Source organism: Thermobia domestica, chromosome 14 (genome assembly GCF_964235325.1).
Source record: "Thermobia domestica chromosome 14, izTheDome1.hap1.1, whole genome shotgun sequence".
Taxonomy (NCBI): domain Eukaryota; kingdom Metazoa; phylum Arthropoda; class Insecta; order Zygentoma; family Lepismatidae; genus Thermobia; species Thermobia domestica.
Window position 1 is genome coordinate 201,954,306 of NC_137467.1, and position 60,948 is coordinate 202,015,253.

Sequence of the window (60,948 nt, forward strand, 5' to 3'; positions counted from 1 at the left end):
AACGTTGTACTAATCTGCCTGATTTTCTCACTCCTAAGAACTGTTACAAGAGTGGACACATGGAGGTCATTCGTTCCTACGTCAATTGCGCGAGTGATGAGCGAATTGCCTATGCCGATGTAACAACTTTATACCAATGGGTGATGGCACGTAAACATATATGCCGGTTAAATCACCTAAGATTCATACGGGGCCGGATTTTCCAGATCTGGGAAGTAGTCACTGTGTAATAAAATGCACCATCTTGTCGCCAAAAGGCCTCTATTTTCCAATCTTACCATACGTTGCGGAGGTTGATTATTGTTTAGTCTTTGCCGCTCATGCATGGAAGAAGAAAACACTAACGATTTTACCCACAGTGACGCTGAGTCTGCTCTTACAGGAACATTTTGTACTCCAGAGTTGCACCTTGCTCTTCAGAAAGTTATAAAATAATCGATATACATGAGATATGGGAATTTGAACTCTTAGATCCTGAAGAGGGGAATTCAGGTGGGACTTATGTAAATTCCTTCCTTCAGATGAAGCAGTAAGCCTCTGGTTTTCCTGCTTACTGTACCACTGAAGAAGACAAACAAAAATATATCGATGAAAATTATGCCTACGAAGGCAAACGATTAAATTATGACAACATTGGGATGAATTCGGGATTAGGGAATGTGCGAAACTGTACCTCAATTCATTGTATAGAAAGTGGGAGCAACGCACAGATATGTCACAGAGTGTAATCGTTAGTGATGAGGTCACGTTTCTTAGATATGTAAGTACGGCAAGATATGAAATTCAATGTGTGGTGCCAATTGATGATAATCGCATTCTCACATTCAGAGACATTGAAAATTAAAAAATCCCGTTAGAGTTTTCCAATGTGATACTAGCCCCATTTATTTCTTCGTGGGCTAGACTTAGACTTTACGAACTACTGACGACTGTAGGACCAGACAGAGCCATCTACTGTAACAGTGACAGTATCAGTAAACTACAGAAAAAACATGAGGAACCCTTATTACTTGTCAGAAACTTTTTGGGTGATATGACAAATGAAATTCCAGAAGGTTGGGAGTTTACAACCTTTATCGGTTTAGGCGAAAAAATTACGAAATGAGGCTAACGAATGCCCAAAGGGATGTTCGGCATATTTTGAAAATTAAGGGTATAACACTAAATAATAGGACCACTCAGAAAATTAACTTTGAGAGTTTCTATAAATTAGTGTCTGAAGAATTAGAGTCAACCGTAATAGAAAATCCAAATATCATCGTGTGTAAACCAGGGTTCCGTATTTTAAGCTGTAGAGAGATAAAGACACCGTGAGGTCAAAAAACGAAAACGTATTGATGAACTTGACGTGACTGACGATGAAAATACACGAAAACGTGCAAGTGTACCTTACGGTTATAGGAGCACGAATGAGTGAATGTGACTTGTATGAATGTCAATTTTGATGTTGTGACCCCCGAACAATCACCGATTGTGAAAATATTAAAATTTATTATATTCCTAATTTATTTTTCATAATTTATTTTTAATTTATTCTTTTTTATTGGATTGTTCGTTATCTTTTATATTCTCCTTTCTTATAGAAAGTCGTTAATTGTTTATTGAATCCGTTTCTGCGAAACCTCGAGAGCTTTAAAAGTTAAAGCTTTAATCCTATATCCTAGTGATTTTAACCGTTTCGTTTAATGTGCAAACTTCGAAGAATCGTAGATTGCGAAAATACTAAAATTCCTATGGAAGCTCGATGTTCAACGTGTGAGTGAGTATGTATATAAAGCAAACATTTTTGTATGCATTCATTTGACTACAAGACGTTAAAGTTTCAACATCCCTCTACTATTTTATTCGCTGGTTCTTCCAGGACTGGTTAAACTTATCTTGTAAATCGTTTACTTAATGAACGTAATCAAATGTTTAGTATAACGTTTAATGATATTTTTTGGTTTTATGGTGCAGTAATACCAAAATTAGATGCAAATGCAAAAATACGTTTTGTAGGGGAAATATTTGACATGAATAATTTATAAATTAAAGAAAATTCATTATTAATACTTGATGATTTAATGTCAGAAACTAATAATGATGTTGCTAATTTATTTACGAAGTATGCACATCGTAAAAAGTTGACTGTAATATTTATTATTCAAAATTTATTTCCAAAAGGAAAACATGCACAAAATATTATTTTAATTTCGCATTATATTATAGTATTTAAAAGTACAGATGATAAATTACAAATACATTATTTAGCAAGGTAGATTATACCTCGATATAGTAAAGAAATCGTGAGTGTGTTCGAAGAAGTAACACGCGAGTCTCACATTTATTTATTATTTCACTTGACACAAAACAAACGATGCATTGCGAATACGTACAAATATTTTTCCCAATGAAATCATGTATGTGTACGCTAACGTAATAAACATGCATACAGAAATTTTTGTTTACTCTGCATCAAGATGTTGAAGGAAAAGCAACACTACAACACGCTCCGTGGTCTGTGCAAATGCAAGAGTACAAAACGAAAACAAATTTTACAAAAATAGTTCAGGGGATTTAATAAGAACAATTTCTCAGGTAACTAAAACACAATAAAAGGAAACATGCCTTTAAATTCTCGTCAGAAGCAACGTTTACGTCGACATAAAAAGATCTTACGTGCTCTATCTCAGCAGCGTACTCCATTGAAGAAAAATAAGTTGTTACTACAAAAAGGTGATGCGCTTCTACTGTTAAGCTTGGGACCACTTCTTGCACCAGTAGAAAGTCGTATTTTTAGTCGTTAAGTATGTCAGAATTACGTAAAATGGTTTTAGTTCAAGAAAATGCTGTACATGAAATTCAATCGAATCTTAAATCCATAGATTCACATCAGTATCGTTTAGATGAAGAAATGAATAACATTTTAAAACATCGTTATCTTAGTGTACAAGCTGAAATGGAAAATTATATCAATAAGGTATGCATCGTCATTTACAGTATACTTCCTCTTCACATAAACTTATTACTTTAACCGTCATTCAAGAAGAACAAAAATCCTCATCAACATCTTTCAAAATGATAACAATATTTCTATTCTACCATTTGTATCAGATATTTTAGTCAGAACCATAAACACTTCGTAGGGAAACAGATCTATTATTAAAACAGCTGACAATTTCTGATAAAACTCAGTGCGTAAGTCTGGTATAGTACGTATTCATGGAAAAGTAATAAGTGGTTTAAATATTATAGATTTAGTAAATTATGTTCGTACAAGAAAATATTTAAGAAATCCTATAGGTATTCATGAATTTAAAAATTTATTAGATCTTAATGTTCCTAAAAATTATTGGTACACCTATTAGCACACCAGCATCAAAAGTGAATAGTAGTAGTAGTAGTCAACAACGTATTCGTAAAGTAAAAACATCACCTAGTCCTGCAGTAGTAGATAATTTATTTAAACATTAAGAAGAATATAGTATGTAAAATGACAAAATTATCGAAAATATTTTATGATTATTCAAATGCCGATTCTTTATCAAGTATACAAACATTACAAAGAAAAACAATGTTATCTAAAAGGAAAATTAAAACTTGATTAGCTTCTCAAGATGCTCATACATCACATGCACCAGCTTGTAAAGTTTTTCAACGTAAAAAGTATTATGTTAGTGCACCAAAAGAAACATTACAAATGGATTTATCAGATATGCAAAATATTGCAAAGTATAATAATAATTATAACTATATATTATGTTGTATTGATTTTTTTTCACGTTATACTAATTGTGTTCTATTAAAAACAAAGAAAGGCCCTGAACAATTGTAAAACAATTGTTTAAAGAATATGAAATTAATCATTATAGCGTTCATTCCGAAATTAAATGCGCGTTAGCAGAACGTTTTATACGTACCTTAAAAGAATGACTGTATCGTTATTTTACTGCAAAGAATACTTATCGTTATATTAATGTATTAGATCAAATTGTAAATAATTGTAATCATTCATATCATTCAAGTATTAAAATGGAAGCTGCACAAATAAATGATTCCAATGTGAATCAAGTGTGGGAAACATTATACGGAAATAAAAAGAATATAACTTGTAAATTTAGTCCTGGTGATTATGTTCGTGTTAGTAAGTATAAACATGTATTATAAAAAGGATTTTTACCTAAATGGTCACAAGAAGTATTTATCAGATCCGGCCACTTATAAATTAAAAGATTGGAATGGTGAAAAAATTAAAAGAATATTTTATGCAAAAGAATTACAAAAAGTAATTATAAATTCAAAGATATCTCATTGAAGAAGTAGTGAAATCCATCAAGTATGAATTCGTGGTTTAGATCAGATTCCGTTCAGTCTGCAAAATGAATTCGAATTTTACACACGACTTTTACGTTACTCTTCCTTCACATGCAAGTAGCAATGCTTTTGATAATAACACTATATCATCATTTCGAGTTAAATTGGCACAACGTATTGATCTATGTGATGGGGAATGGGGTGATGCATTAACAGAAATTAATATTCCATGGAGTTTTTATAATGTTGGTGAAAATAAAGAAATTATAATTACTACTGTTACTGATGATAAAGTTGAACGTTAACATGTCCCAATAAGACCGGGATATTATTCATCAATTGAATCTATTCTACAGCTGTTTCCTGAAAATATTCGTATGTTACATTATTTACAAAATAAATATCAGATTTTTATTAAAAATTCTTGGAAATTAGAAGATCAATGTATGGTTGTAATTACACTTGGATTACAACACATTTTTGTATTTATCAATGAAGATACAGTTGATATTAAAAATGTTGTATACAAAAACTTAGAAATTCTGATTTACCATTAGCACGTGGAAAACTTCCATGTGACTTAGATTATAATATTCTCAATACAATTAATGTTTGCATTGATATTGTAAAACAACAACAAAATATAGAACCATTAGTTCGAAAACTTAGTGTATATAATGTACAACACGGTCATGTAAAATCTTTTGTGTTTCACACACCTCATTATGTTAAAGTTGAAAAGAAATATTTTGATACGATAGAAGTAAACTTAAAAGATGAGCACGTGTTAAAATTACCATTTCGTTTTAGAACTTCAAACGTAACACTTCACTTTAAATGAAAATTATTTCTGAAAGTATTGACGCTAGTTTTTACATTACATTAGTTTCAAATGCTAGTGCAGATGTATATCCTACAAATAGTCCAACACATTTTATTAATCAATTAAAAATAATATTCGTTTATCAGAATCCGATTAGCATGTAGGATTAAGTGAAGTATATATTCCATTAACATGTTATAATGTTACCGAAGGTGAAAATGTTATATGGTACAAATTTAAAAATGCAGTTTCTATGAAAAGTAAAATTATTGTTGGATATTATCCATCCATTCATCATTTACTAGAAGAATAAAACGCAAAATCAACTTTTATTAGATTTCTGGTAAGCCAGTTTCAAAATGGAAACCGAAAATTGTTCCTCATTCAGATACAAAACGCAGTGTTCAAATTTAATGTTCCACGCCAATATCCAGCGAACTATGCACCAAATAAGAAGAGTGTTTTAAGTCAAAGTACAATACAGACGGTCTAAAATATGTGTTAAACACGAGGATCCCACGTCCCCATTTTGGAGGGAGAGGTGTACGTGCAATTTTAAAATACAACATAGGGCAAGTGATACCTTCTTTGGAAGATTGTGAAATACCAAAGAGCTTAGTACAAAATTAGGACCTAGTGTTTGACCCGTATTTTAGGTCTGTGTGTATTGTACAGTTCGGGGCATAGAAATTGTTACAAAAATTCTGTCCAAATTAATAACAAACTCTTGCCCTGTTTTCTTATGCATCCAGAAATACCTGTCTCAATCGATTAGTCGCTTCTAGTATTCAATAAAACTCCTCCCCTCCACTTCCCCTTGTCTAAAACAGTGAAAGTGACATAGGAATCAAGTTTACAACGTTAAAACTTTAAAACAGTCTTTTCCATTCGTTTATTCTGAAATATTTTTAAGAGCCTAATTTAAAAAAGTCACACAATGTACCCAGAGCTTCAAAAATACCTTTAGTTTCATTCTTTCCCTTCTTTAAAGGCTGCAAGCTAGTAAGATGCTACCTAAGAAATCTATGGAAATTGCCAATAACGCCAGTAGGTTTTGTCCTTACAAAAGTCGGTGATGCACGCACAGAGGTCTAAAATATCTACTGACAGAAATGAGTGTTATTCAATGATTCATTTCATTTCTTTTCAGTAATTGCAACCCAATGGTTCAGGGGGTCAATTGGGCAGGACAGGAGGGTGTAATTCCCGCTCCATTGAGCTTTATAAATACGTATTGTTTGATCAAAGTATAGTAATAAACTAATAAAAAGTGAAAATCTTATGTCGGCGGAGAAACCCTCCCCGAAAAAAATCTAAACGACACTGCTTTTAGCAAAAATAAATAAATAAATAAATAAATAAACTATAGAGTTTCGATAGCACATTGCTAAAGAGCTTGCATTTGGTTTCAAGGGTCGAAGGTTTGATCTCAAACCATACAAGTTCCTGGGCGACGTTGAGAGAGAGGGACAGAGACAGAGAGATTCAAGTATGGAGACAGAGACGGATGACTTATATACACAGATTTAGAATTGGGAAAACTGATCGGACAGCATTCGTATTATGACGAAAATTGTGATTTTGTGAAACAGAAGAAGGAAAGGTTTCGAACTGCGAGGATCACATTAGGTAGTTTCGAATTAAGTTGGAGAACTATTTTAAAAGCATCAGATGATTACTAAGGCAGAGAAAGATCTTGAGAACTGAGGAATTAAGAATTTAAAAAATCTGAAACGTCCGAGACAGGTTTCGAACTACGAACCTTGTAGTTACCGATCCAGGACTTTATCCATTCTGCTACGTAGAACTGTATGTACTCGTTTACATACGTTTCCTTTAGCTACGTTGAAAGCTAACTTAATGGGATATTCCAAAGTTGGTTCCGTGGATGCGCCGTTTTGATAGGACGTAAACCTCTTGTAACTTAGTTACAATTTATAGTGGCGAATATAAATCATTGATCAGGCCATGGCGACTGCTTTAAAAAAATGCAGAGTATGAGAATTAAATCAGTCATATCTGTGGTTTCGTGTGGTTAAGAAACAAACTTGTGAACCAAAGGTTTAAGGACAACTCAAGTTATTAAAATAAACTTTGCCGATGATTATTCAATTATATCATCATAAAAGGAGTACAGAAGATGTTCTGAAACGAAGAAATACAACTTTGGAAGCCCAGGCAAAGAAACCTACAGTAACGAGACTAAAGACGAATCATTTACCGCGCAGTGATCGTGGTTCAGTGGTTAAGGCGCTGGATCACTAATCTCGAGGTCCGTGGTTAGAATCCACATCGGGCATTTTTTGCTTTAGGTTTTTTGATGGCACTTGATCGGCGATGACACACGTTTTATTATATTCAGATATTTGAATACTCGGATGTTTCAATACTTGAACTACCAAATCTTTATTAATAATGGTAGTAATAACAATAAACTAATAATAATAACTATGGTCTCGTAGAAGATAAAAGCTAGAAGCTAATTATCGATTAGTTGATACCATTCCAAGGAGAAACATGACATTTGGCAGGAATATTTTGGTTTTGTTTTATGTTGCCCACGAGAAGAGGAATTTTTCATCTCGTTTCTGTAACAAACAAAAAAATGAGAACATTTTACATTCGAGACATTAGAAGGCTAACCCAAAGTATCATCTTACTTTGGAGATGAGGATCGTGCCGAGACGAAAAGTATCGTGAACGTTTCTCGCCTTGTCTCGATTCTCGAAATACTGTATGTCCATTCTTTAAGTAACAATTACTCTGTAGACTGTGATCTTATAGGCTTTTTGTTACTTTGTATTTGAGAGCTCATTGAATTTTGGTCTTTGTACATATTTTCGTAGCAAAGCTTTTATAATTACCTCTGCATATCCCAAAAATTAGTTTATTATATGCCTTACTGTTGCGTGACATTCGGTTATTTTTATTACAGCTATTTTCCTTAAAACATACAGTAGAATACTTTCTACATGAAACTTTAGTGGAAAGCTTTTGTTTAAATTGTGGGTAGTGGCAGAAGCGTGTGTTGAAGGTATGGTACCTCCTCTCCGAAATCCCTACGTTTAAGTAAGTTTTGCCAAATTTTAGGGCAACTTTAAAACTTTTAATACCATTATTATTATTTATTATTATTATTACTGAAGTGTTGTTAATTTAATGGTTCACCCTCTCTCACCCAGCTCCCGCATAGCGGGCATTGTGCTGAACAAACACCCTGTGTGTAGGTTTTCTCCGGGTTCCGCTTCCTTCCACTTTCTTTATTTATTCCAATATTTCTTTCATTCTCATCACCGACGTCTTCTGTAACTTAGCCGGCATAACCATTACTTAAAAACAAATTTTCTTATGACTCTTGTGAGGTCTGTATCCCTACTTTGTACATGAAGTTTACCTCGAAACTTTCCGTTATAACATTTAGCTTGTTGTAGGGACGTATGCAGAGGGTATGTCGTGATGGTCCTGACACTTCTCTCCAATCCCGGCTATTTTCTAAACTTCCGCCTAACGCTACAGGCGATTTTACAGATTTTAATACAGTGTGTGCTCATACAGTATTTGTGTTCTATATTATTATTATTATTATTATTATTATTATTATTATTATTATTATTATTATTATTATTATTATTATTATTGATATTATTATTATTATTATTATTATTATTATTATTATTATTATTATTATTATTAGTACTGTTTATTTGGAATCTCAATATTACGTCCTATTCCAATGCAAATTAGCATACTCAAATTAAGAATAATAAAAAGAAATATTTTGGATCCTCTAGAAGGATAAATTGTCTTATAAGTGATACTTTGGAAAGAAAAATGGGGGAAAGGAGGTGTCAGCTACTGGACATTATGAAAATCGAACCTTCGGATGACTTAACGGAAACTATGTAAGATTTGTCTTCATGACGATACATAGTAACACCCCTTCTTTGGGTAAAAGACATTGGATTATGTAGGCGTCGTATTGATGTTAAAAAATATAGAAACATATATAAAAAATGTTCAACGAACATATGGAACGTGTTGAAAATGGCGAACGAAAATATTATTATTTCTAGTTAGAGTGGAAGAACTTAATAAGAATCCCACAATGACGTTTCAGACAAATTTTTGACTCATACTAGGCCTCAAGAATGACCCGTTTGTGCTCATGAATTGTTTGCGAAACACGCGAAATTTTCAGACACTAGAATTAGGGATTGTAGACTGTGACGTCATATTTTTAGTTTTTCTCCTTTGGAGGAAGTCTTTTCAACTCTAACTTGTAAGAACGAGTGAAATTGACTGTTTTTCATGTTATTATACTTCAGAAATATCACATTCTAAATTATAAAAATTCTCTGAATATTGTCGGAGGGACGCAAACCGCGGACCCCTAAGTCACGAAACGAATGCTCAAGCCACTACCCTAAGATCGTTCTTTTAAGTAAGACAAGAAACACTCCTCTATGTAGCAAATTGCAAATGTTTACGATTCCAATATTTTGTTAACGATGAAACACTGATTTCGGTCATGATAAAATACTATAGTCTAGAGAATTCAAGTTTAAATTTGAAAAAAGAAGACCGAAAGTATCTCCGTAAATTATCGTTATTATATTCGGTTATTCTCGTTTTACATTTATTTCCATTAACCTTGAACGACAGGGACACGAACACAGATACAGCGAGGACATTTAACATTTCAAAGACTCTCCCACCGGGAATCGAAACTGAGACCCAACTACTGAACTATCTGATGGGTGGGGTGCCTAGTTCGTTCCCAATTCAAGTAAGCTTGAGACGGACAACATCATGTTCGTGGGTTTTCTCATGACACGCTCACTTTCTCATTCCACCATTTCGTCCAACATAATTTCCTTTCTTCAATCATAGTATTTCTCAACTTAACAGGTATAATCGTTGGACATTAAACGTAATGATTTCATTTTCAAGCTGTTAACCCAAACCAATTAGAATCGTAAACCAGTTGTATTTTCTATTGCTCATTAACGTGTTTTCACAAACTATATATATAGAAAAAAAACATGGGGAATCGTAATTCCATTCAAAAGTGAAACAGCAGACTCATAATACCTTAACCTAAAACAAAACCATTACATTTTTTGGAACTTTTCCAAAATATATACGGATATTCTGAAAAGTGGCAATATAGTGTCTATTTTCAAACAAAACTGAACCAAATTACGGTTCGTTTTCTGAAATAAACGGACACATTCTGTTTCAAGTTTAAACCGAACCCAGAGCAGTTAACCCAGAGATGGCGTGGGTCAGTGAAACCTTGACCCACAACCCACTAACCCACCACCCACCGTGACACAGTCTGATCCATAACCCACCGTGACCCACTATGGCCCACCACCCGCTATGACCCACTCCGACCCACCATCCACCATGAACCACTGACTCACCAAAGCACATCGTCATCAACTCTGACACGTGATTCACGGCCTCTTTATTAACTCAAGAGTTTACACTTGTAACACAATCAAGTTGTAAAATTCTAAATAATCCGAGTTTGAATTTCTACCGTCAATCGTTCAACCACCGCTCTTACAATAACGATGGATCTGGCTTTTACGATATAAAATGGTAAAGTGTTTTTCATGGCTAAAAGTAAACATTTCAATTATATTATCATGGTCTAATTATTTCCTTGATGAATTATCGAGGCTTTTAAGTGGGAAAACGGATGAAATTGTTAAGTCAAAATTCAAGGTCAGTAAACAAACGTGCAGAAGCTTTTATTACAAATTTTGTCTATTTTTCTCACAGTAATAATAATAATAATAATAATAATAATAATAATAATAATAATAATAATAATAATAATAATAATAATAATAATAATAATAATAACAACAACAAATAATGGTATTAAAAGTTTTAAAGTTGCCTTAAAATTTGGCAAAACTTATTTAAAAGTAGTGATTTCGAAGAGGGGGTTCCGTACCCTCAACACACACCTCTGCAACTACCCACAATTTAAACAAAAGCTTTCCACTAAAGTTTCATGTAGAAAGTATTCTACTGTATGTTTTAAGGAAAATAGCTGTAATAAAAATAACTGAATATCACTCAACAGTAAGGCATATAATAAACTAACTTTTAGGATATGCAGAGGTAATTATAAAAACTTTCCTACAAAAATACCTACACAGTCCAAAATTCAATGAGCTCTCAAATACAAAGTAACAAAATGCCTATTAGATTCAGTCTACAAAGTAATTGTTACTTAAAGAATTGTCACGCACTATTTCGAGAATCGAGACAAGACGAGCAATGTTTACGATACTTTTCGTCTCGTCTCGATTCTCATCTCCAAAGTGAAATGATTATTTGAGTTAGCCTTGTAATGAGTCGAATGTAAAATGTTCTCATTTTTTTGTTTGTTTTAGGAAGAGATGATAAATTTCTCTTCCCGTGAGCAACATTAAACAAAACCAAAATATTCTTACCAAATGTCAAGTTTCCGCTTGTAATGGTGTCAGGTAATCGATAATTAGCTCCTAGCTTTTTATCTTCTACGAGATAATATTTATTATTACTTTATTATTATTGCTGTTATTATTCATGGAGATTTGAAAGTTCAAGTATTGAAACATCCGAGTAATCAAATATCTGAATATAATAAAACGTGTGTCATCGTCGATCAATCACCATCAAAAATTCTAAAGTAAGAAAAGTACCCGACGTGGATTCGAACCAAAAAATTCCATATTAGTGATCCAGCGCCTTAACCACTGAACCACGATCACTGTGCGGTAAGTGATTCGTCTTTAGTCTCGCTACTTTAGTTTTTTTTTGCCTAGGCTTGCAAAGTTGTATTTCTTCGTTTCAGAACGTCTTTTGTATTCCTTTTATGATGATATAATTGAATAATCATCGGCAAAGTTTATTTTAATAACTTGAGTTGTCCTTAAACCTTTGGTACACAAGTTTGTTTCTTAACCACACGAAACCACAGATATAACGGACTTAATTCTCATACTCTGCAGTTTTTTCAAAGCAGTCGCCATTGCCTGATCAATGATTTATATCCGCCACGATACATTGTAACTAAATTACAAGAGGTTTACGTCCTATCAAAACGGCGAATCCACCGAGTCAACTTTGGAATATCCCATTAAGTTAGCTTTCAACGTAGCTAAAGGAAACGTATGTAAACGAGTACATAGAGTTCTACGTAGCAAAATGGATAAAGTCATGGATCGATAACTACAAGTTCCGTGGTTACAGGTCCAAACCCGCCTTGGACGTTTCAGATTTTTTTAAATTCTTAATTCCTCAGTTCTCAAGATCTTTCTCTGCCTTAGTAATCATCTGATACTCTAAAAAGAGCTCTCCACCTTAATTCGACGACTGCCTAATGTGATCCTCGCAGTTCGATACCTTTCCTTCTTCTGTTTCACAAAATCACAATTTTCGTCATAATACGAATGCTGTCAGATCAGTTTTCCCAATTCTTAATCTGTGGATATAAATCATCCGTCTCTGTCTCCATACTTGAATCTCTCTGTCTCTCTCCCTCTCTCTCAATGTCACGCAGGTACTCATAAGGCTTGAGATCAAACCTTCGGCTATTGAAACCAAATGTAAGCTCTCTAGCAATGTGCTTTTGTAACTCTATATGTTTTTTGATAAAAGCAGTGTCTTTTAGATCTTATTCGGGGAGGGGTTTCTCCGCCGACATAAGATTTTCAGTTTCTTATTAGTGTATTACTATACATTTGATCAAACAATACGTATTTATGAAGCTCAATGGAGGGGGAATTACACCCTCCTGTCCTGCCCAAATGACCCCCTGAACCATTTGGTTGCAATTACTGAAAAGAAATGAAATGAATCATTGAATAACACTCATTTCTGTCAGTAGATATTTTAGACCGACTTTTGTAAGGACAAAACCTACTGGCGTTATTGGCAATTTCCATAGATTTCTTAGGTAGCATCTTACTAGCTTGCAGTCTTTAAAGAAGGGAAAAATGAAACTAAAGGTATTTATGAAGCTCTGCGTACATTGTGTGACTCTTTTTAAATTTAGGCTCTTAAAATATTTCAGAACAAACGAATGGAAAAGACTGTTTTAAAGTTTTAACGTTGTAAACTTCATTCCTGTTCTTTGTCAGCTGAATGGAAAAGTGTACTACGTCACACTCATTGCTTTAGACAAGGAGAGGTGGAAGAGGGGGAGGAGTTTTATTGAATACTAGAAGCACCTAATTGATATAAACATGTATTTCTGGATGCATAAGAGAACGGGACAAGAGTTTATTATTAATTTGGACTTAGAGCTTTTGTAACAATTTCTATGCCGCGAACTGTACGTTGACTCTTAACATATTTCTTATTTGATGCATACTTTGCTGGATATTGGCTTGTAACATTCAATTTGAATAGTGTTCTTTGTATCTGAATGAGGAACTATTTTTAGCAGCCATTTTGAAGCAGGCTTGCCCGACAACAAAATAAGTTTTTTTACTAAGCTGTTTGGTTTTCCACGATCTATCAAACAATATATCACTCCATCTTTATTCCCATTTGAAATTTTCAAGTTGGTCCCAGGGCCCCATGATGGGACCAATGGGGCACCGCAATAATACCATTCCACGTTGACTATGGTTTTTTCGTTTTTTGTTTTTCTTTGTTTCTACTCAGATGTTTCAGATTTATAAGTACTGGAAATTTTGTCTGACACGAGACCACTTTGTTCAATTTTCCAAGCCCTTTCGAACGAGGTATCACTCGAGCTATGTTCCTATTTGAATATTTTACGTACATTCCCCTCCCACAAAATGGGGGGAACCTCGTCCTTGACTCATTTCTTAGAACCCTCTGTATTGTACATTGACTGCTAATATTTTTCTCCATGTACAGTTCGCAAGATATTGGCCTGCAACACTTATTTAACCCTTATCCGGGCAACCGGGGCCTCCCAGGCCCAGTAGCTTCATTTTTCTAAAATTTCTCAATAACTATACATATTTCGAAGACATAAAATACTGAATTCTTCTATCTTTCGTTGAAGTTAGAATCATGAACATATCGAGTTGCTAAAGCTTTTTTTTTTTAATTTGAAAATCTTTTCCTGACGTAACCGGGCAACCGGGGCCTAGGAGGCCCCGTATAACTTTAGTGAAATTCCTGTCAAATATTAGATCAAATTGTCACATAATTATATATTGAACACGTGACTATTGTAACCTTTAGTCGGAACAGTATGCGGCAACAGACATTGAATTTTGAGTGTTCTGCACTTAAAATATATACTGGGCCTGACAGGCCCCGGTTGCCCGTTTACGTTACAAAAATGTCTGGACCGGATTTGCTATTCTGCTTGGTCGGCTTACAAAAGCGTGACACGAAGTTTCGCTACTTGACAGAAATATATACCGGTACATTGTAGACTAGCCTGAACGGTAAGTGACAATAGGCATTGATTTTGTGTATTCTGCACTTAAAATATATACTGGGCCTCACAGGCCCCGGTTGCCCGTTTACGTTACAAAAATGTCTTGCCCGGATAAGGGTTGATTTAATACAGAGTGAATCAAAAGTCTGGACACGGTGGAATAACTCGAGAAATGAAATTCGGATCGAAAAACCAAAAAACACGTGTTTAGTATTATTAAAAGAACTATCTGATGAAAGCAAACTCGACCCTCTAGCCCCACCCTGGGGATGGGGTGGGGTCAACTTTGAAATTTCAAATGGAACCCCAATTTTTGATTGCAGATTTGGATTCTACGGCCAAAACTACGTAAAGTTTCATCAACACTTTTCTGTCGGTGCATAACATGACGCAGTAATCGGGGAAAATAAATGGCCCCTAAATACTCCCATTGCGTTCATGAGCTTGGTAGTATTTCCGACCTCTGTTTTCGTCCAGTGTCACTGGTTCACTTCTCTGTTCCTTCTCGTCACTGGAAAAAAGCACACGACACACAGACAGAAGAAACAGAGAAAGACACACCTTCATTCGGGCTTCGGAAAGTATCAGTGTTGCAAACCAGAAAATTTAAAAGCAGCGAGTAGAGGACAAAAAATAAAACAATTAAAAGTAAAAGGAAAATTAAAGAAAAGTATAGCTATTGAAGTATCTGCTTATTGCACTATGGTATTTATTGACGTCTGTGTCTGAGATGAAAATGTATTGATATAACTGTTTCCTAATCGCTAAAATATGACATTCATTAGGGGCCATTGTACCATTCTCTGATAAGGATAAATTATCGGAATGATCCAACCTTGTCGCGATAGTAGATCTCATCTTATACAAAATAACACATGACCACTGCGACCAGTGTTGTCTTATCTGACGATTAAAATATATTAGGATAGTGTTGTTAGTTAGTTAGGATTGGCCCTATAACGTGAAAATGTTCGAATGGTGTGAAATTATCAAAAATAGCCTGTAACTGTCAAGCTAATTTATGTTTGAAATAACGGTTGAACTGAAAGTTTGGCCACGGTAATAACTGGAAAAATACACTTCTGATCAAAAAACCGCAAAAAAAAAAAAAAAAAAAAAAGTATTCAATATGTTTCAAGAAGCTATCCGATGATATCAAACGCAACACTCTACCCACACCTTCTGGAAAGGAGTGGGGGGGGGCATTGATTTTTCAAATGGAAACTCCAATGATTTATTGAAAATTCGGAGACTACATCCCAAATAATGTAAGCTATAATTAAAACTTTTTCGTCGATGTGTAATATCGCGCTGTAATGGGCGTTATTAAGAACTCCCCTCTTCGTTCATGAGCTTGATATTAGCTCCGACCATCTGTACACGATGCAGTATTTTTAGAAATACGCGTCGGATCAACAAAGTTATTCAATGGTACCAAACACGATACCGCATCCTACCGCTAGGTAGGGTTAGCTGAGACATTTGAAATGGAAGCTTTTATTTCTTATTGCAGAGTCGGATTCTGTGCACAAACCTGTATAAGATTTAGTCGAAATGGCGAAATCAGGAGAACTTCCTATATGATCTTTAATTAGCTTCAATGCTGTGGACATGGGGAAATAAGTATACATGTGATCAAAGTAAAAAATGTGTGACTATGGGGTTTGTTAGGTTAGGTACGCAGTGGGACGCGAGAGAGTGGACCTACAGTTGAAAGTGGGATCCGAACCTCTATTAGGTTTTGGAACCGACACGTTCCCCATGAACAACTGCCGACGAAGTTCGTCCGACCGTCGTCGGTTATTGGGTGGCAGCAGCGAAAAGGGTGAGCTAGTGCTGGTTCAAAGGCGGCTGCCTATTTGTCGGCTTGGCAGCGGACACCGTGAGGACCCCGCCGCTGTTCAGGAACGGCAGCTATGAGACAAACGGTTGTCTTCGGCCCAGCAGTGGCACGACGTCGTCCCCCGAAGCGACGGCATCATGAAGATTTTTGCCATCGTTTCCCTTGACTTGTGCGAGTAGTCTCACGATACTGCTCGCGGTCTCGCATAGTTTTAGATGGATGAAATTATGGAATTCTTTCTTTTCTTCTTCTTCTTCTTATTATTATTATTATAGTATATTATATTATCTGCTAGTAGTAGTAGTAGTAGTATCAGTAGTAGTAATAGGAATTGTAGCATTAGTTGTAGTAATAGTAATAGTAGTAGTAGTAGAACTAGTAGCAGCTGTAGTAGTAATTGTAGCATTAGTAGTAATAGTTGTAGTAATAGTAGTAGTAATAGTAGTAGTACTAATAGCAGTAGTAGTGGTAGTAGTAGTAGTATGTAAAGGGTAGTAGTCTGTAGTAGTATTTTTTTTTTTACTTTTTTCCTTTCATCCTTTAATTTTTAAATGTCTGTAATGTGTCATCAACAAATTGATCACATCGGATCCTAGACAAGATTTGATTCTTTCGTTCCAATATAGTTTCAAAACTAAAGGAGTTACCACTAAAGAGCATTATGTGAACAGAGTGCACATTTCAATACCACTATGTATGGTACCACCTTAATTTCGTGGCATGGAGCCCTCTTAAGTACATTGATCGACCTTTTGTTCGGGATAGACATGACGAAGGTTATAGGCGTAACCTCTAATTTCCGTATTATAGTGGAGTATTTGTACAAGAAGTGATACCTGTGTGTGTGTTTTTTTTTTTTTCGTTTCATTATTGTTTTCTTTTCTCACATGCAGTGTATGGATGTGTGAATTATAACACGTTTAGTGACACATGACATGGGATTGCAACATTGGGATGGCATTGCTCGTTCATTCATTCACACGTTAAAGCGACGTTCACCTGAACGATTCGTTTATAAGTGGCAGGTCTTTAACGGTGACGGATCTGTTGGTAACAATTCTCGGTCTAACTGCAAAATGTTTTTCTTTTTCACCCAAAACAGTTAATTTACTTTCGCCGATTATAGCGCCATATTACGCATCGACGGAAAAGTGTTGATGAAACCTTACATAGTTTGGGCCGTAAAATCCAAATCTGCAATCAAAAATTGGGGTTTCCACTTGAAATTTCAAAGTTGACCCCACCCCAACCCCCAGGGGGTGGATCTAGAGGGTCGAGTTTGGTTTCATCAGATAGTTTTTTTTTAATGTTACTAAACACGTGTTTTTTGGTTCCGATTCGAAGTTCTCGAGTTATTCCACCTTGTCTAGACTTTTGATTCACTCTGTATATATATCTGTATATATCTTCACGGCATTGTCAAGGCTCTATATTTGTATTTTACATTTAAAGTTGCAACCGGGTGTTTCTCGCTGCGCAGAGTCATTCGAAGAACTGAAAACGTACTCTGTACACAAACAGTTTATGGTTGTGAACTCGGAAAGCCTGGTACTTCTGCTTGTCAAGGTCAAAAAGTGGGAGAAAAAGGATGTGTAGAATGTAAAGAGGGTGCAACAGTGTCTGATGCTTGTAAGGGAACATATTCATTTGTAGTTCGTGCACATTCCGCCTGTAGCGCTACTGTGGCACAACGCATGTTGTAACTGTATAACTCTTGTACACCGCTTGTAGGTCTATTGGCGTAAGTGACGACCGAAACTATGTTGTCAGCTCTGACTGCGATAAGGCCCTGCTGCGCTGCTTTTGCTTTTCTTTTTTGTCCTTTGTCATTTGTGAGACGCCAAGCATGTTGTTTTTGCTTGTTGCACGCGCTGAACGGGTTCCTGCGGAGCGAAGTATTTAAGAAGTTAACTACATATTCTTGTTTTTGGATAGAAATATGATAAGTACTTTGAATTACAATACGGTTTAAAATTGGTTAACTGTTGAAAAAAAACACTATAATAAAGTTGTACTTGTAAATGTATATTAGTCGAGGACGTAGCTACTGACAGTGTTGCCGGCACGTAGCCAGGATTTCGTGAAGGGGGGGGGGTCCGTGAAATACTGTGGTCATCACAAAAGGGGCTCGATAACTCTAAACTATTTTACTGGAACATATATTGATTCGTTTAGCTAGGATTTCGTAACGCTGGGGGGAGGGGGGAGTGACATGAAATTCTGAAAGCCCAGTACCTCGATCAATCTAAACTACTTTAGTATCAACATATATTGGTTTATTAGGACAATAAAATGAGGATATGTAGGCAAGTATTTTAATAACAAACTATCAAGAATAATAAAAAAATATTGAAAATTATTTTGCGAATGATTTTTAGTGTCGAATTCATATTTTCGCGGTCGCTGAAATCAATGGTGAAACTCCAGTCGCATTAACTTCCAAATTCACGCTATTCGGCTCCGGGCCGGGTTCACCGGAGGGGGGGTGTGAGATACCAACACATATAAAAGTAATCCAAAATGACCGATATTAGTGTCAAATCCATAGTTTTCGCGGTCGCTGAAATTAATGGTGACACTTCCATTAGCGATGACTTGCAAGTATGCGGGCCGGGAGTCAGCGGGGGTGGATACCGAGATGTAAAAAATAGCCCAAAACGATCGATATTAGTATCAAATCCATAGTTTTCGCGGTCGCTAAGATCAATGGTGATGCTCCCACAGGCGTTGACTTTCAAATACAGCCCGTGTGCGAAGCATGTGTATATTCAACTAGTTTTACAATATATGCATTCCTTTCTCTGTTGAATCAAATGCTAACAGAACTTTCTTTCAACATTTTTTTATTATTATTATTCCGTCAACTACTGTCGGTTCCAAATGACAGGTTAAAGGAGCAACAGAAAATTGTCCTTGAAATAACATGTTTGATATTGGAAGGATGCGATGACGAAAAGTTATGATTAAAAATGTCCACGCTGTTACACAACGGCACTTACGCTTTCGAAAGCTTGAAATCTCCCTGACTAGTAGCAGGAATTCTGAGAATTCCATAACTTTTCTTGATTTTTCAAATTCCCTGACTCTTCCAGAATACCTCGCTTACCTCGCCACCATATTGCAAGTAATACAAATCTCATCATAAGAAAGAGTAAGCTAAAGCTTCCTGTAGTTTTCTTTTTAATTTTTAACGCTGATCCTTCTTTTTGTCATTTCATTTTGTTTTATCATTCCTTAATTTTTTCATTTCTGGTCTCGAAGGGGGTTCCGGACCCCCCAGATCCCCCCTTGGCTACGTGCCTGAGTGTTGATTACAGATTTTCTCGTGGAAGAATTTCATTACACTATAGGAGAAAAGCAGTACTGCAAAAATACATGTAATTCATATTGAGCACGATGGGAGACAATGTTCATTTCAGATTTTCCAGTACGGGGGGATTGAATAAACGGTGGGTGAATATAGTACTATGAAAATTCTGGTAACTCAGATTGAGCACGATCGGGAAATGCCCTAGAGGGAATTTCGAAGCTCTGGACCCAAGAGCCACCTCTAAAATCATCACTGACTGCCATTTCAATAATGTGTTTTATGGTCTTATGTCCGTGTTCCCATCCTTTCCCTGATGGGATCACTGGATATTTGATACTTTTTCTATTCCAAATTTTTGTGCTAGTTTTCTGTCGAAACCTTCAGTTTTGTACTCTCATCGGTTTCGAGTTAGTTAATTATTTAAGTTTAGGATTCTGCATCGAGGTTATGTGAGACGTAGACTTAAAGATTATGATGAAACTCAAACACACTAATCTTCTTGTTTGAGTATCTTATTAAAATAACTCTCACCCCAATTCCTCCTCTTTTCGTGAATTTTCAAAAATTTTTCTTAGTGGTACCCCACGTCACAAATCCGATGTAGGTGTAAATTCAAAGTTTTTAAGTAGTCCCTAGAGCAGTGGCTCCTAATCTAAGGGTGCGAGTCTCTGACAGAACTAAATTTAAAATTACAAATATTACGAATGTTGTAACAAACATTAAATTAAATATCATTTAAACACGAAATAACTATTGTGTAAGAACAGTGGTTTCATTGACAAAACTGGTAAAATATAATATTTCACTGTACTGCAATGCTATGCAGGAGTCTTGCTGGAAATAAATATAAATTTGTGACAATATGACTATTATTATTTACTATTATTATATGCAAGCCCGTTCTTCGTACTAGTAGAATAGGTTTATGGGAAATATTTGAAAGTTACATTTGATCACCCTTTCCCCGTTACGTAACTTATTTGAAGAAAAGTGAAATAAAACCCCTAGCTCGACCATGTTCAAAAATGTGTTTCATAAGATGCAGTATTTATTCTCTGCAAGAAATATAAATTCTCTTCTGCTTTTGAGATTTTTTTTTTCAAAGTGAGTTGATAAAATAGAAATGTCCCACGTGCTAAATATGTTTAAAAATTCATTTCAGACGTTTCAAACACTTTGTCACCCTGTAACCTGTTTTGGAAGCAGAATTTTCGAAAACGCTGGGGCATGTCCACATGGTGACCTCGTTAAGTAAAAAGTTTATATACCTAGTTTCATCTCTTTGCCTTGGAAGATATTTAATTTTCGCCGTATATATTAACTCCTCCACCCTCTTAGGATACGAATTTTAATGAAACTGACATGGTTAAGAAATGGCTTCAGCCAAGTGCTAACTATGTTCTAAAATTCTCAATCATTTTTCATGAGATGAGACGGAAGTGGAATTTCCTAGAACGCTGGGTTGCGTGTCTACTTGTTTTTTATATTAAATTTCATCTTCATACATGAGAGATTTTTAAGATACTGTATTTTTAGCAAATATTTTAGACCTTGGCCCCTCCCCTTAGGATTCGCATTTCAGTGAAAGTGATATGATGAAACCATGCTCTAGAGTAGTTCTAAATATGTTTAGTAATTCTCCTCGAACATTCTATGATGATGAGACAGCGAACGCTGATTTGAATGTCGAGAAATAAGTAAATTAATTCCTCCCTCCTTCTGCTTAAAAGGAGAATTTCGAAAACTCTGAAATACGTATTCCATTCTTTTCACTTTAGAGTTGGTTTACGAAATTTCACATTATGAATTTAAGCGAATTTCACATTTCATGACATTTTCTGAATAAATAGTGGTAAATTTTAATATTATAGAAATCGTCTCTTTTCTCCATCTTTAAGAGGGGAATTTCCGGAAACATACATTCAATTATTTATAGTTAAGAAATCAAAGCCAAATTTCACACCTCAAACGTAAGCAAATGCAGAAATTTTAATAGGTAGACACTATCCTCCATTCTCATCTTAGGACAGAATTTTCGGAAAACCTAAACATGTATTGATTCGTTCCTAGTTGAGTTTAATTTTGAAATTTCACGTCTCCAATATAAAGAATTCTTACATTTATCAAGAGGGTATTATGATGGTAGTAGAAAATAAGAATGGGAAGGTAGTCAGCGAGAGAAATGAGGTCATAGGACGGTGGAAAGAATACGTTGAAGACTTATATGAGAGTAGGGATAGACCGTGTAGCCTAATTATTGAAGTAGAAAATGAAGTAGGCGAGGATGATAAAGGATTTAGTATTCTTAGGGATGAGTTTGAAAAGGCTATATCCGAGATTAGAAATGGAAAGCAACCGGAATAGATAACATACCAATCGAATTCATTAAAAATATAGGAGACAAGGGAAAGAAAGAATTGTTCCGATTATGCAATGAAATATATGAAACACGAGAATGGCCATAAAACTTTCTGAAAACGATCATGATTTCGATGGCTAAGAAATCGAACCCAAAAATATGTGAGGATTATAGAATTATTAGTCTCATATCTCATGCAGCTAAAATTCTGCTCCGAATACTGAACAGAAGGTTATATGAAAGAACAAATAAAGAAGTTGAGGAGGAGCAGTTCGGGTTCAGAAGAGGCAAGGGCACAAGAGATGCAATTGGATTATTAAGGGCGATCGGTGAAAGATTTATAGAAAAAGGGAAAGAGGTGTATGTTATATTTATTGATCTACAAAAGGCTTTTGACCGCGTGAATTGGGAATTGTTTTTGGGAGTTCTAACGAAGATAGGGTTGAAATGAAAAGATAGAAGACTAATAAGAAACTTATACATGAACCAACAAGTAAGTGTTAGGATAGAGGAAGAACTGAAGGAAGAGAGTGCAATTGGAAGGGGAGTTCGACAAGGATGCTGCCTCTCGCCAACACTTTTTAATGTCTATCTAGAAGAGATAGTGAAAAAGAGTTTACATGATGATGATGGCATTTCGGTAGGAGGTACAATGATTAAATGCATAAGATTTGCAGACGATATGGCGCTTGTTGCACAATCTGAAAAGAAAATCAATAAAATGTTAGAAAAATGAGAAAGGACTTTGAAGAATATGGGATGAAAATAAATGTTAGAAAGACAAAAGCCATGGTGATTGGAACGAAGGGGTCTGTGTCAAATATAAAAATAGGAGGGGAGAAAATAGAACAAGTGAATAGTTTTCGATATCTGGGTAGTATTCTTAGTAATAACATGAAGTTCGAACTTAAAATAAAAGCAAGGATAGGAATGGCGAAAAAAGCCTTTAGGAGGAAGAAAAGTCTGTTTTGTGGGACCTTGAATAAAGAGTTGAGAAAAAGACTCATAAAATGCTTCGTGTGGAGTGTTGTACTGTATGGGGCGGAAACGTGGACATTACGTAAAGGTGATGAAAATCGACTGGAAGCCTTCGAAATGTGGGTGGGGAGAAGAATGGAAAGAATTAGTTGGGTCGAGTGGAAAACGAATGAGAAAGTATTAGAAATGGTGGGTAGAAAAGAACACTTTTAAATATTATTAGGAAGAGGAAGAGAAACTGGTTGGGACATTGCCTAAGAAGAGATTGTATCATGAGGGACGTCCTAGAGGGTATGGTGTCGGGAAAGAGAGGGAGGGGGCGAAGGAGACTACAATTAATGGATGATATAAAAACAGAAAGATCATATGCGAAGACGAAGAGGTTGCGGAGGACCGTGGAGCATGGAAGCTTCTCAGCTGCGGCAAGTAACCTGCCAATAAAGGCAGAATACCTATGATGATGACATTTGTCACTTTCTAAAAATAAATTAAATAAAATACAGTTGAAAAAATAATGTTATACGAATAACTCCTTTGTTGTTTAGGTGCGGAATTTTCAGAAACTGTGAGAAACATGTTCAGTTATTTTTAATGGTTAGTTTATATGCCTAGTTTCATCTTCCTTACCTCAGGGATTAGCAAGATACACTATCCTATTTACGCCCCTAAGGATTCATATTTCCAAAAATCCTTCTTTATCCCTTGCTTTCGTCAAAAAGAGTATTCTTGCTAATTATAGCATTATGGCTTGGTCCATAATGAGTAACTCACTTATGTTGTCTTATATACAGTATAGGTTATTATTATTGTTATTATTTTTGTTGCTATTACTGATGATTTGAGAATACAATGCTGCAACTAAAATTGCAGAAACGGTCAACGACATCGCGAATGATATAAGCGTGAAGTATGTAGGGTTTAAGAATGTGGGCGCTTGTTAAAAATGTTGGAACAATTGCCCTAGAGGATCCCAAAACTTTAATTTAGAAAACACAGCGTCTTGTATCATTTCCTACTTTACAACACTACAACGAATACTCTATAAGAACATTGTACTTCTGTTAAATTACCTCGCTGAACAGTACTAAATGATCATCGAAGGCTAACATGAAATGGAGGATTCATACAACTAGATTCATTTTTTCTTGAGTTAACTAAACATTAAGTATAATACTGAAGTACCATTATAGATAAAGTGAGACTGTAGAAAAAAATAACCTTTCCTCTAACAGTTAAAAGAATAACAGAACATAGACGCGATAATAATAATAATAATAATAATAATAATAATAATAATAATAATAATAATAATAATAATAATAATAATAATAATAATAATAATAATAATAATAATTCAATTTCTTAAAAATAGTATTCAAAAATAGATAGAGGAAACTGCAGTCTGGTAATAATTATAAGGAACCAGATTAAAACGTATTAGCTTTTCTCAACCCACTGAGGAAGAGAAGACTTGAAAGTAAGAGATGAAAGGTAAGAAAGGAATAATAATAAGAATGCAGTTGGTCGATGATTTGAAAAATGGTATCAAATATTGGGAATAAAAAAAAGGAAGCTGAAGACCGAGAAAGGTGAAAGAAGAATTTCCAGACCAGAACCTAAGGAAAAACACAATCACACTCACATCTCCCATTAGTCCCAGTACCTGCCAACAGGTAGAATACTTAATAATAATAATAATAATAATAATAATAATAATAATAATAATAATAATAATAATAATAATAATAATAATAATAATAATAATAATAATAATAATAATAATGATAATGGACCACGATAGCTGCTGCGACTAAGTTACAGCGCACGATAGCTCTTAAAAGAAAGCAAATTTTTATTTTATTTATTTATTTATTTATTTATTTATTTATTTGCAAACTATGGGTAGAGTAATTATTTCGGAGGAGCTAGTGAATTGAAGTGATCCATAAACCGAAAGTGGTAGAAATCAACCTTTTCCAAGTTTTAACGTTGACCACTATAAAACAAAACGGTTTTCGATTAAGCATTCCAAGAATATTTTTCATCTCCTTTCGTTACCAACCGAAAGTGGTAGAAATAAAGCATTTCCGGTTTTACGTTGAACACTATAAAGCAAAATCGATAAATAGTTACGAGCGGCTTTCTGTAATGGCAAATCCTTTAGACTGGATCTGACAAGAGATTACCGATAAATAAATTGCCACACTCAAATCAAGCCCAAACCTTGGCCAAACTCGACCAGCAAATGTAGAGATCTTAATTAGGTTGAGGGCTCCCAACAACGAATTTTGTTCCGATTCGGCCAATAGTTATCAAGAAAATGCTGGTGGCTAATTAAGTAGTTATCGAGAAATAAGGTATAAAATGCAACCCGTGTCCACCCTGTTCTTGGTCGAGTTTGACCACAGGATTTACCAGTTCTTATTCCTTAGGGAATGTGCTAGTAGCTCACAAAATTTAGTAAACATCCGGCTAGTATTTAATTTAAAAATAAATTCTAGTAAAAACCGTAAAGAGGATGACGTAATATGTTCTCAATTAATCTGGATACCGGAATTTGTATCGTATTTCTTTCAGTTCTGGTATTAATACAGAGATTACTGTCGAGATGGAATACACTCTTGCGGTACTTAATGAATTACATAAAATCCCTTCTAGCTCTCTAATCTATAACCGGAAGTGATTGATATATGCCACTTCTGCTTTCAGTATAAAGGTTAGAGTCAAGATAGAACATATTCTTGGGACACTAAATGATTATAAGAAACCGCTTCTCCTTATCTGTTATCTTTTCTAATCTATTGCGATCAACAATAAAACCGGAAGTAGTTGGATTTTGCTACTTCCGGTTTGGAGTTTAAGAGAGATAATAACTTACCTGTTCCCACAACGTTAAATTGATTCCATAAAACTGCTTCTCTCTATATCTTATAGTTTATGCTCTATGTAAATTAAATTGAAACCGGAAGTTATAGGTGATTTCTACACTTCCTTTTTACTAGGGTGTTAAGTACAAAGTTGAAAGTTACTCCTGGAACGCTTTATAGATTGCCGAAAACTGCTTGTTACTATATATTATCGTTTTCGCTCTATAGTAATCAACGTTGAAACAGGAAATGGCTCAATTCTGTTACTTTCAGAATTTACTAGCTTGTTAAATGTGAAGAAGGTTATCCTTGAAAAGTTTAATTGATTGCCAGAAACATCTTCTCGTTATCTATTATCGTTTTTTCTCTATAGTAATGAGTGTTAAAACCGGAAATAGCTCATTTCTACCATTTCCAGTTCTACTAGAATGTTAAGAATAAGAATAGAGATTCCCTTGAAACGTATAATCGATTGCCCAGAACCGCTTTTCGCTATCCATTATCGTTTTTGTTTTTTATTGATCAACGTTAAAACCTGAAAAAAATCATTTCTGCCATTTTGTTTGTCGAATCACCTCTATTAATGAACTCTCTCGAGAAAATCACACTATCTACTTATTGAAAATAATAATAATAATAATAATAATAATAATAATAATAATAATAATAATAATAATAATAATAATAATAATAATAGAAAATTCGCATCCTTTTAAATGTTATCTCTTGAAGTAACGGACGTATGTATGTACGTACGTACTAACATTACGATATTACAAGTTCCACTACGTGATCCTAATAATAATAATAAAATCTTAAAGAGGATCATGTTATATTTTGTGTAGTGGTTTTGGAACCAGGAGCTCTAGTATATTTATTTCTCTTCCGGTTTGAGTACAGGGATCACTGCCGAGATGGAATATACTCTTGGAGCACTTAATGAATTACCAAAAAAAGCCTTCTCGCTATCCATTCTATAACGCTCAATGTTATAATCGGAAGCGATTGATTTCTACCATTTCAAGTTTTAGTAGAAAGATTAGAGTCGAGATAGAACATATTCTTAGGACACTTAATTGATTACAGAAAACAGCTTATCGCTAGTTAGTTTCTAATGTATAGCAATCAACACTAAAACCGGAAGTAGTTGGGTTTCGCTACTTCCGGTTCGATTAGAAGTTTAATAGAGATGATACCTCTTCCTACAACGCTAAATTAGTTCCCAAAAACAGTTTCTATAACTTATAATTTTTGCACTATATAGATTAAATTGAAACTGGAAGTTATAGGTAATTTCTGCCACATCTTTTTCACTAAGGTGTTAATTATGAAGAAGAAAGTTATTCTTGAAACTATTTATCGATTGCCGAAAACTGCCTCTTACTATCTATTACCCTTTTCTCTCTATAGTGATCAACGTTAAAACCGGAAATGGTTCATTTGTACCAGTTCATGTTTTACTAGAGTGCTAAGGGTGAAGTAGATTAATCTTGAAACGCTTTTTCGATTGTCCATTCTCGATGGCTCATTCGTACCTCTTCCGGTTTTATTAGACTATTAAGAATGAAGATGAGAGTTGGCTATGAAACGTGTGATCGATTGCCAAGAACCGCTTTTCCCTATCTATTACCGTTTTTGTTATATAATGATCAACATTAAAACCGGAAATGACATATTTCTACCACTTCCGGTTGGTGAATCTTCTCTATTAAAGAACTCCCTCAAGATAATCATTGTATCTTTCTATTGCAAAAACAATTTTAAAATTCGCATCCGTCCAAATGTCATCGTACGGAGTAACGGACGGACGTATGTACAAACATTACGATGTTACAAGTTTCACTACGTAATCCTAATAGTAAAAACAGTAAAGATTTACGTAATATTTTCTCAATTGATTTGGAAACCAGAAGTTGTAGTATATATATTTTATCACTTCCTAGTTGAGTAGATTGATTACTGTCAAGATGGAATACACTTTTGGGCACTTAATAAATTTTCCATTCTATTCCCTTTTCGCTATATATTCTATAACAATCAATGCTTAAACTGAAAGTGATTGGTTTCTGTCACTTCCGGTTTGAGTAGAAAGATTAAAGTCGAATTAGAAAATTCTTGGAACACTTAATTGATTACTGAAAGCCGCTTCTCGCTATTTATTACGGTTTCTAATCTATTGTGATCAACACTAAAACCGGAAGTAGTTGGGTTTTGCCACTCCCGGTTTATTTAGAAGTTTAAGAGAGGAGACGATATTAAATCCCACAACGCTTAACTGATTCCCCAAAACAGCTTCTCCCTATCTCCCTATGTAGATTAATTTGAAGTCGGAAATTAGCCTATAGTTAATTTCTACTGCAGTAGTAATCGCGTCACCTGAGGAAAATTTGGACTTTGACCCCGAACTTTGTGACGTCATAGGTCAAAGGTCAATGACATTGGCCCGGGATCAATGACCTAGGGGTATCTAGGAACACCCCTCTAAATTTTGGCAGGGGTACCTTGGCCCACCCCCTAAATTTTGGCAGCGCTACATACCACAACCCCCCTTAAATTTTGGAAATTGCCAAATATAAAAATTTGGTATGGTAGCCTAGACCACAGTATGTATCTCTATCAGTATTGGGGGTCTATGTCGTTCCCTTTCATGGGTAAAAAATTGCCAAAAATTCAAATTTCGGAGGTTTTGACCTAATTTCTCCCCTTTTATGAGATGTTATTATCCCATATGATTATATGGGCGTATATCGGGGTTCATTACCTTTCATAAGACATGGGTATATTAATGAACCCCTTGAATTTTTTGGGAGGGGTACCTTGGTCCACCCCTTAAATTTTGGAAATTGCCCAATTTAAACATTTGGTATTATAGTGTAGGACCCTAATATGTATTATGATAAATTTGGATGGTCCACCTCGTTCCCTTTTAGGGGTACCAAATTGCCAAAATATAAACGTAAACAATACGTAGTACCACGTGTTTGGTTTTGACCTAAGTTACCCCCTTGGATAAGGTACTATTACCTTATATGTTTATATGAGCGTATACAGGAGTCTATAACCTTTCATAAGACATGGGTATATTGGTGCACCCCTTTAAAAATTTTGGAGGGGTACCCTGGCCCACCCCTTCAATTTTCGAAATTGCCCAATTTAAACATTTGGTATAATAGTATAGAACCCTAGTATGTATCAATATAAATTTGGGTGGTCCACCTCGTTCCCTTTCATGGGTAAAAAATTGCCAAATTTTAGTACAACCACGTGTTTCGTTTTTGACTTAATTTATTACCTTGGATGAGGTCCTATTACCTTATATGGTTATATGGTCATGTATAGGGGTCCATTTTCTATCATAAGACATAGGTACATTTGTGCACCCCGGAAGGGGTACTTTGACCCACCCCTTTAATTTTGGAAATTGCCCAAGTTAAACATTGGGTATAATAGTATAGGACCCTAATATATATTACTATAACCTCGTTTCCTTTTAGGGTACAAAATTGCCAAAATATAAACGTAAGCAATACGTTGTACCACGTGTTTCGTTTTTTACCTAATTTATTCGATTGGATGAGGTTCTATTAACTTATATGTTTATATGGTCACGTATGGGGATTCATTTCCTATCATAAGACATAGGTATATTTGTGCAGCCGTTTAAATTTTTGGGAGGGGTACTTTGACCCACCCCTTTAATTTTGGAAATTGTCCCTTTTATATGTTTGGTATTATAGTATTGGACCCTAATATAGATTGCTATAAATTTTGGTTGTTTACCTCGTTTCCTTTCATAGGTACGAAATTGCCAAATTTTAGTACAACTACGTGTTTGGTTTTGGCTCAATTTATCCCCGTCTATGATGTCCTATTACCTTATATGGTTATATGGTCATGTATGTATTGGTCCTTTTCCTATTATAAGACATGGGTATATTGATGGACCCCTTTAAATTTTTGGAAGGGGTACCATGGCCAACCCCCTTAAATTTTGGAAATTTTCTAATTTAAGCATTCGGTATCATAGTACATGCCTCAACATGCATCATGATAAATTTGGGTGGTCCACCTTGTTCCCTTTCATGGGTAAAAAATTGCTAAAATATAAACATAAGCAATATGTTGTACCACGTGTTTGGTTTTCGGCCCTATTTCTCCCCTTTGATGAGGTTCTATTACCTTATATAGTTATATGGTCATGTATATGGGTTCATTTCCTATCATAACACATAGGTACTTTGATGCACCCTTTAAAAATTTGGGAGGGGTATCTTCGCTCTTCCACTCTGTTTTAGAAATTGTTTAATATAAGCATTTGGTATCTCCGTACAGGACTTCAATATGTACCACTATAAATTTGGATGGTCCACCTCGTTCCCTTTCATGGGTAAAGAACTACCAAAAATCAAATTTCGGAGGTTATTGACCCCTATTTAGCACGTTATATGGGTATGTACAGAGGTTTATTACCTTCATATGTTTATGTTCCCTTTTAAATTTGGGAATTATCAAATATCAAAATTCGGTAAACGTTTTTTAGGACCCATTGTAGATGTTGGTGTTCCTCTTATGGCCAAATATTCAAAATTTAAAGGTTATTGACTCATTTTTTGATACGGCTTTATTATTGAATAAATACAGGATTTATTACTTTTTCATTAGACACAGGTGTATTTGTGTGCCAATCTTAAATTTTGGGAGGGGTACATTTCTTATTGTCATATCAATAATTGGTAATTGTTTTTAGAACTGGGTGGTATCTCTTTCTTTGGGTAAATCATTGTGAAATATTAGTATGATCACGTGATCAGTTATTGACCTATGATGGAATTAGGAGTCCAGGACATTGGTACATTTAACCTTTGTAGGATAATTTGAGAATTGTCAAATGAAATTGTGTCATTGGTTTTGATTATCTCAGCCCATGGACCAAATATAAACGTAAGCAATACGATGTACCACGTGATTGACCTTGATGAGGTAGTGTACAGGGATTCATTTCCTTTGTTGTTGATTGGTTGATCACTATCTTTCGTGCAATCTGATTGGTCGATAAGTTTCAAATCTTTGATGCATTCAGTTTTAACATTTCAAAAGTTTTGAAATTTTTGTTTGAAAATTTTTTTGTTTGAAACTTTGGTTTGACATTTTTTCGTTTGATATTTTTAGTTTAAAATTTTTTTTTGAATTTTTTTTTGAAATTTTTGTTTCAAAATTTTTTTGAAATTTTTAGTTTGAAAATTTTTGTTTCGAAATTTTTGTTTGAAAAATTTTTGTATGAAATTTTTGTTTGAAAAATTTTTTATGAAATTTTCGTTTGAAAATTTTTTGTTTGTAAATTTTTTTCAAAATTTTGAATTTTTTTCGTTTGAAATTTTTTATTTAAAATGTTTTCGTTTCAAAACTGAATTTTTTGTTTGAAATTTTAGTTTAAAAAATGTTCGAATTTTTTTCTTTAAAAATTTTTGTTTTAACATTTTTGTTTAAAAATTTTTGGTTTGAAATTTTTGTTTCAAAATTTTGGTTTGATATTTTTTTTAAGTTTGTGCACTCAGTAAAGAACCGAAACTGTTTAGAACAAAACCTCTGGCAACATTGTGGTGCAATAGTACACGTCAGAACATGATAATGCAACGTCATCAGTTTTGCATCATATATAAGTATCGTTCGCGTTAGTATTCATGATAACAACATCATGGCTACTTGTCTGCAGTTTCTAAACACACGTGATGTGATGAAATCATTTACCAAGATTACTGATTTACAACAGAATGTACCTTACAGAATCTTAGCTAGCCAAAAAATCCCTACAAAGTTTGGATTAAAAATTGTAGTGAAGGTTGAAAATGATAAGAATATAATTTTATCAGCAAGATATTTACCCATGGAAGCATCAAAACAAAAAGAACTGCTGCGTTTCTTAAATACTGGATCTGTATCTTTATGTTACAAAGGATTCTTGGGTCTAAGTCATCAATTTGAATTTAGTACACAGCCGGTTTCGTCAGCAATTGTGATGAAATTATGAATTCAAACGTCAGCACATTCCTTTCCAATGACGTCAGCCGTAGTTCTATAAATCAGCAAATACAGTGTCATCCCATGAAATAAGTTGAGCAAGTGCGTTTCAACAGGAAAGATGTGTACTTCTAACGATAAAGAATTCATCTTCGCAAGCTATTATCCAATAAATATATTTCAAACAAAACATGTGATGATTGGTATCAGTGCTACAACGTTTGAACCTGTGATTCGATTGGGCAAAGCAGAACAATTTGGTGTACAACTGACCTGTGAAGAATGGCAAATATTATGTTCACGAATCGACCAAATGAACGATTATTTTCATGATGAGCTAAATGTGACCATAGTCAAATCATTAGGCTCAAATCATGAAGTTGTGCTGCGTACAGTCCTCGAAGAGAAGATGGTGCTGTTACGTAAAAAGAGTACATTCCATGTCCCTCGCAATATGGTGTATCTAACGCAAACTGAATGGAACATGCAGTGGAAGTGTACAACAAAACAAGTATATTCCTGAAAAAGTACTATTTTGAAAAATGTGTCATGCATATTGTACAACATGTATCTAGATGTTGTGATGGTTCTCAACAACGTTCGTGGGTGCACACCTGTATTGATAAACAGTTTATTTGTGATCAAATGGACATTGAGTTTCCACCAATGCATATTGCAATAGACCTTAAAAGACTTCAACTGGAATTAAAATTATACGCTAAAGATAAACTAGTGCAAGAAGTTCAAAATACATTGTATCGACAATATCCAGATCCTCTATCTGGTAAGGATGTATGTCGAGTTTAATAAAATGATCCATTTCAATGATTTGTGTTTTTTCATTTCAAGTACAACCCCATGTTCTGACGTGTACTATTGCACCATGAAAAACAATGTTGCCAGAGGCTTTTGTTCTAAACAGTTCCGGCTCTTTACTAATGAGTGCACAAATTTAAAGAATGTCAAACTAAACTTTGAAACAAAAATTTCGAAATAAAAATTTTCAAACAAAAAATTCAAAACGAAAAAATTTCAAACCAAATTTTCTTCTAAGAAGTTCCGGTTCTTCACTAATGAGTGCACAAACTTAAAAATTTGAAACCAAAATTTTCCAAACAAAAAATTCGAAACAAAAATGTTCAAAGAAAAATTTTAGACAGAAAAAATTCGAACATTTTTTAAACAAATTTCAAACAAAAAAATTCAGTTTTGAAACGAAAAAAATTTAAACAAAAAATTTCTAAATTTTGAAACAAAAAAATACAAACAAAAAAGTTTCAAACAAAAAATTTTGAAACAAAAATTTCAAACGAAAAATTTTGAAAAAAAAAATCAAAAAAATTTCAAACAAAAATTTTTAAACTAAAAATATCAAACGAAAAAATGTCAAACCAAAGTTTCAAACAAAAAAATTTTCAAACAAAAATTTCAAAACTTTTGAAATGTTAAAACTGAATGCATCAAAGATTTGAAACTTATCGACCAATCAGATTGCACGAAAGATAGTGATCAACCAATCAACAACAAAGGAAATGAATCCCTGTACACTACCTCATCAAGGTCAATCACGTGGTACATCGTATTGCTTACGTTTATATTTGGTCCATGGGCTGAGATAATCAAAACCAATGACGCAATTTCATTTGACAATTCTCAAATTATCCTACAAAGGTTAAATGTACCAATGTCCTGGACTCCTAATTCCATCATAGGTCAATAACTGATCACGTGATCATACTAATATTTCACAATGATTTACCCAAAGAAAGAGATACCACCCAATTCTAAAAACAATTACCAATTATTTGATATGAGAATAAGAAATGTACCCCTCCCAAAATTTAAGATTGGCACACAAATACACCTGTGTCTTATGAAAAAGTAATAAATCCTGTACTTATTCAATAATAAAGCCGTATCAAAAAATGAGTCAATAACCTTTAAATTTTGAATATTTGGCCATAAGAGGAACACCAACATCTACAATGGGTCCTAAAAAACGTTTACCGAATTTTGATATTTGATAATTCCCAAATTTAAAAGGGAACATAAACATATGAAGGTAATAAACCTCTGTACATACCCATATAACGTGCTAAATAGGGGTCAATAACCTCCGAAATTTGATTTTTGATAGTTTTTTACCCATGAAAGGGAACGAGGTGGACCATCCAAATTTATAGTGGTACATATTGAAGTCCTGTACGGAGATACCAAATGCTTATATTAAACAATTTCTAAAACGGAGTGGATGAGCCAAGATACCCCTCCGAAATTTTTAAAGTGTGCATGAATGTACCCATGTCTTATGATAGGAAATGAACCCGTATACATGACCATATAACCATATAAGGTAATAGAACCTCATCAAAGGGGAGAAATAGGGCCGAAAACCAAACACGTGGTACAACATATTGCTTATGTTTATATTTTAGCAATTTTTTTATCCATGAAAGGGAACAAGGTGGACCACCCAAATTTATCATGATGCATGTTGAGGCATGTACTATGATACCGAATGCTTGAATTGGAAAATTTCCAAAATTTAAGGGGGTTGGCCATGGTACCCCTTCCAAAAATTTAAAGGGGTCCATCAATATACCCATGTCTTATAATAGGAAAAGGACCAATATATACATGACCATATAACCATATAAGGTAATAGGACCTCATCCAAGGGAATAAATTAAGTCAAAAACGAAACACGTGGTTGTACTAAAATTTGGCAATTTTTCACCCATCAAAGGGAACGAGGTGGACCACCCAAATTTATATTGATACATACTAGTGTTCTATACTATTATACCAAATGTTTAAATTGGGCAATTTTTAAAATTGAAGGGGTGGGCCAAGGTACCCCTCCCAAGTTTTTAAAGGGGTGCACCAATATACCCATGTCTTATGAAAGGTTATGGACTCCTGTATACGATCATATAAACATATAAGGTAATAGTACCTCATGGAAGGGGATAACTTAGGTCAAACCAAACACGTGGTACTACGTATTGTTTACGTTTATATTTTGGCAATTTGGTACCCCTAAAAGGGAACGAGGTGGACCATCCAAATTTATCACAATACATATTAGCGTCCTATATTATAATACCAAATGTTTAAATTGGGCAATTTCCAAAATTTAAGGGGTGGGCCAAGGTACCCTTCCCAAAATTTTGAAAGGGTTCATTAATATACTCATGTCTTGTGAAAGGTAACGGACCCCTGTATACGCCCATATTACCATATGGGATAATAACACCTCATAAAAGAAAAGAAATTAGGTCAAAAACCTCCGAAATTTGAATGTTTGGCAATTTTTTACCCATGAAAGGGAACGACATAGACCTCCAATACTGATAGAGATACATACTGTGGTCCTAGGCTACCATACCAAATTTTTACATTTGGCAATTTCCAAAATTTAAGGGGGTGGTCCTATGTAGCGCTGCTAAAATTTAGGGGGTGGGCCAAGGTACCCCTGCAAAAATTTAGAGGGGTGGTCCTAGACACCCTTAGTTCATTGACCCCGGGCCAAGGTCATTGACCTTTGACCTATGACGTCACAAATTTCGGGGTCAAAGTCCAAATTTTCCTCAGGTGACGCGATTACTACTACTGCTTCCGGTTTTAGTAGGATGTTAATGATGAAGATGAAAGTTATCCTTGACATGCTTTATCGATTGGCGAAAATTGCTTCTTGCTATCTTTTACCGTTTTTGCTCTATAGTGATCAACAATAAAACCGAAAATGTCTCATTGATACTACTTCCGGTTTTACTATAGTGTTAAGAATGAATATGGAAGTTGTCCTTGAAACGTTTAATCGATTGCCGGAAACCGTTTGTCGCTATCTATTACTGTATGTGCTCTACAGTGATCAACGTTGAAACCGGAAATGGCTCATTTGCACCACTTTCTGTTGACTAAATCATCTCCGTTAACGAATTCCCTCGAGATAATTACTCTATCTATTTCAAAAAACAGAATTAAAAAAATCGCATTCGTTCAAAAGTTTTCGTACGGAATGTTACGGTAAGTTCCACTAAGTGATCGTAATAAATACTTCATACCCTCGACCCCGCCACACACACACACTAACTTATGTACACACGAAAGTATATCTGGTAGTTCCCATATGCCTATGACGGTAGCTGGAAACAGAGAGAGAGAGAGAGAGAGAATCTTATTGTACCTTTACACAGAACGCGCAATTACTCAGAACATCAACTAAAAAAAAAAGAAAAGTTGTAAATGAAACTTTCAAAGATTGGTACCACTGCTGCAACATACACATGCAATTCTTCCATAATGATTGATTCGTAAGATGATGTATATGGGTTTCTTAATGACAGCAGATGTATATATATATATATATATATATATATATATATATATATAGGCAATGTTGAATGATGAATTAATAAAAGAACTCTTTTAAGATTACACAAAAAGCTTATTAGATACTCCTCATGTATGCATATATATAAACTAACTGCGTTTTAAGTTGAATTACTCTGAAAATATTGAATTCTTTTAGGCACTACCCGAATTGTCTCGTTCCTGTCGACTCTACAGAGAAGTGAGACAGAATGAAATGATATTCAGAAATAAAACAAAGTGGCGAGAAATACAGTATATTATATTGGTATACTGAAAGTGATTAAACAACATTGTGTACTACAGTATCGTCCTACTAAAAATTTCAGTTTGAGAATAAGAGTAATAGTTCTGCCAATAAAGGTAAGCAGGCATCCCCATGCCGTAAACGCCGGTGGGCCAGTGATGGGCTGCCTGCGACACGTCGCTAAGAAGTGGTGGCCCGGAAGCGACGCTCGCGTACGACCCAGTGGCCGTTTTTCCAATTTTACTGGTGGGTGGCCCACCAGCGACAGAAATCGGTGGTCCCGCCGCGATAATCGCCAGCGGCCCGCTTATATATTTTTGTTATGTTACAGTTGGATGGCCCACCAGCGACGCGTCGCGGGCGGCCCGGTTTCCGTTTTTCCAATTTTACTGTTGGGTGGCCCATCAGTGACGGAAATTGGCGGTCCCGCCGCGACGAAACGTCTGTGTTCCACCAATTAGCAGATCCTTTTTCTGCCAACATGGAACACCGTATTTAGTAGCCCAAAAATTGCCTGATGTGATTGAATTATTGTAAACATAGCTTAGAATAAAAAGAAGTAATTGCTTGTTCTTGAAGTAATGGGTATTCAAATGCACTTTCTCTCATTTTTATTTATAGAGGTTTCACAGCCTTGGCTCAAAATCTGCAGGAATATCAATTGCTTCATTCCGTTTCTGCAGATTTTGAGTCAAAATCTCTATGAATAAAAATGAGAGAAAGTGCATTTGAATACCCACTACTTCAAGAACAAGCAATTACTTATTTTTATTCTAAGCTATGATTACAATAATTCAATCACATCAGGCAATTTTTGGGCTAAATACGGTGTTCCATGTTGGCAGAAAAAAGATCTGCTAATTGGTGGAAAATTAAGGAGGCGGACAAATGGCAAGTGGGACGAGGACGTGGACAACAAACTGACGAAGGAGTTTTGACAATTATTAACGATAAACAAAGAATTTCACATAATTTGAAACAAAATATAATTCAATTATTATTTATACTATTCAGGATATTGGGGAATTGATGGACACCAATTAAAAAGATCCAATAAAGACAAAAATGAACCTATATAGGAGTTCTTCCGTCGCTCCTGCATCTTTCTATCTCCCGAATGTATTTTTTACTCTAAAATATAATTCGTCGCTGTCGATAAAAATGTCAACCGAGAATGCTAAAATTGTCAAACATGGTGAATTTCACAAGGTTATATTTTGCTTTTATTTATTTTTTTTTTCTTTTACTTCTGCTCTCTTATTTTTGAATGCAAAGTTTCAACAATTAAACTTCTTGAACTGATCTTGGTTGAAGCAACAAATAAGTGCAAAAAATACATCAAGGAGATAAGAATTAAGACGTGTTGCCAAGCAGAGTTAAAAAATAAACCCTTTTCAATCGTGACACACATCATTCGATTTTAGATTTAAGATATACATGTTGGTAAGCTATTACTTGCTGGAATGTTTGACTGTAGAGACTAAAGTGCACAAACTGTAAATATAAATTATGAGAGATCCTGCACTTACGAACCACGAGTTCTCACCTCCACTTGAGTGGCAAATTGAACTAGCCTTATTAGAAAATAATGCATTGATTGTGCATCACTACGAGTGTTACAGAAGTTAATAATGAATTTTAAATTAAATATACGAAGGCATAAAATCTGGAAAGAACCAAAGAAAGTAATTAAAACTAAAATATCTCTTTATTCAAACAAACGCTTATTTATAAACACAAAAACAAGAGGAAATCTAAAGAAAAGTGCAAATGGTCAATATTTTCAAACTATATCACAAGAAAAATATAATTCTAAGGATCCCGCCCTTTTCTTATGGAAAATGGCTCTCGGTCAAATTATTTCTAGCTATGCGCAAACGAAAAGCCTTGAAGTGTAGATAAAAAGACTCCATGGGCACGAATTTCTAAATATTATATTTCTCGAGTTATATGGGTTTACAGTTACGTGATGTCATGGAAACCGCGTGAAATAAAACTGTAATGTGCCCATGAGTGGACTGACCATTGTCTAAGTGCTTGTAGTTCACAATACGGCCACAGACGAGGGACTGCGCAACGTCTGTGATCGCATCGTGAACTACAAGCTACTTCGACAATCCGCGTGATGCATTATTCGCGAAAATGCAGTTTCGAGGGGATCGAAAGCCAGTTAGCCAATGCCATTATGAGTTTCTGCTAGCTTTGATGTCATTGACTAACTGGCTCTGTATCCTCCGAAGTAGTTTTTTGACGAATAATGTATCACGCGGTTTTCATGACATCGCGTGACTTTAAACCCACATAACTCGAGAAATATAATTGTTAGAGATTTGTGCCCATAGAGACTTTTTACCTACACATCAAGACCTTTCGTTTGTGCATACAGGGTTTCCACTGATTTGGCAAGCACGAATTCCCTGACTTTTGCAGGTTTTCCAGGACACAATTTACAAATTTGCAGGGTTACAGATAATGTAAAAAAGCAACTTTATTTCTTCGGACCAGAGGTATACTATGCATGTACATTTATATTCGTCGTTTAAACGCCGTAACATCATTTTAAAAAATGTTAAACTACTGGCTCGTCTTGCGATGAACCAGAAGCAATTCCTGCTTAGCATTATAAAACGTTAAAAATTAGATTTGAAAGTTATAAACTCATCTTGAAATTCCCTGACTTTTTCAGGTTTTGTCAGATTTTCATGGAATTCCCTGACTTTTCAAGGACTTTTCACGAATAAGGTGAATTCCCTGACTTTTCCCGGTTTTCCAGGTGGGTGGGAACAGTGGCACAGTTAGAAATAATAAACTGACCGAGATCCATTTTCCATAAGAAAAGGGCAGGGCCCTTTACGACTGAAAAAATAATACAAGATTGACGGGTGTAGAATGTGCATATGCATGCATATGCCTATCTGGCTGTGCTACGGTAAAGTCGGAAAAACAAATTGTATCTTAAATATATATCACGCAGCATTGTTTAAAATACCAGTGCTTTCCATTTGTTTTAAGAACGTATAATGCTTTTTGTAATTTCCTGTGTAATGCCAAAATTCAAAACTATAGTCCAAATGTTAAAAACGATGTTCAGAGTAGTGTATGAACGCGAGAAAGAGAAATAACCCCACACGAAATTGAATAATTTTAAGATTTAGTATTAACCGGAATTAAACATAATTTTAAGCAAACGTCGAGACAAAAGTAGATCTAAACCAATGGTACATGTCATCTGTAGTGAAACATGTCGAAATCTGCATGTTAAACATATGGAATGTAGAAAAAAACGCGTTAGGACAACGCTGTTCGAATCACTCTGTATATAGCACGCCTCTCGCTATCTTAGAAAAAAAAAAAATGCGCATTCTAGACACGTAAATCTGTACATATTGTGAGCAAAGTACATCCATCCACTATAGTATTTCAGTACAATTAAGCTATTTTTGTGTGCGTTACGCAATGATGACAACACCTTAAAGTCCAATTGTCAATAATACCTTTACATTTACATTTCATCACACATTGGAATGCATACAAAGCTGTTGCAGTCTGTAGGCAAAAGAACACATTTCTTTACATTATTCTCAACCTGAAACACTGAAAGTTTTGAAAGCTCTCTTACTTTAAATATGCCAAAATAAGACGACTTCACGATGTCACTAACACTGACATCACGTCCTGATGTACATGTGCTGTTTTCTTGTACGGAATAAAATTCCTCTTTGTCACAAACAATGGTACTGTCTGATTCATTATTCCTAGAGAGTTCAACATTTGCCTCTATATCTTCAAACTGTCGGTTGACCTCTCTCTTTATTCTTTTGTATGCAGCTGAAGATAAAACACGGTGGTGACTTTTAGGCATCTGTACTCAATAGGAGTTTTTTCTGTAAAAGAAATATAAATGCTTCTATTACACATTAACTCTAGATTTCATTAGGGATAGTTTTGCAACAAATTTCGTGCAAGACCAGTTATTTGTAATTTCTGTGTATTAGAACTTTTTCTTTAAATCATCTAAGGGAATAAAAGTTGATCCAAACAAGTTTGAAACCCACACTTAAGCCAGCAGCACTGGCAGCAAGTGCTGCAGACTCTAGAACAAATAGGATAGAATGCCGTTACACGGACGTATACGTATACGGAAAGATGGGAGTCCACATCGGGATAAAAACTAACACTTGTAAAATCTCAATCACGAAGAAATGAAAAATAATGTTAAAAAGGGTTGGCAAATTGGATAAGTGCCCTCATTTGTTACACCATGTGTCCTTTCAAATCATGGTGTCACTGGTGCTAAATCATAAGATTTTACTGGAGGTGCTGCAAAAGTTAATTTTATTAGCAATGCTGAATTTACTTGTCTAATTTTCGCAATCAAATTGTCATTTTTGTATTAGAAATGTATTGTTACAATTTTAAGCGTTGGAAAGTAGTTAGGGCTAAAATAGTATTATTAAATGTTTGTTGGACATTTCTGAAATTGCTTTACAACCTTTTAGTAATATAAGAACAGGACTGAGGTTTGTACAGTTCTATCGTGCATGGGAACTTCAGAAAAGGCTATTTTTCCTCTGCAATGATTATGAATGTAGTATTAAGAAAACATTTGTAAAGATAGTGTTTCAACACTGATTTGGTGAAACTAAGTAAAGCTCTGAGAAACTTAGACATTTAGCAAGATTAGAAGCCATTTTCTCAGGAAACAGTACATTTTTAGTTTTCAATTACAACCTGGTGCTTAAGCAGTAAAACTACTAAAAATATATTATCAAATAAACCGAATGGTGAGAATCTCTCTCTTTTTCTCTCAGAGAGAGAAAGAGAGAGAGAGACCGTCCCGGTGGTCTAGTGGTTAGCGTCGCTGACTACGGACTTAGGGTTCCCGGGTTCCATTTCCGGCGCTGCGATGGTTTCCAAGGCGTGGGTCTGGAACGGTGCCCACCCAGCATCGTAACGCAATTGGGGAGCTGTTATGAATGAAGATAGTGACGATCACAGTGAAAGCTTCGGCTCTCCTCTCCCAACCCGTCTGGTCAGCGTGGGAGCAGTAAACCAATTCCTCCCTCTGGGGAGAGGCCTCATCCAGTAGTGGATCGAATATGGCTGTGATTTATTATTATACACCGAATTAAAATTAGATGAAGGGTCTTGTTATTCTTAGGAAAATATCCCAGTACATATAAATAGTGATGACAGATACAGAGTTAATCTATCTTTCTTCTACATCCTGCATGATTGGTCACGAACACCAACAATACATTGAACTACAGAGGGCTACAGTTTGTTAGCCACAATGATCGGATGAACATTTCAAAACGGCGGCCATTTGAACTTTCGAAAAATTCATAATTTTTACAATTATGAACCGATCTGCACCATATTTGAACAAAATGTCGAGGTTAACAATATACTAGATGTATGTGAAAATCAGAACGAACCGTTAAAAAATTTTAAAATGGCGGCCGTTCAAAGAAGCAAAAAAAAAAAAAAAGCCATCTTCCCGTGAACGAGAATCGAACTAGTGACCCTTGCATTACTCAACCTATGCCTTAGACCACTTTTTTTTTTTTTTTTTTTTTTTTTACATTCACGTCGACCTTTTTTACACACTCATACCACATATACTGATTTGTGATTACCGATTACTGATTTCCGCTTAATACATTCCACAAGAACAACTACGACACTACGCAACACCCAAGCCCAAGGCGAGAATCGAACCCACCAGCCCCACAGCCAGGGGACAGCAACCGAACGCGTCTAACCACACGACCACCGAGGTTTCTCCACTCGGGAAACTGTGACGCGAGGGAAGAAGATTTTTTCTCAGTATTTGTATATTTCAATCTATCAAGAGAAGTCCGTGCAATAGGTCTCGCATCAATAAAATACATGCTAGAAAGAAATCTACCTATCCTTTGCGGCCTTGTGCCAAAAGCTGGTTTTTTTTTCTTTCTTTGAATAGGGCAGTTTTTGAAAAAAAAAAAAAAAAAAAAGATTGACATTATAAGCCAGTAAATTTGCAAAGGAAAAAATTAAGTTTCCAACATTTAAATTCTTCCCCAAAAAAGCTTCTTTATTTTAAAAAAATAATAATAAAGCAATTTATAATATCTGTTTTCTGACCTTGGGCTGACATGTAATCTAGTTGGTAAAGTGACCGACTGCCAATCGAGCGACATGTGTTCCATTCCCGGTGAGAGTACAAGGAACTTCTCAACTGAGGCTCTACGTCCTAAGGGTTTTCTTCTGCATGACTCTGGTTTCTTATACCGAAAGCTTGCTCCAATATCTTTCTGTGTATATTCGTAAGTACTCTTTTCCTATATACAAACATTTGAACAGAGAGCTTAAATGTAATGCAGCGTGAACAACCACTCTAAGCTTAGAGCCAAACGGTGAATAAAATATTAAAAATGTTACTAGTTTTAAAAATACTAGGCCAGTAACTAATTTTACTGCGCTGAGCTATGCATGTTTTACAGCCTAAAGAGTTAGAAAATATACTGCTTAAGTATACCTGACGTCTTCTTTCCCTTCCTCCGTTCCTGTCCACCGCACCTTTTAACCACCTTTGGGTAATGTGTATAATTCGGTGTGTTGTGACATTATATCCTGGGAAGTTTGCGGCGACAACATCTGGAAAATGCAGAGAATTTAATTTAGAAGTACAAAAGTGGAGCAAAAATGGCGCACTGTAAAATATTAGTATTGACTAACTAACAGTAAAAGATGATCACTTTCTAGTATTCATTTTTATTTTCGTTCTCTTTCCAGTGTGCTTTTCAGACAAAATAACACCAGAAATGCAATTGGCTAAAAGTGGTCCAAAGAACTTACCGATGACTATCAAGGAGAGATTTAATATAGGTACAATAGGTAGACGAAGCATATTTCAAAGCTTTTTTAATGCTTTTACCCATGCTGTACTTCTTGAACTCGAGAAACCAATTACTATTTTTCTCCTCGAAAATGTCCCTGAAAGGGAACTAAAGCTAAAGTAAAATCTCGAAAATACTGCAGGATATTTTCATCAATGCTCACAAAACTATGTTAGGTACAAGTTCGTTGGAGAAGAAAATCGGACAAGGAGAAGAGGGTAAAAAAAAAAAAAAAAAAAAAAAAGAAACTATGGGCAAACATGCGGAAAAAAGAAAAAATATTAAAAACGATTTAAATGGATTTTTTTTTATATCATAAGAGGTTTATCATGAGGTCTACTGTTCGAAGAACCTTTATAGTAGTTATTTTATGTCTTATGTGAAAACACACAAACAAACTTTCATCCATGTATTCTAATAAAGGGTATCCGAAAACACAACGTACAAGAAAGAGAATTGGTACCAATCTACAGGTATTGTGTTAGGAAATGCAATGCACCTTTTCTGGAAATAATTTATATATTGCCAACCACTAACTCTTCATTCAACATCAAAAAGTAATTTTTCATGGCCTAAACCAGTAATAAACCATTCTCCCGAACTTTCTTGTATATTCAGAGAATTCCCATTTTTCCCCGACTGTAAACACTATCATGGGTAAGCTCGCTTGCCATCAGACAGTGACACGCAGTGTTGACCTTATAGTTGCTAGCAGCTGGCATTGAAGCAGGCTTCTAAGCTCATTCCGTTACACGGGTTACTATTACTAGTATTAAGGTTCTTCGAAAAGTAGACCTCGTGATAAACCTTTGAAAGTGTCGTTCAGATTCATCAAAATCCATTGTTCGAGCAACTCCGTTTCATTTATTGCCTTCATCTTGTCCGATCCCCCCCCCCTTCCCAACCAATATCCCGGAATCTTCAATTTATATTTGCACATTTATAAGGCTCTTATAACAGAAAACAATCCATTAAAGTAGTTATTAATAAAAATGCTCGTTTTTCTATAGTTTTACCCCTCTACAGGGAGCAGAAGCTAGTTAAAAATCTCTTTTTTACCTTCCATCAACAGTAGGACCTGCTAACAGACACAAGACGTAATTAATACTAAAATGTGACAATAGTTTAAGATTTTTTTTTTTTTTGCTTACCTCGAAGAATTTCAGCCAACAAAGATTTTCCAAAGGAAAACTTGGCGTTACTGCCAGTTATGTTAACTCTCAGAGCTGCTTCGTCTGTCATCAATTTCCTCAGAGCATTTCTTGCACACTGTTCCACATTTTCTCCACCCACTGCGGTCAGCAACCGAATCTGAAACACAAGCGAACAACATTTTTGTGTAAGTATTCAAACTGGTAAGGTACAGATCAACTTTCTGAACTTTCTGACTTATGTTAGAGAAAGGTTATAAACACAAATTTAACTCAGAAAGTAGCCGAGAAACACATTAATTTTTTTAATCCTAGAACAAGGAAGACTCATTGAGGACTTAATGTATCAATTCCAAATCCTTAATAACTAAATAGACTGTGCAAACGCAAAAAAAAAAAAAAAAAAAAAAAAAAAAAAAAAAAAAAAAGTTTTAACTCTATAAACGAGATATGCAAATAATGACTTTTTACTTGCAAAAATCTGGAACAAAAATATTAATGAAGTTTCGTATTTGAGGAATGTGTACTTCTTACAGTGGAATCAGCTACGCAAGTGCAACGCTAGAAATTTCGTACCTGTTTCTAAACAAATTCTGGAGGGAGCTAATAACTGCGGTGCTTACTTCGTTAAAAAAAATTAATATATACATAAAATAATACGTCTTTTGGCACAGGGCCGCTAAGGACAGGTAGATTTTATAAAGAGCCGTCATTTCGAAATTATCAAACGGATCGTTCTGATTTTCACATACAACTAATATATTGTAATCATCAACATTTTGATCAAATTTGGTGCCAATCGGTTCATAGCTGTAGATATTTTGAAATTTTTAAAAGTTCGAATGGGCCGCCATTTTGAAATTTTTCATCCGATCATTCTGGATAACGAACTCATCCGACCTATTAATACAATCAATTCTTGTGTTAAGTTTGGTTTCAATTCGTTAAAAATTACGGCAGCTAAAGCGTTCACAAGAATCGTTATATAGCCTCTATCTATATACATTTGGACTGAGGGTAAGTTAGTGCCAGGGGGGTCATGATCGGAGAAAATATATAGAAATTCTTCGGAATTTCTGACATGAGGATCTCTGCAATAAGCAGATTTTTAAAACTCCACCTAAAATATTAAACACCTAACATGCAAAGAAATAACTGAATCCGAAACTATTGTTGTATCTACATGTTGCATCCTGAATATTGAGAAATAAAATAGAAAGTATATTATATTTACGCGCGTATAATGGAACGGGTGCTACTGGAAAAAAATGTTAGAATTTGAAAACAATACGTAACACTCCAACTCAGAGCGGGTGATAATATACCAATCACTACTCACCTCAATGTTAAAAAAAGAGATAAAAAATAAAATTTAAAAAAAAAAGTTTTTTTCTAGTGCCTGCAATACATGCACGGAGCACCGGAGTTTTCGCTTACGGTATCATTGACGTACTACGTATTAAATAAAAATATAAAGGTAACTACTGATAGCAATGTAAAAACTAAAGAAAAGCACTTTCGGCTGTTTGCCATTGTCATCATCTGTTGAAAACGGATATATAAGTAAAACGACTTCGTACGTTTTAAAACCACGCTGAAGGTTAAAAAAACACGAAGAGAATTAAGGATATTATACTGTGGTGATCTCAAGTGGATTAAATCTCTAAGTAATTTTTCCTCTCCAGCGTGTTTTAACCATTCATTAACGCTTTTCCTATGTATCTTTCTTAAATAGATAACCGATGATGACTGTGTCAAAGAGCAGAAAGTTTTTTTTTTAATGTAATCACAAGTTGGCTTTATGCGTAATACGTTCAGTGGCCGTCTAGGCAAAAAAATCCGGTGCTTCGTGCATGTATGGTACGCACTAGATGAGAATAAGGATAATTGCAAACTGAATATGCACATTATTAAAAAGAAAAACTCACTCACTCACCAAATCGTTCCGTTTGTTTTCATCCTCACATTGTGATTCTACAGATTGTAAATCTTCCACAGTTTTACACGGTAAAATGTTCCATTCAGCAAAGGTAGGACTCACGGTATGAGTTTGTGCAGTTAGTTTTAGTAATAGTGTATTATTGGATTCACAGACTTTTCTAAGAACCTCTAAGCTTTGAAGTATTTTCTTCAGGTAAACTGAAACCAAAAAGGAAATATTCAAAAAGTTTTCAGGAAAGGAAAACCACTGAGAAGGTACAAACGACTGTATAAAACTTCACCCTGTTTTAGGTAGATTTCGAAAGACCACATTCCTAACCATGTTACGACTTCGGAAAAGTCTCTTCATGACTTTTCATTTCACGCTCTCTAGACCTCAAAACAGTTCTTAGTTAAAAAAAAGTTTATATATATATATAGTTATTAACTAATTTGTCGTGCACCGTTGTTCTGCCTGTAATGCTCTCGTAGATAAGAGAGGATTACATGGATTATCATGCAATAGCAGCACAGGTAGACAATCACAGCACTCGAACGTGAATGATATCATTTTGAGAGCTCTCATCTCCGCAGGTGTTCCATCAGTACGAGAACCAAATACCACAACGCATTAAAAAATTAAAATTTGGCTTAACAAGTATATACAAACATTTCAACATAAATGCCCGATACGGTTTCGAGTAAATCAGGTATCCAATATATAAAGATGCGCCTTTGATTTATTAAACTGCAAACTTAAAAATTCGTATTTGACAATGTGGATAAGGTTTACACTTCAATTCCATTGAGCATATTATCTATGCGGCAGGGTTTGATATGCATACCACTGAACCTCTTCCGACCAACCATGGTAGATTATGGGAGCCTGGGCAGCAAATATGAAATTCTAAACAAATGAGAAGCTCCGGTAGAAGGAGCGCAATTATGATGACCAACTTAGAGGAAATTTTGAGCTCTGTTAATTTAAATTGAGAGAACACAATATTGGAAGGAAGTTAACATTTAGCAAAAGTGCTAGGAACACAAAAATAAATAATCTTTCATACCTGATTCTCCTGGTGAAAGTGCACCGGATGTGTGACTGCTTTTAACACTCGGTGTTGTATCACCTTCGCTACTTGGAGTATTCTGATCATGACTGTTGACGCGAGTGGAGCATGAAGCCACAGCATTACAGCGAGAATCTGTTAAAAAAAAAAAAGTTCTGACACCAGAATTTAAAGTGACACAAATGCTGCTACCGCGGTCCACTAATTTTCATATCTGTTAATCTCTCCTCATCTAAGCCAACATATTACAATTGTATAGCTTTTTGCTAAATACAAAATGTCGAATCAAAACAACATATACCGAAACATAGAACAATAAATTGCATAGTAACACACACCAAATTAATTAAAAATTTTCACAGAATTATTATCGCCGAGCCTAAGAAGTAGAATATAAAAGAATCTGAAGTTCTCACTCCAAAATCTGAAAGAATAAATAAATAAATTTTAAAAAATGGAACCAACTTTGCAAAAAAAAAAAGTATAACTAACAAAGTTTCCAAAATACTTTCTTTCTATTTGAGTGTATAGCTTCGGACTTGATATACAAACTGTAAAAATATGACATATCTGCTGGAGGTAGAACAATGTAGAACTTTCGTTGAAATACAATGCATCTCGATAATCCGACATAATATCCAAACTACTTTTTAGCCCGTATTCAAGCGATCTGTTTCAAATTGTGTAGTGCACGACTAGATAGCCGTAGAAGCCTACTCTTCCAATTTGATGGATATCGGTTGAACAGCAACTGAGAAAAGGGCTGAAAACTCTTTCGGCATCCATTCTCAATATATTAAGTCTTTGCGTCTCCTGTAAAATTTAAATGTTACTTATGCTCATTTTTCAAAGTATGGTTGCTCAATTTTTCCATCATAGGTAACTAACTTGCTGTTATAGCTATGAAATTCTATTTTTAAACAATATTTTCAAAAATGCAATGTATCTTTTTCTGCTCTAAGACCCCCAATTAAAACAAATTCGAACTACAGACCAGTCACACCTCAATCGGAGTAGAGCTTTCGGATGGTTTGTAGTTCAACGACCTATCACCCTGACTGGAATTAGGATATTCATTGACTTACAATGTCGGAATGTTAAATTACTTTTTTTTTTTTCAGCAAGTAAAGGATTTCATATGTAGAGGTCCAGAGTACATTTTCAAGCAAATATATTTTCGAATAAAATATAAATCATACTTGCATGTTGTGCGCGTGACTCCGGCCTCGAAGCACGATGACATTACTGAACGCAGTGTTTCTGAAAACAACACAGTCTGCTTTTCTGTGCCGAAGTATTACGCAAACCTTCACCATATCAATTGAATGGGTGAGATGTAAAATGAGTTCATTCCATTTGAACTTTTTAAAATACTAAAAATAAAGTGTTCCCGATGAATGAGTGGAAACACTCGTCGCCTTATAATGAAGGGTCTTGGGTTCGATTCCCAGTGAAGATACAAGTCAGTATCCACAGAAAATTTCTTCCCGATTTTCCAGAATGTGCTGATCATCCTCGTTGATGAATCCCATGTTAAACCACAGGTCCCGTCCGTAGGACGTCATCATCGCATTGAAGGCAATGACAAACAAGCATAGGTTCGTCTTGCTCAGACCTGCCTCCGGGCAGATCATTATATCATCATCGCTAAAAAGAAAAGTTTTGTGGTCACACTATACTAATTTATGACGAATTTGCTGTCTGCTAATATTTCGTAGATTGAATAGTTTATAAGCAACCACATTCATTGTTGAACAGTAAAGTTAAGTTTAGCCATAAAACGGTTTAGAGGAGATAATTTTATTTCTAAACCAGATTCATATAGAACATTTTCCTTTTGCATCTCAACCATGCAGTTATGAACTAACGATGCAATTCAAAAGACAGAAATAAAAATGATGTCCAGTACTCATCTAAATATGGCCTTAAAAACATGAAAATTATTTTACCAGACAATGGATCGAAACGGAACCTTTGGGCTTATATGCCAACTGCGCCACCGAGTCGACTCTCTTCACCGCCACAAAGCTTCCACTCTTTACGTCAGTGTTAGGTGCTAGTTATCTTAGGACCGCTGGAAAGTACTATAACTCATAGTTATACTGGACCGTGACTGAATAAATATTGTATTAAATGTTGCTATAATTTTGTCATAAAACATAGACTGAAAAATGAAAGTCGAAACCAGCAAGCACACAATATAAAAGAATCAGTTGAACCAACCTGTAGCAACTTTAAACACATTTGGAGATGGTACTATTTCTGTGTCATCACTTGCAAGTTCTCTGTTAACTGCTCCACAAGCATGATCCGATTCATTTGATTCTTCTGATTCATCTTCACAATATATGCGCCGCTTAACGGTTTTTCTTTTCGATCTACGTTGGGGCCCTGGTTCTTCATCCGCTGTTGTTGCTATATCTGAGGTATAAGAGCAAAGTTCCTCTTTGGATCTTACTTTCAGGTAGTCCTCTGCAAGAAATCAATTTGGGCTGTTTTATAAATCTTCCTGTGTATTTATATAGTTCAAAAATAGCAGCAATTGAAATGATACAATGTTATTAGTTCAATGCAATTTATATTTACTGTGTAATTTCAATTTCTAAAAGTACGAAACCTTATTCTATTGGTTACATTTTATGAAATGCATTTTAAAATGTTGAGTGCATTGTCATTTCATTCAGAGCCAATCTACAGTGATTCTCTACAAGGTCTTCTGTGTTTCCGAAAAAATTCTGTAGTATTGGATGGGCAGACAATTCAGACGTTATTTCCAAGCCCCGAATTTGTTTTACAAGAAAAGTGTTGCAGCCTGTTGACGAAAAAAAACAAGTACCATAGATTTTATGCTGAAAATAGGATCGGCCATAACAATATGCATATTAGTGAATTCCTCGTGAAGAATAAAATTCATTGCGCTCACTCACGGACGTGTACGGGCAACCATGTCCGAAACAAGTTCTCATCGTAACACGTGTGCAGATTTTGGATTTATCCGTAAAAATGTTGTCAGATAAGAATTATTTCAGCTTTGACAAACGCAATTCATAGCAGCGAAATCCGGACAGCAAGTCTCTGGAATACCCACATGAGGATCAGAAATAACAATATACAGATTAATTAATTCCCTGTGAAGAATAAAATTGATTGCACTCACTCCTGGAAAACCATGGCTGACTACTGGCGAGTTCACCGTGTCATGTGTAAATCAAAATGTTGCATTCTTGTCGGAATTTAGATCCTATCACGGACATGGTAGTCCGGACATGTCCAGACGCAATTGTGATGGGCATTACGCTTCACAATCAAATTAAAATTGGTATGAGTTTAACGTCCCTTTTTCGCAGCGAGAGTCATATAATACGTGAACCTACAGTTTAAAGTGGGTTTCGAACCACCATTTACGGTGAGCTCCCAGCGGGAATCCAACTCGCGACCACGTGCACTGAAGTCAATCGCGCTAAGTATCAGACTACGAGGAAACCCACTTTACAATACATCCACTGATGTATACATAACGTATGTTGAATATTAATATTCATCATCTGGACACTGTTGCCTGCTGACAATATATATTGCACTTTTCAAGGCCAATCCAGTAATATAAAAATCATTCTTGTCTGATAAGATTTTCATGGCTAAACAAAATCTGCACTCGTGTCCGAATGAGTTCCTATCTGTGTACATATGCAAGTGTAATTAAATTTCTACCAAATTTTCTATTTAGTAGACCGTCTGGTAAACTGAACCCTAATTTTTAAACCTGATGGTAATGGAAAGGAACCTACATTTTGAAAATATGGTATTTCATGCATTTTCTTCATGGTAGAACTAGAGGAGTTCTTCTAGAGTTTTACCAGGGCTCTGAGAGTTTCAAGGGGACCTTTTGGACCTGTAATTTTTACTGTTTTGTTTTGAGTTTTTTTTTTTACTTGGAAATCTTAATTTGCACCCTCCACATAACGTGTGAGTTGCCACTATTTTGTACCTTTATTAACAAATAAGATATAATTTTTTGAACGTTAAGTTTGCAGCTTAGTGTCAGCGTTTACCATCACCTATACTTTTTAACAGTCTTTGCAGTTTTAAGTAATAAATCCCATATTTCGCATTATAAGAAACTGTATTTTACGATTACTAAAGCAAACGAACCTAATTTTAACTGTTTTTAAGCTACAATTCTTACAGAACGATCCGAGGATTTTACCTGTCTCCGGATATAAGTTAAGGAAATGGCGCTAACGTATTTTTTTTAAAAATATATCGGTTATTAATGAAGATACAACATTGTGGCAGCTCACCATTATGTTGAAATTCAAAATTAAGAGTTCCAAGAAGAAAGAAAGAAAGAAGAAAAAACTCAAAACAAAACAGTAGAAATTACAGGTCCAAAAGGTAAATTTAAGCAGTTTGAACGAAGATTGCATGGACTGCAATTTTGTGACGGTGTTGCGGACCAGTAATGTAGAACATTGCCTGGGTTCACTCGAGCAGACGGCTCTACTAAAAACAAAATTTATAGGTAAAATACGATGCCAAACACTTTTCGTAAACGAAGTAGTGTGAATATAAGTAATTTCTGCCATTAGATATCATATTGAAATACATTTTGAATGGGAGTGAACATTTTCTAAGTGTAACTATTTACTGAAGCGGAAAAATACAAGAATGCGAAAAAGGTGGAAATAAACGGCGGGAATGTTCTGTTCGTGTTAGCAATGGTCATTTGCGATGAATATAATGCAAACATACTATTTTATTACAAAGAATTGTGTGAAAAACAGCACCATATTATAAAGTTTTTGCAGCGTTATGGTATGTTGAAACGTAAAATCAACTATGCAAAGTGTGGAAAAGACGAAAAAATTCAAAACAGACGAATTTCTCCTCGCAGGGGGCCATTTGTACCCTGGAAACCAGTGAAGCCGTTTTGAAAGTAAGAGTTATTTCGATTATTTAAGTGTTATTGAAGGTGAAAATTATTGCGGACATTTTATGTATTTTTCCATTCTTGTTTATGCGTATGCCCCCCGTCGCTGATGCGCCTGCTCCCTGCAGCCACCCTGCTGCGCTCCTGCACTGACTCGGTTAGATGGCATTCCTGCTTTTAGTGGCCACCTAGCACAAGTTTGTTCGTGGTTTATGCATTAGCTCCTCATTTAGTGCATGCTCTGCAAGAAGAAATCGGAAAATGCAATAAATGTGTGAAAATTTGATAGAGGCGTCTGCTCGAGTAATGCCCTTCCCTTTAAGGGTTGCTGCAACAGGAGAGCAATACACTCTCCATCCTCTCCTTTGACTCACGTTTCACTTGGTTTAGCACCTTTTTTGGAACTCTCATAGACCTTGCATACAGGAAGACACAGGTCCAATTGGTCAACGCTCCTGCGTAAAACAAGCGAACCACAATTATAACCATTTCATGAGTTTATGAGTGGTCTGCGTTCTAGAACAGCTTTAACTAACTTTTATTTGACAAGGGTGTAAAATAAACTGACCTCATATATGCACTAGTACGAATTCTATTAGTTTTCGAAGTACAAGGGCCTAAATGTGTTACGGTAATGATCTTTACACCATAAAGGAGTTCATTTTATCATTTGTAAACCAAACTTTTTAAAATTTACCTACCTAAAGCCAATAGTATGTAGCCTATATGGGGGTCGGGCATCTACACCCTCCGCCTTTATTTGATTCACAATATACAGGAAGTATGTGCATATTTTTATTTCGAGGCTATAACTTTTTTTTTTTTTTTTAGTGTCTTCAAACAATTTAGTACATTTCTAAATACCCTATTCTACGCAAAGTATACAATTTTCATCGATTTGCTCCAGCGAGTATAGCAAGTAAATTTTAAAATCTTACCATCAGTGTATTTTACTGCCACTTCGTAGGTATCCCATGTTCTCTCATCTGGTTCTTCATGGAATATAATATGTCTTTGTCGTTTTGTTCCAGCATATGGTGGCCATCTTGCAATTTCTTTTCCTTCGTGTTTAGATATCCAGCAGTTTGGTATAGTAGCTAATGTATCTTCTTCTTCATTAAATATAATACAAGAAAATAATTTGCACATCTTGCCACTTGCCCGCCACACTTGAGACCCGCATGTAAAGAACAAATGAAGTCCTCCTTCCGCATGCACGCGGCGATGTTGACGCGTTCCTTCCTCGGCGAATCGAAGAAGCGCGGACTGCAACGAAGTACACGCTGTTACGTGGTGGCACCGTCACTATGCCGCTGCTTCATATCTCTATCCGACTTGTCGGAGATCCGCCACCAGCGGCCCACTGGCGATACTCTTCGATACGTCGCTGTGGCGACGAATCGACCATTTCCCTGCCAGTGGCCCACTGGTTTTCAGCGACTCTTACGGCATGGGGATCTTACCGCTTTCCTGTGTGACAATAGTTTCGCTTTTTTCTATTAAATCCAAAAATAAGGTAAAAGCCGAAAACTAGAGTTAGCAAGAAAAGAAAATACGCCAACAAAGCAATGCACACGTTATCGTAGTCGAGTTCGACTCTTCTGGGACAGTTTACAGAGAATATGAAAATAAATTGAATTACAAGACGACAAGAACAATCTCTATTCTAGAAGTTACTGTTTAATGGATGTTATATGCAGAGAAGTTAAGGCAAAACGAATACGAAGACTGCATACAGCTGTTACCTTACCCTTGACAGGAGAAGTTAATTTCAGAACTATATTTTGAATCCCAACCGAACTAGTATCTTGCTGTTTACGAGAAACAAATTTAGAACATCCGACTTTGTTACGCATAAATTTCACTTCGCATCCACTGCTTTAAACATTTGAGACAATTCCTACATAATACGCTACACACTTTTTGATGTAAAATTTAAGAAGTATAATATTATTGTTTTCAACATTGACATTAGTGTTTTCCCATCCTGTTTCGTTCATTGATAGACCTACATCACTAACAGAACTACAGGATATATCAACACAGTGTTCTCGAGAGAAAATACTATCTTCGGTTGGGGACACTGAGTTTGTATCAATCTTCCTATTACTTGTAAATGAATTCTAATACCGACATCTCTTCGCTTTTGCTTTGCAAAGCCTTCTTGTTTGGTTTCATATTTTCTGCAGCTGCTGTTAGTCTTCTTGTTCGACCACTACTCTTTTTCCTAAGGTTGGTTTTATTAAGAGGGGTAGGCAGCCTTCGGATTAGGACGGATATTTTGAGTGGTTACTAACGTAGTGGAAGATATTACTGCAAAATATAACATAATGTAGTTTCTTGGATAGCTAATGTAAGTGAGCTTTGAGGCAGAAGCTCTGATAAACCATGGTCCATACCCTCAGATATGTCAGCAACATTTTGTGTGGTAAGGTTGTCTATAATTTTCGCTGGTGAGACGGTGCGTTTCTGTTCAACGAGGGATTTGGACGGTCATTTACTAAAGATATCAGGTATTAGTCTTCTGTAAAAGGAACACTGTTGAAAGGGTATTTTACAGTCATTTTAAATTCAGATACGATATTATATTGTGTCGTAGCACAGGGGTATATTTGTCCTATAAACTCATCAATAGAATGAGGAGAAATAGTTTTTCCTGGATTATTAATCAGCCAGTCATTGCATACCCGATTGTAATGGATCTTCAAAGGTCCATAAAGTGAAACCTCCACCAGTTGCAGTTTGTGACTGCAATTCGGAGAAAATGTTCATAACAGCCATTGTGGTAAGCATTCTCTACCACAATGATGTTTACGTGGTTTTCGTAATATTCGAGGAGCAATATGATTGGATTTTCTTTCGAATATTTTGAAATTTGTTTAATGTGTTCTAAACAAACACTAAATATCTGAGCTTGAGCTCCTCCGTGGCTAAACGGTTAGCGTACGCGCCTGTGGCGCGGAAGACCCGAGTTCGATTCCCGGCGGGAGCTCATGTCGTTCGGATTCCACGTTAATCAGTAGGTCCACGTCTCATATAGCCTCGCTGCTGAACGGGACGTAAAATTCAAAATCAATCAATCAATCAACCAAATATCTCAGCAATCATCCGTCCAGTGATCCTTGTTAATGTCAAGCTATGAGGTTGTATTTTCTTCAGGAAGAAATTCTTGTACCCTACTCTCCAATATAGAAAAACTGGAGGGATGCTATTCCTAACTGCATTAAAGGTACATAGCACTGTCACTTGTTCAGCACGTTTCGCTCAAGTTACCTGTCCGACTTGTTTCTGTCCTCGTGAAGCTATCACATGTGGCGTTGTGTATACCGTACTAAATCCAGTTTGATCACAGTTAAAAGTAAACTTCAGAGTGAAGTTACATTTCTCATAAGCTAACTTCAAATTGTTCAAAAACTCGTCCACGTTCTACCTATTGAAGCTGGTACTTCTTGATAAACTTTTGATTCCAGAGATCGCAGTGATAATTGAGGGGGATGCTCCATAAAACCATTAAGCCAGCCATATCCCGCACTTTTGTGCACAATTTAAGATTCCGGCATATACTTCTTCAAGGCATTTTCATATGCGTAAGCCAAAGTTCGTCCGTGCCTCGTTCTAAGCACATAGTTCATCTTACTTGAGCTAAGGAGAGTTTCGCACAAAAAGATATCCTTGAAATATTACAGCATCTCTATTTGAGTCTTCCTTGTACTTTTTAATGTCTAGCAAAGGCTGATTTCGATATGTTGTGTTCTCTTGCTACCTCTCGTATACTCTTCTTTTTCTCTATTACTATCTTTACGGCTTGCAGAATATCACTGTTTGCTGTTTGTATGTAGTCTAGGTTTATCTTCTTCCACTTGCGTGGCACATTTCTGAAACAGATGTGAAAAGTACTAAGTAAATATAGCGTTAGCCAAGCGGAAACACAGGAATTATAATAAAGCTACCTAATATGTTCACACTTGTGAGTAGAAAGGAGTGGGACAGTGTCCCAATCCTCCTCAATTCATCATACCATCCTCTTTGTATACCCACTTTTACTACTGTCACTATAAAGCCACGAACTCTGGTATTAGAATCATACAAAAATGTTCTAAATATACTTTCAATACCTAATTCTCTACTCTTATATTAAATCCACTACTACCTCTTCATATTGTCAAATATTTTTATAATATACATCTCACATAATAGTTATCAGCGGTGAAGGAAAATTTGTCTTTGCTTCTAAAACCTTGTGCACGTTCAGAACCTGGTAGCAATGCTCTTCAAATGTTGCCACTATATCTGCTAGCAACCATTATGGCTTAATACAAATCACCAGAGAGAGATATCACCGTCCCACATCTCCAACTGTTCCAAACTTCACATTTTTTCCATATATTTGTGTTGGCTCTCTAATACGGAATTCTATAAAAATTTCATTATCTGGAAGTGCCAACGGGGTACATATTTGAGCAAAATTTTACTTTCAGTCTCACAGCGACTTTAGTCTTGTGATAAAGGTATAAAACAAAGAACTCTACGTTGCCTCAAGATATAAATTACCTATAAAACACCGTTTAGAAATAACATCATTAGTGAAATTATAACGTAAAAGTATGGCGCCTGTTTGTTTTAGCTAACCACCCGCTCGAGGCTTATGCCCTCCATGGGGGAAAGAGAAGTCAAGGGTACTGCGAGAGCGGGGTTAGGGATGGTCTAAGGGACTTTCAACATTTTATAATAACGTAAGTAAATAGGACATTACGGTCTTTACAATCGTAATCATAATGACGGTTGAGAAAAAAATGTACAATGAATTATAGACATCATGATGAAAGTATTTGGATTTACATTTCATCATATTGCGTTGATGAGTGAAATATCTATGAGATGAGGTGCATTTGGACGAGACAAACTACAAGATATTGTAAAATGACGGATATAGGTTATTCTTCTCCCTTGGGGCTTCTTGAAGAATTAATCAAAGGGAAAGGGAAAGTCTGTTAGTGACAAAGGAGTTATTGTGTAGAATATGATTGTATGATATTGTGCGGAGGGTGATAGAGAAGAAACCTTCTGATGAGCGGAAGATCTTGATGATTCGGAGGTAAGGAATAATGATAAATTGTAAAGAGGAGGAAGAGGTAGAATGACTGATGCTGTGAACGATATAAAAATAGATATGAGCGTTGATGGAATGGGAGAGGAGTGGATGATGAGGATTGAGCGTTCCGGACGTATTTGAGGCAAAGTTTTTCTAGATGGAACCAAATGTATGGAAAAGTCACGCTAGCATAGAGCTTTGGAGTTTGATGTGGTATAGAATTCTAAGTGTGTGATGTTCGACATCCTTAAGTTTTGATAAAAGGGGGTAGCTGCCGAGACCTTATGGTATGGCCGTAACTAAGCACTGGTTTAAGAAAGACTATATAAGTGTTTAAGAATAGCTTTGCAGAAATACTCTAGGTTGTGCCAGTAAGTCGTTTTAATGGATTGAGTCGATTATATGCCTTTTTGTTGATGTCCTGGAGGTAAGTCTTCCATCTGAGGTATCTATCTATGGTGAGTCTTAAGTATTAACGGTTTTGGAGATTCTACAACGGTTGTCGTTAAGAGTGATGGAAGTAAGTGGGAATTACTGTGAAATCTGTAGCGTCTCTTAGGAATCAGAGATACTGTAGTTTGGGTTTTAGCAGCATTGGATTTCAGTTGCCGTTATTGCACCAGAGAACAAAAGTGTGTATTATTGGTTGTAAGGCGTTGTTTACTTAGTGTATAGTTCGGCAAATTGCAAGAAAAGCTGTATCATCAGCGTATGAAAATAACTGAATATTTTGTGGGGGAAGAGGCAAGTCAACAACCTAAAGTAGATATAATAAGGGTGAAAGTAAAGAGCCTTAGATATGCCTGAGTGCATAAATATGGTTTGATATGACTGTTGATTAATGTATTCGTAAGTACGGTGGCCAAACAAGAAACTGTAAATAAAAGGGATATATGCGATAAGAAGGCGAAAATATAGCAGTTTTGAAAGCAAACCCTAACACTACACGTCATTAAATGCCGTCTCTAAATTAAAGAGTACCAGACAGAATGGCTTGATGGTATGCAGTTGAGGAGACGCAGAAGCTGATCGTTGATGCAAATTTATGGGCGGGAGCCTGCTTGATGGTGTGGTAAAGATGGTAATGAGAAAGATGAACATGAAGTCATTTGACGATATTTTTTCCTAGGATTTTGGTGAAGATTCTGTTGAGCTATATCGGACGCTATTCTTGATTTTAAGAAACAAGAGAAATTTGGATGATTTCTAAGATTGAGCAGTATTGTTGGACTTTTTCTTACATGTCGATACATGTTATTGATTTCAGGGTCATTATAACATTTATGATAGATGATATTAGTACTTTGCGTGGTAGAAATGAAGGTAGTGAGTGCTTTGTGAGTAGATATGTTGGGTTGAAGATGAATATGTATGATGAATATGATGAATTGAAGTTGAAATCGTCTACAGGATGATAATTAAAGGAGCATGTTTAGTGCAAGGGGTCCAGAAGCATTTAAAAACCGGAAGAAAATTAAAACAGGAGAAAAACAGGAGGAAAACAAAATTTACAGGAGAAATGAATGATGCAAGTACTTACACGTAACATAACGTAACCAAATGTAACATAACCTAACAAAAACTAACCTAATATTGATAGAAATAAGCGAAATTCCATCATTTTTTGGAAAATTATGCGGGACCCCTACACTAATATAACAGAACACAACATAATATAAACTAAACTACCCTTAACTAACCGAATGTGAACAGAAATTACCAAAATTGTAACATTTTTTTTAGAGAAAAGAGCTGGACCCCCTCTGCTAAACATAGGCCTAATTAAAATGCTAAGTGAATGATAGAGGTGTGAAAATATCCTATAATTAGGAAACAAAGGTTTTAGCATTTTCTTGGTCTCTGTGCAATTCCTGGTCGTGATGTAAGAGAGGATAAGAGGTTTGGGTAAATTTACCAGCTAATGCGTTGAAACGCACCTAATATTGCGAAGGGTGTGATATGGCAGAAATTGTGTTTGAGGTTTTAATCCACTGTCGTAATTTGTATACTTTAAGATTATTAAACATTGTTTGGTGGACGGGTTTATGATGCTGAAGAGCTTCGTGGTTGCCAGTGCAAACATATTCTGTATAGATTTGACGTGAGTGTTTAACTAGAAGAAATTAGCGCGGAGGAATTTTAGGATGATGAGGTGATATATATGCGCAGTGGCGGCGGTTGGACGTAAAAAGTGGGGGGGGCAAGACATGATCTCAATATTTGTATATCAATGTTAGTGTTTTGACTGCTTCTAACATTTTGTTTGACGAAAGGTTGTATAACTATTAGGATACTGTATTTTCAAGTTAAAATACCAAATATTGTGTTTCATATTTTACTAAGGAAATTGAGAAGAGCAACGCAAGTAGATACTAGCCCTTTGTACTCTTAAACAACGAAGGTGTAAGAAGAGATTTCATTCCTTGCTCATGAACATCTTAAAATTCTGTCTGGAAAATTGTGTGGTCAGATTAGGGGCTTATAAAAAAAAAATAAGTTCGCAAAACAAACAGAAAGGATAATATTAATCGAACAGTAATAAAAAATGAGGCTTGTTTCGCAAAAGTTATATTGAAACTGGGAATTAATGAACAACTTATATTTTTAATTCCATGCATGTTATTACATGTTATTACTCTTAGAAAAACAGTAAATACTACAAGCATATGCTGCGACATTTAAAGAAATACTTTTGCAGCTTTCCGAAAAATGTTGGTTGCCATTAGGTACAGTTTTCATTTTCTTCGAATACCGTAATTGCGGGCTACTTGGACCCTTAAGGGGCTACTTGGACCCATACGAAAAACTCGTTTAAAATCCCATATGCAATGCAATAATGAGTGAATTCAGAGTTAGATCCGTTAGATGGGATCAAAATGCAGGTGTACACACGTTGAAACTAGTTCTGTGGTAGGCTACGATTGAGCAGCATTGGTGAGAAAGGTCGTTGACGAAAACAGTGTATTTATTGACCGCGAAACTTTTATGTGTGGACACTATTTGCAAGGAAGTGGAACCAATGCTAAGTAAACTCATAAGTAGTTACGTATAGGTTAATGAAACTGACATGGTAAACTTTCTCATATACAATAAGATGTGTGCGTAATTAGATTATACAGTATATGAAGTGTGTACATATGACCTGGAAAACATGGATATTTTGTCCCACATCTTTTGTTATTTTTATCCCACCCCATTCTTTGTTATCTTTATCAATGAAAAATAAAGGTCTGCTGTCACGTGTCACACAAGTAATGACTTTTCATTGTTTCCTTAAGGATACCGGTACAAAATGGTACATCAATATAAAAGATTGCCTGCAGGTCGAAAATATGCGGATTTTTCATAACAGCTTGAAGAATATT

At 35.4% G+C, this 60,948-nt stretch overlaps 1 protein-coding gene across 2 annotated transcripts; it reads right to left on the reverse strand.

The window, feature by feature from the left end:
- Positions 1-38,228: 38,228 nt before the first annotated feature.
- LOC145670538 (uncharacterized) lies at positions 38,229-55,442 on the reverse strand. Of its 2 annotated transcripts, XM_081739337.1 has the most exons (7): positions 53,430-54,521; positions 49,785-50,033; positions 47,559-47,696; positions 46,508-46,710; positions 44,572-44,731; positions 43,060-43,178; positions 38,229-40,423 (listed from the first exon to the last, which is right to left on the reverse strand). In XM_081739337.1, the coding sequence occupies exons 1-7, from the start codon at positions 53,638-53,640 to the stop codon at positions 40,394-40,396; spliced, it is 1,110 nt and encodes a 369-aa protein (XP_081595463.1). In that variant the 5' UTR covers positions 53,641-54,521; the 3' UTR covers positions 38,229-40,393. The 2 variants fall into 2 exon arrangements, 1 of the variants encoding a protein (XP_081595463.1); XR_014128330.1 differs by lacking the exon at positions 38,229-40,423 and having other exon boundaries at positions 46,504-46,710; positions 53,430-55,442.
- Between the last annotated feature and the right edge of the window lie 5,506 nt (positions 55,443-60,948).

Excerpts from the sequence above, each read along its gene's own strand:
- LOC145670538 (XM_081739337.1), bottom strand. The coding sequence starts at position 53,640 with ATGTGCAAATTATTTTCTTGTATTATATTTAATGAAGAAGAAGATACA. Across the intron at positions 50,034-53,429 it reads GGCAGTAAAATACACTGATG|AGGACTACCTGAAAGTAAGA; the intron begins GTAAGATTTTAA and ends GATTTCTTGCAG. Across the intron at positions 44,732-46,507 it reads AAAACAAACGGAACGATTTG|ATTCGGTTGCTGACCGCAGT; the intron begins GTGAGTGAGTGA and ends CTTGTGTTTCAG.